Source organism: Zootoca vivipara, chromosome 3, assembly GCF_965207765.1.
Source record: "Zootoca vivipara chromosome 3, rZooViv2.hap1.1, whole genome shotgun sequence".
In the NCBI taxonomy this organism is placed as follows: domain Eukaryota; kingdom Metazoa; phylum Chordata; class Lepidosauria; order Squamata; family Lacertidae; genus Zootoca; species Zootoca vivipara.
In genome coordinates, this window is record NC_142586.1 from 67,082,599 (window position 1) to 67,144,875 (window position 62,277).

A 62,277-nucleotide genomic window follows, 5' to 3' on the forward strand; every position below is an offset into this window, starting at 1 on the left:
TTGTAAATCTCAGACAAGGCAGACTCCCATCACAAAATCACTGTAGGTGAGAATATCAAGTATTATTGCCATCCTGACCAAATTGTCTTGGGTGATTATGCTGGAGTGAGTGTAAAATCAAGCAGGCACCCAACGTTGACAGTGTGTTAATGGGCAACAACTCTCACATAAATCTAGTATGTTGTTCTGGTCACAACGAGGTAGTTTCTAGATACCCTAAGGACTGTGACCTATAACAGTTGGTCATGGAACCAAACAGGTGAAGTAACTCTGGACTTAAGTGGCACCCAAGACCTGGTGCAAGGTATGTTGTTAAATCATTTGGAAACTGACCAGTGCTCTCGATTTCTACATCTGAAAATGGACAACTGCCAAGAAAGTCCAATGCAATCCCATTTGATTCCAAGAGGAAACTTTCCACAAAGATTGGTAAAAAGTAAGTAGAAAGTCACAAGGTCAAATCTCTCCAGGCAGCTTGTGAGCTGTTCAAAACCACACTAAGCCTACCTGGTATAGCATAGATCAGGAAAGGCACAACCAAGGCCAAGAGGATGCCAGCATGGTTAACCAAGTCAATAAGCTTTTAAAAGTAAGAAGGCTTCCTTCAGAAAATAAAAGTGTTGCGCAACTGAGAACACAGAGCTTTGATAAAGAAATGGAAGCAGACAATGGGGGATGCAGAAGAGAGATATGAGCAGCCTTTAAAGACTTAAGTCCAACAATAAACACATTTTAAAATATACCAGAAGCTAGGCAGGCAATGGGACTGTGACGTATCAGGAGGGGGGGGGGTTCCCCTTCTGGCAGACCCCCTTTAGTAGAGTTTCTCAGAAAAGAATCTGGATAGGCCGACAGGCCAATCCTACCTTGGGGGGAAAGAAACTGGGCTGTCTAGATACCTTTTTATACTAATGAAGTTGTCAATGTATTTAGAACAGGGTGGGGTAAGAAAAAGACTGGGCAACAAAGCACACTTCAACATTATTTCAAACAGTCAAAACTACATTACTGTAGCTAGTTAGGCTGTACTTGCTTGAGGAGGCTTTGATTTCAAGAGCACGTGCAGAGTGCCTTGCAGGGAAGTGACTCTGAGAAAGGGCAAAGCTTTACATTGTATCTGGTTGGATAGCTCCATGAAGACAAATGAACTGAGGGGATGCTTCACATATTTATAGCTAGGAAAAGCCAGCCCCCTTCCTTAGAATATATGGTGAGCAGCTGAAGAAAGAATATCCATTTCTGATCACGCAAGTGATCCGAAGTAGTCAGTCAGATTCATACTGAAGAGGCTGGTTCCACCTTAATGATTCTGAACTTCTATTACAAAAGAACTAGCTAGTTTAGAGGATGCTTAGAGGAGTTAGCCTACTACAAAAATAATACAAAAGATTTAAACTTGAGATGAAATCCAAGATACTGCTTCCTCAAAGGTTCTGAATCCAAGGCACTCTAGAGGTTACTGTTGGTAGTTACCAAATTGACCGAAATAACCATTGCCAGGTATCAGTGACTGTTTACAAACCTATTGTGCAACCACACTTTGAATGCTGTGTTCTCATCACTCCATTTCAAAAAGCTTACTGTAGGGTTGTAAAATATGCATTAATTGGCAAATGAAATAGGAGGATTGAAGCAACATAGGAAGGAAAGTTTCATTTGAAGCTTTTTAGCTTAGTAAAAAGGCCATGGGGTGGGTGGAATTAACATGTATAAAGATAATTAATGGTATGCACTAAGTGGATAGGGTGTTTTCTTTTTCATAATATCAGAGCCCAGTGTCATCCACTGAAGGTGGATTTAGGAAGGGTTTAAGTTAAATGCTTCTGCAACACACAAATCATGAACGAGGTCTGGAAAAGCCCTATGTACTGCAATTGTATGCCAATGTATGGAAGATTGCACTAGGGTTTCAGAGTTTTTCCTTTGGCACTGTGTCACACTGAAGCATAAAGGAGTTTGACATGTAGTTGTGAGGCACCTTGGAAACAAAATCCTACCTCTCCCAATCATTTTCACAAAGCATAGCAAAAATTGTACTATGACAGTGTTTGACATATCCATTCTAGTTAACTGCACTTAAAGAGGATGGTTGATGTTTAAACTAGCAATTCAGAAATCCAATTCTCCCACAGAAAATGTGTGCTTACCGGTAGATGTCCTATGGAGAATTTTCAGTCACTTCATTTAAGCACATTCCTGAGGCAACTATGTGTTTTGTCAATACTTCATGAGTTTTAGTGGCAAGAGCTGTACATCCACTGTGAGAAATGGGCCACATATTCTGATAAGAGCACCATAAGCTTAAATGACTGTCAAGTACATGCTTTTACCTATTACAATGAAGACTGCATATTACAATGAAGAGTTCTATATAAACTGAAGTAAAGAAAAGCCCAACAAGTCTGCACAAGACAAACACAGAAGGACTAACTAAATTACATTATTAAAAATCTTTATTTAGGTTTGGTCAGTACAGTTAAGATAATATTGGAGTCACAGAGCAATATGCATTAACAGGATACAACAGTTCTTAAACCGAGTAACTATGCACACAAAATTCTTAAACATTCGGTCACCTAAAGAGAACGCACAGATGCATGGTGGCAAAACTGGAACACAGACTACTACAGGACTCCTTCACCAAGTTCATTTTAGTTATAAAACTACTGTACTGGGCAAACTTGGCAGTCATTACCTCACAACTATTATGACAATTTGAGTGTTATAACAGTATGAGTAAAGAATGCCCTTACGCAGCACAAGTTCTAGATATACACAGATTTGTACAGACATCATTGTGTTATACCTGGAAATAAAATTCGTTTCAACTTCACATTAACTCAAAAATATCTTGAGCCTACACAAACATCCTTTTAGCAACATTCAATGTAATTGTTAAAATTTCAGAAGTGGCAGAGGTATCGAAGCAAAAAACCCACAAAGGCAGAATTGTGACATATATGCACTAATCTGAACAGTTCTGGACAGTTTCTTCTCCCAATTTAAACGACACTATATAAAAATGTTGCAGAAAAAAGGTTACAAAACTGAACCCTGTACATTGACATTTGAGTCCAAACCATTCTGAACATGACGAGACCCCGCAGTTCTGTTACCTTTCACACTGACTGTTTTCTCCTCTTGAGAATCGTGATTGGAGTCTGTGTCATTTGAATGGTGAGTTAGAGAATTCTCACTACCAGTGGGAGAGTCTACACTTTCGTACCCAGTACTGAGTTGATTTATATAGCTACCAGATCCTCTGCCAGTTCTATCTTCAGAGTGGTTGGAAAGCTTATTACCATTGCTTGGTGAGGGTGGAAAGTCATCCTCTGTTCCACTGCCCTCTCTATAAAAACCAGGCCCAGCTGTCCTCTGATGAGACGAGCTGCCATTGCTTGGTCCATTTGCCATACGACTGCAGTCTTTGCTCATGGCTTCTCCCTGGTCTGCAGTTTCTGAAGTTGGAGTCCGGCTGCTACCTGGGGCTGAGGTTTGTGACTGCTGCTGCTGCTGATACTGAACCAACTGCTGGCGAGTCTCCTTAAGTTGTTGCTGTAGGACTAGAATGGTACTCTGCATACCTTCTACTTCCTCATCAAGCTGGATGATGAAATCATTCAGTTCTACATGAAGAAAAACACATTTGGAGCATACACTTAAAATACACTTAAAATAGCTCATTTATGTATCCTAAAACTGTCACAAGTCACCTCAACTTAGTTAATAACATATTCATATGTTGATGGCTTTGTGTATATATTTTTCCTAATACATAGACAATACAGAGCTCCAAAAAAATAACTTCCACATCCCATGCTAGGACAGCACAACCCAATGGGTAGCACACACTCATGGGCATATACAAAGAAAAAGAACTAGAGAAAAATACAGAGCAGAAGACATTTCATAGAATGTTTGTTTTAATCTCAATCTGCCTAGCAAAATGATTATAAACGAAGCAGCAAGTTCCTGCTAATTCAAATGCATAGAATTTTGCACCAGGGCCCAAATGCATAATCTCCAAAGAAAAGATTCTCCAAGGAAAAAAAACTGTTACCACTATTGATTTGTTAAGATATCTGCAAAAGCTCCAAGGTTAAGGGATGCAGTCCCGACCTGCATGGTTAACATCTTCCTTATCACTTCTGGGCATTTTACCTTAAAATATTTACATAACCACATTTACACATATTAATTTGCATGATCTATGCCATCTTTGGAAGTGGGGAAAACTGGGGTTCCATGGCAAAGAATGTTGTTTTTGCACTAGTAATATATTTCTGTACCATGATCCCTCATAAAAACCTATGTAGCATATAATCACTAACTATACATTTAAAAACTTCAGTGTTCATACATATTTGGCAATATGAATCAATGAAATAGCAACATTCTCTTCAGAAGTTTGCAGTTCATCACCAGCCTGAATTATAATGAATGATACTAACATGTAGTACCAAGTATGCCAACACAGGCAAACATTAGCAATAACAACTTCATTCCACATACATACAATCAGTTGTTTTTTTAAGGCATTTTCTGCTATTAGAAAATTTCAATACCCAATCAAGGGCAATTTTATTTCTCTATTCCCTACAGTCCTACAATGCTTAGGTCACAAATAATGATAACTTGCCCCCAAAACAATATCCAATGAAGGGTTAAATCCATGTAATCCCTACAGCTACACAGTTTCCGCTAGAAGCAATACAAAGTGCTAGCATTATACCAAAGCACCCCCATGTCTCTAACTCAAGACATCTATCTACAACTGAAGGTAAAATTAATATCAATAAATGAGATACTGTTGTACTAATTTTAACTTTGTATGAACTTCTTCTGGAAGTGTGTTGTCAAATACACTAAAAAGTCAGAACTGAGCTAAAGCAAAATTTACAAAGCAAACTCCGTGATCCTGATAACTACTTTAGGTACCCATATGCCTGTCTGCCACCCAAAGGGGCTTGGGTTGCTTTACTATGAAAAGCAGACCACCACGTTTTATCACACAATGCTGTTGTACTTTCCTCAATTTCAAATTAGTTTTCTGCTATGTAGCAAAGAAGGCTTCTGTTTTAGAATAAAGTCCACAGAACCCTTGGAGGGCAAAGTATCAAACACACACATATGCAAGTAGTCACACATGACTATTTCCTAGTGGAATTCCTTCATATTCTAGTCAATTTGTTATTTCACATGTCACACTACATTTACCTTCATGAAAAACTAGCTTTGTGTTTAATTTTTTGTGCTTCCGTGGAATTTGATTAAATGAGCTTGAAATTATCCCTTTATTCATAATGTTTAAACATGCTCCACGGTGGAAACATAGTACCCACATCACAACATTAACTGGTGAAGCCTACAGATAAAAGGCATTTTTTCTATTTTCTTTATAAAAAAAACCCTTACCATCCTGACTGCTTTTAAGCTCCTCACTATATTTCTTCTGTAAAGCCAACTCTGCCTCAAGTTGTGCAATACGTCCTTGGGACAGCTGCCTTCCAAGCTCTTGATTCTCCTGGATAAGCATTCGACACTTCGCCATTAACTTTTTGCCTGTTTGGCTGTAAAGGAAAGAGCCATCTATCACAAAATGAAGACAATATTCTCTCATCTCCCTTTTTAAAAGTAGTTACTGAAGTGGTATTCCTGTATGTGTCACGCTACAGTATCTTACTGCCAGTTGTCATTGTACAAAGTCTCCCTATAGATACCAGAGGCTGATCCATCATCGTCTGCTGATCTTCAGGCCTGTTCCGAGAAACTGAAAGGCAAGTTCTACAGTTGAACATTTTAAATGATCAAATGACTTTTGCTGTTCTTATACTCCAACTACAGCATGAAGCAATTTTCAAAAGAAAATGAATTTAGTTGTGCCTCTAAGGAAGGGGAGGTGGGAGAAGGAAAGTAGTGTTGGACATAATGGGTTGCATCCAATTAAGTCTTAATCAGAGTAGACCCATTGAAATTAATGGGTTTAAGTTAATCATGGCCATTAATTTCAATGGGTCTACTTTGAGCAGGACTAGCACTGGCTAGAACCCAGTATAGTCAATGATCTGGCTTGCAAGCAATGAAAAATCTCATTTTGCCAATATACTGGAGGCTCTATTATGACTATATGCAAAATTGCATGACTCTAACATTATGTTGCATAATACTTTACAAAAGGCTTGTCATACCAAGAATGCAAATGAGCAGAAAAGAATCCAAAACCTTAGGAAAAAAACGACACAACTGCAGAGTACCAACCGGGGGGGGGGGCAGGGGGAAGTTTTATCCAGAATGTCATGCTAATCAATGGGACTTAATGATACCCAACCTTTCCCATTTAAATGGGCTTGGATCCAATCCAAAGGACTGAGATGTGATTCAGAAGGGGCTCATCAAGGAACTTATTTTTATACTCTATCAGTGTTTGGTGCTAGGTATGCTGCTCCTGTGCTGAGCAATGCATACCATTTCTGGTAAGTCATCATAGTGTGTAGGCTACTCTGCCAGAGCAGCACCATAGCCACAAGTCCACAGAGCTGTGGCCACTATGTGTAAGTGATTGCAGAAGTTTCTTGGCTTACTAATAAGCAGCACACTGTAGGATGTCTAGCAAAATAAGTTACAATATACTTTCCACAAACAGAAGCAGCTAGATCATGCCACTGTCTTATATATTTTAGCATTTAACTGATTAATGCTCATGATCTAATTTATAGAACTGTGATAGCTAGTTGCTTACTTTCTGTGTGAGTTCACACAAAAATGCACAGGTAATATGCTATATATACACTTTGGTTTACATGTCCAGGATTCTTGCAATCTTGTTTCAGTTCAGGAAAACCACTCAACATATACTGAAAGGCATTTCCATGTTTTGTCTAACTAAAACATGCAGCTCTATTTTACATGAAACACTGCAGTTTCAAACGTGATGTGATAGCATATAGCAAAAGGATACATTGCTCAGTGATATGAAGATGTTTTGCATGCAGAAGAGTTCCTTCTGATAGAAGGGCTGGGGAAAAACTTCTACCTGAGATATTAGAGGCCTTAGTAATGCAAGGAAGATTCCAACACTAACGGAAACAAATTCAGCTTCAAAATTTGTATGAAACAAAATATTGGGGGAAGGAGCTTAAAAATTGCAGTTAAGTTTCATGAGCAAGGTAAGCTATGAAAATGTGACATATGATGCAAGAACAATATTAGAACAAAATTTAGAACTTGACTGTATCTGCACAATTTATTATCCTTTGAAAATATGTTGTTCTCTATGTTCACTTACATTACCTATTTTTCTCTGGCTGGGACACACATTCTTGAAGCTTACCTATACTGTATGGATTTACTATAATCCCAGAAAGTTAACGTTAACATTTCATTAATATGTATTCCTTAATATGTATTCCTTGCAAATCCTGTGTGCATCTACCCAAAAACTGTAAGCAGATATGTACCTGTTTCACCACCCAATTCTCAGCTTTTTTGCCTGTTCATACTGCAATCGTGGCTAAATAAAAGTTCAATGTTTGCAAGTGTTCTCTGCTATAATTCAGAAGGCATAGAAGGGTACTTCACACAAGGCATTTTCCTACGTAAACCTATTCCACATAGGAAAACTGTACACCATAATGTGACATGTGAATGTGTTCTGAATACATGGAACCCACTGCTAATCATGCACGCTAAGTGTGCATGTGCTGAAATACTTATCAGTATGCATCACATGTTATGGCATATACCTATTTTTTCTACATGGAAACAATGATCAATACAGAAAACAATTTGCATGAAGTGACCCTTGGTTATCACACAATGCTGATGGCCAGGATCCAAAGAGCTGCTTTAAGTATACAAGAGGGGATTGAACATGTCCTGGTTTTTTAAAAAAAATTCTTTAAAATAAAAGCACTCATTATTCTGAAACTCTTCTCAGTTTCAAAATCATCCCTTGTAGCATATGAGGCTTTGGTTCAAGAAAAAATATCAAAACCCTCAGACTCTTTGAAGGATGGTTCTTTGGATCTTGGCCTGTGCCTTCCAGAATTTCAGCCATTTCAGAATATCCATGATGCATTCTTCATGTCCACCTCCAGCACAACATAATCTCTTTAAGAACCTACACAGGAATTTAAGTTGTTGCTTATGTTTTCATGTTTACCAAACTACTGTCACATATAAAAATCAAGAAACTATTTCTGTCAAAAAAAGATATTATAAATGGGTGAGAATGGCAACAATAGTAACAAGCTAACAGAATTTCAGGATGCTGCTGCAGTGAAAACTACTACCTATTTAACAAATTCAAATATTCTGATAAAGTTATAATTTTAAAGCATTATCCTGTTAATTAGCAAGCCTCAATGATGCCACCCCCATAATTAGCATCACTATTGGATACTATGTGTGGTATCTGTGACAGTTAAAATATAGCATTCAATTATTTTCCCTACTGTATCTGGAATCCTATGAACAAGGACAATGCAATACAGTACTTAAAACACTGTTGAAACAGTCAGCTCTTGAGCACAGATTTGCAAAGACAATGATCCACAAAAATGATGTGCAGATACAAGAACTGTTCCTTTGACCCTTCAGAACCACATTTATATGTAGAAGAGTGAACTAGTACTTTCAAGTATCAAGTCAAAAAGAAATTTTGGCAAAACATGTAGAAGACAAATGATGAAAATATTTCTTGAAAGGGATAAATTAAGATCCCACCCCTTAGACCTTTAAAAGGTGTAGCAAAGTCAATTGTAAGGCATATCAAATAAAACTTAAATATTTAAAGGGATGTGATTTCACAGTAAGTGGAAATACGTATATATCAAAGACCTGTTCAAGTCTAAGATACTCATTTTTCTAAAAATCATGCAAAAATTAGTTTTTCCAGATGTCTATTTGAACTGAAAACGAAGTAAGTTCATACTTGAGAACCCAAAAACATTTGGAGTCACCATACTCTATCCAAACACGAATTGATTAAACTGAAGTTCACAAATATTCCGTATGACATCCCACAATTAAAACATACCTATGAGAAATGATTTTTGATTATACATTTAACAAGTTTTACAAAGTCAGTTGCAACATATTAAGACAGTTTTTGCTCTTTTCTCTGTTGGTCTTACCTCTGTTTCGATGCTAGACCTTTAAAAGATTTTCCATAACACCACCACAAGATGTTTGAAAGATGCAATTTGTTTTTGCTTCAAGGTTTTCTTTCGATGTAGACTCAATAATAGACAAAGGTTCATATACTACCACATTTTATATGCTGCAATAATTATCTAAAGCAGAGCTAAAAAGTACTTCATGGAAGTATCTTTTATTTACCTCAACCAATACTGCATTGGGAATGCTGGAAGTGGAACATTAAAATATTTGTTCTTATATTTTACCTACTATGAAACAGTCCTTAAGTTTTTTCCTCCGTTATTATATATTGACTATTATGGTTCAATTATATTCAGCAGTCTTTCCACTGTGACTTCAAGAATGCACACTAAACTGTCCCAGACTCCCATTCCTGGAAATCACTTGGGACATGTATCAACTCTTCTGAACTGATGCCAACCAGTGGGGTGCATGCAATTTTCTTCAACACCATCTCTCTTCCAGAGAACAGGACAAAATCAAGTAGCAGCCTGTTCTACATTTTTATATACTACATGAAAGCTTCCCATACAGTAGTACGAACAGCAGTGTCCCCTGAACTATGCAGTACAACTATTTCAAGGCACATTTTATAGAAGGCTGCAGTACAAAAACTAGGTATACAGTGGAATGCAAAATGCCCCAAACAAACTCTGAAAGTTACTACTACTGCAGCACCTTGTATAGCCTGCACAGTGTCTCAGGATAAAAATTATGAATGGCACTTCTGCATAGATAAGGGCAGTAAAAGAATCACAACTAGTTTGGGGTTAGATATACTAGTTGAGATCCAGGACGTACACAACTGCTTCAACAAGGTTAGGAAGATGTAATTAAATTGCAACTATACGTACAGTACTAGATTTAGGAGTTCACATATTGCCAGCCATCCACAGAACAATTTGTTATTCAAAGCCACGGAAAGGTTCACTGAAGTCCTATGGAACCCAGATACTGGGGGAAATCAACACTGACTGTGTGCATGTTCTCACAGCTATTCAAAGCCGATTACCAAATGTGATTTAAACAAAATTCACCTCATTGAGTTTTGACCCAGCAGTTCAGTGAACAAGGAGGAAGTCCACAGTCTTATTGGCAAAACTGACTTAATCAGTCTCTAAGTCACTAGGTTTAGGGTTAAGAGCGAAGCATATTCCATTTTTATGTTTTACTTGAATTTGACATGATCAATTCATGATTTAAAATCTCTAGGTTCTCCTCCAAACTGTCTGTAGACATAGTGTGCCACAGACTTTAGACTTCTGCTTCTCCCTCTATTTTCTTCAAACAGAACCACTTCGCAAATGTCTACATGTTCTAGAAAGGGCACTTTTTCTGAGGTGGCCACTTCTTCAGAATAGTCCGACGCTGTCAGGCCTCTGAAGCAAAGGGGGGGGAAAGCTGAAACACAAGGTTCATCTGGTAAGTTTTACATTAAGCATTACAAGCTGGACAGTATAAGAATGTGGCTTTTGGCTCAAAACGTCTGAGTCTTGGTGTGGAAACGAGTACGTGGTTGTCCCACCAAAGCATTCTCTGTCAGGGAAGTCTTGACTGGGGAGTATGTTTTGTTTACCTATCAGGTGTAAATTTCCAGGCACTCAGTTCATTTTGGGCTTGTTCCAGTTTGTCTTTTGTCTGTTCCAGTTCAGCTTTCATTTTTAGGAAAAACAAGTTGATGGCTGGGTCCACCATTGTTGATCTCAGTTGAGCAACACTTGGCTGCTGGACTTGCTTGAGGTACTGGATCTGAGTCTGCATAAAAGGGGGGGAAATGATTACGTTGGCATTTATAAGCTTTCATGAGCCAACTTAACCCATTTAAGTCTGATACCCCCATACAATCTTTAAGGATCTCATAATTTAACATTTTCTTGAATACAACTGAACACCAAAATTAAAAGGAATGCACGGAATTTGAATGCTTAGAATGGGTCCAAAGAACAGGGCAATTTTGTGTTTGTTCCACCAGCATACTGGGTACCTACGATTTTTTTTATCATCACTGTATCAACCTCCTGGAACTTCTCCCAAAATTTAACCCATAGCACCTTCAGATCATCCACCGCAATCAAGCAGCGTACAAATTTTATAAAATAAATGAATCTACATATCCCTTTTATTTGTAATTTTACACTTTAAGCTCCTCAAAAGTCAGAGCTATAAGTTGTTCTCAACTCAATTTTAAGTTGTACTAGTAGTAACTAGTAGGCTTACATCAAGTTCTCTTTAATGTTGGCAGTAGTTGCATGCACTTCTGTAAAAAGACAGGTAACTTCAAAGAGACATCCGAATGCCCAATAAATATGTGGCTTTAATACTTTTATTAAAACCATTTTTTTACCTATCTTAGAGGAAATATGAACTTGCAGGACAGATCCCCTCAAAATTCATTGTTATTTAAATGAATACTACATTAGAGAGATTTCCACTTAACACATTTTCTTCTGCCAATATTTATTACTCAATGAACACTGGTACTGCGATATCAGTTGGGAAGTTCTAAATCAGAATAACTTTTGTCTTCTTCTAGAATCCCCATCCCAAGGTGCTTTGAAGGAACTACATCAGTGCTAACCACATAGCTTGGCAAAAAGTATGAAATACAGCTTGCAGAAAAGGTAGCCAAAGCAACTGCTAGCCAATCTCGGATCTGAAAATATTTCTGCAGTAAACTGCACAAAAAGTAATGAACATAAATGTATCAACTCCCAAGCTTTGGACTGATTAGTCTGAGATTCTGCAGCATAAATAGGCATACAGTATAACTAGAAATACCTCCCTAACCACAGTGATACTTCCCTAAGCCAACCAATATCCCAGTCTTGTCTGCCAGTACCATTCACAAACTGGGAAGTCAAGCTCTTCTTCTACATTTACAGTATACAGACACCTAAATGATCTATTAAGTGAATTAAATAAAACTACAAATGACTTGAAGGAAGTCATTCACAAGGAAAAGTGCTGATGTTCTTCTTTTTGTAGATACAGAAGACAATAGTGAATACTGGGCCTGCTTCCTGAAATATCTTTGGGACTCCTTTTGAAAGTAGAGAGGACATATACAAATCAGAACAGCTGGGTCATCTTCTCCATACACCATCACAATCTGGCTACACAGAAGTTGTTTCAGCTACCTATGCATCACAGTAGAATTAAATGTGCACAGCATTTTATTGTTGTTATTTTAAAAGTAGCTATGTTTTGCTTAGGTCTGCTACTGATCTAGGGTAGTTCTCAGTCACTTAAAAAGATGAAGGCATCATGCTTCATTAAAGTTTTCATTCTGCCAGGAATGTGGCCTTTTGACCAAAAAGACTCTGAAAAAAACACTCATGCAACAGGATAGTTGAAGCAAACACCACAGGATGTTAATAGTATTCCACATACAGGATGCTAAGCTAAAAATAAATCAACAAAGACACCTTCATCTGCAACAAGTTGAAAAGCTTCACTTACAGTACACTCTTGCATCTCTTGTTCCTTAGTTGCCAGCCGCATCACTAGGATATTTTCTCTTCGAGCAGATTCTTGCTGTTGCTGCTTCAGCTTTTCTTCTGACTCTCTCAATCCAGTTACATCATTAGCTATTGTTAAATGGCAAAGCAAACAGCAAAGTTTTAGTGGGAGACTATAAAGACCTTAAACCAAATTTTTGTCTAAGCAAAACAACTTGACCATCAAATTTGTTAGTTGAATCGACTAAACCCACATACAAGAATTTAACGGGGAAAGGAATAGCTCCTCTACAGCAAGCAAAGCTGCACAAACATAGCAAAGATCAATTAGGAGATTCCTACCCTTTTTCTACCTTCCTTTTTCCTGTCAGCTGTCAACAACAGGTAGGACCAGTAGTCTATAATAAGGGAACTCCCCCTCCCTCTCCTCTTCCCCCCCACTCCCTCCTCAAATTTGCTTCTGAGGGCTGCTGGAACCCCCAGAACAGATTTAAGGGGTGTATGAGGAGAGAAAAGGGAGGGTAAGTTCCAAAGCACAGCCAGAAGTCCCTTCACTAATGGAACTACTTCACGGGATGCCTCGTTTCATTTCTATTTCTAGGGACTACTCATGAGAAGCAAGCTTTTTTTTAGGAGCCCAAGTTAGCCTACTCCTACAACAAAATATTGTGCCATCTTAAAAAACAACACACACACACACAGTGGCAAAAGCTTTTGTAGAGTTAAATTCATGAGACATCCACATAGCATGTTTTAACTATTAACCAAGGATATTAAGTTCATAGAAGATTACATAACCTCCATAACAACTAGAAAGCTGAAAAGCAGTTGCCATGTTTAAAGGACTTAGAGGCACTTAAAGGGGATTAGACCATTACTGTGATTGCAGTGCCCCACAAACAAAATTCATGCTGTGCATCTATTAACATCTACAGATGACAGAGACAGCACATTGAGGGTAACACAAGTATAGTCTGATATTTAGCTTTGTCCTAAAACTGATAAAAACTTTCTGCTGCCAGTACAAACACACCAATAATAACGGCTTGCAGTGTTTCCCAAGACCCCAATTGGGAGAAAAGAACTGAACTTTTCTACAAACTGCATTTTGTTTGAGTTCAGTCAACAGGTTCATGTTAATTAAACTCATACCTGAGAAAGCGCTCTCTTGGGTATGTTTAGAAAAAAGCTTGCTTGTCACTCTAGAGGTATCGCATGGTTACCTGTACAACTATCCTTTGGTGCCTAATTGTTGTTCCCAGTATTAATCCCAAGGTGGACATGTAAAGGCAAGCTTCTCTTTCCAGAGGGACAATTTTGAGATTCAAATAGCTTAAAATAACCTGAACTCAAATCCCAAGGATACAGAGGAGTTCAACAACACTTACTTTAATACCACTTTACACTGATGTTTTCTGACTGAATGGGTTCATGTTAACAAATCAAACAAATCTGATTGCAAAATAAATATTAAAAAACCCTCTTAAGTAATTTTATCTATATCTGTATAATGGGCTTAAGCAGACAGAGAAACTGTGGCTCTCCAAGATTTTGTTGGACCCCAGTTCTCCTCAGCCTCAGGCAGTAGGACCAACAACCCTATGATGGGAAGCATACAAGCATATCTGGAGTGCCACAGGTTCCCCATACCTGACTTTACAGCAAGAACCCATTGTATTGGCTTAATGAATCCCACAAATGAAGATGCTTATACACAGGATAACATGATACACTTTATCAAAATAATATTCATTCTATAGTAATGTTTTTCAAGAACAGCATACCCCAACCTAGTGCCCTCCATGTATTTTAAACTACTCCACCACAACCAGCAGTCAATAACCAGGAATGATAGCAGTTGTAGCCAAAAATATATGGACAGCACCAGCTGGGGAAGGCTGGTCTAAAACCATAGTTACTGCAGTTAACCAAACTACTGCAGAAATAAGTGCTAGCTTAACGAAGATACCCAATGGGAAACCCAACACCAGTCCAACTCATACCGGTAGATCTGCTTAATTCGTTTAGCTTTAGGAGAGGCACTTCTAACACACCAAACAACTTCTGAAGAGACCACGAAAAACCTTTAACATTAATTTGAGCCAGCCACTTTCTGACCTTCTCCTATGGGTTACCTGGAATACTTTTGTACAAAAGGAATGGCAGGATAGAAGGATAGATTAGGAAGCTTACACCAGCTGCTGCCAGTTATGTGTATATTTTATTTACATCTGGGTTTTGTTTCTTTGTTTGTTTGTTTTAACATAAACCATGTTTAAGCTTAGTAAACACTGTATACCAATGACTTAAAATATGGCCTATGACACACCAATTTGAACAATGTACTGTACATCAGATATAGGTTATTTAAACCTGAGTGACTGAACTGGTAATGCCATTAATATGTCTGAACTCTAAGTAGATAAATAAATGTGAACCTTTGAAGGGAACAACAGTTCTAAATGGTTTGTGGATCAGCCTGACCAAGCTTACTTAAAGGACTGTTCAGATACTTTTTCTGAGCTGTACAGAAAACCCAACTGCTGCCTTTTAAGACAACTCTTTTATTATCACTTCTATTTTGCAATTGAGTTTCCACTTACAGTTAAGGTCTGTATATTTGCCCTCCAGAGCTTGCACATATGCTTCATACTGCTTCCACCTAATGAGGAAGGAAAATTATTTTTGAATCTTAAATGATTAAATTATGGCATGCTGCATCAAAGTGGGAGTACAGACAAGATCACACTTAAAACACACAATAGGGTATTCATTAAATATCTTAAGTTCTTTCCAACTAAACACAATGAGTTATAGACAATCTCACATCTAACACCACCCTAAGCACCTTTCCATCCTTCATTTCTGTAGTTTTAAAACAAGTTTCTAGTCTTATATACGAAAGACATGAAGAGTTTATTCCTATTACAAACCCAAAAATGCCAAGGTGCAGACTCTTGTTCATACTCTTACATTCTTTCCTCTGGAATTCTCTATACACCGTCTGAAAGTATATTTTTCCTTTTTGCATTCTAAGTGCAGAATTTCCAACTACTTGCCTTTGGATAAACAATGTACTTTTTCTCCACAGTCAGTAGGAAAAGGTTTAGTGTTAACCTTTCTACCTCATTAAACTTAAAATTGCTTTTTAGTTCCCTGTTACCATGAAGATGGAAGTTATTCAAAATGAAACAGTTAAGAGATGCATGATTTTTAAGTAGAAGGTAGCCTATCACTTTACCTTAAGATCAACTCCTCTCTAGGTAGAACCTTGAAGTCTGTATCACTGAGGCGAACCTACAGAACAAAAATAATCAAGTTCAACTATTTCCTCATGTGATATTGAAAAATAAATACAAATGCTACAGCTTTCAAGCTTACCTTCTTCGGAAGTGGTTCTTCATTAGTCATTGTGAATTCTGCAGAAGAGAAACAAACATTATCATTATTTGGTCCTCTTACTACCATAGCCAGCATTTTTATGACACCTGAAAATAATGGTGCACTCCAACTGAAGTGAGTCCACTGAACTTATGTACTTTCCAGAATTACGAAGAATTGGGCTCTAGACTACCCCTGGGCAGACCACTACCCAAGAGATTCTCCCACTGGAGGAGGTGGGGAGCCAACTTCTCCAATCCCTCCTGAAAACCTGGGTCAGAGGGTCCTCCAGAACACCTTGGGAGATGGTGATGGCAGCTACAGGAATCCCTCTGCCGAAACTGTCTCCTCCTATTTTTTTCCAGCAAGAGCCTCTGCTGGATCTTAGGTTTTTTCTGTCCATGAAAGCAAAAATATGGATCCAACCTACTGTGTGTCGAGTGTAACTATAGCTAGCAGAAAGTTCATTTCACAGTACAGAAAGGATTTACATGCAAGTTACTGGTTTTAACATTTTTACAGCAGTACTAGGTATCTGCTTATACGTATCTGCTGCAAAGTCTGAGAAAATGATCTGAATTAAATCCTACTGAAATACATGACTTTTTAATTTTTTTAAATGTGTACTCTACCTTATGACCCTGATGGGTTTATGAGTTTTGTCCAATTAACAAAACTATTATTTTGTATTCAAATACTTTTTCTGACATTTAAAAGCTTTCCATATCTAATGCATGTTATTATGTCTTTGCAAATAATATTGATACCAATTATCTAGTCATTAGTTATTGTCTCATATCTTCACTGACACCCTGTTTCCAGCTATATCGTGTCCTTGTTCCAAAGTTTTTCTGGCAAGACCTTTCCAGGAAAAGGCATGCAAAGGTTTGGGAATTCAGATATATGTAGGTACAAAAGCTTTATCTAAATATTGGTTCATCACTTTTGAATTTATTCCTGCAATTAACTGGCACTACCCCTACCTCGGGGACAGTCAGGGAGCCACTATGTTGTGCTGAATTTAAAGTCTGAACTTATCTTAATTGATGTTTAGCTTATTTTTTTAGTTGTTTTGTTAATAGTGTTTCATAGATGGTCCAGTAATTGTTTTATTGATGATTTGTAACTGTTTTATTGATTTGTTAAGTACTGTATTCTATAATATTTATTCTGTATTTGTAATGTTCTATTATGTTATTTTTATGTATTGTTTGTAAGCTGCTTTGGGATTCATTTGAAAGAAAGCAGCATAGAACTATAAATCAATCAATATTTTGCAACTTTATTTGGAAATTATTCAATCATGAATGAGTCTTGCAACAACCAGATTAAAATGTTGATAATCCATATAGGATAAAATATTTTCCTTAAATCGTTAGCAAAGAGCAGGTACTTCTAAAAGCAATCAGTATGTTTTAAACTAGACTCATCGCACTATTTATTTTAAAGTCTTAAGGGGCCACATCTCTGGGCAATCTTCTGAGGGCTACATGCCAGTGGTGGTCAGGGCCTGAAGCAAAAGTGAGGAGGAATAAATGTACATTTTGCCTTTGAACAGTGGGCTAGCATCTGCACACTCTCGCATACTTCCTCTGTTCTTTATTCAGGTAAGCCACAGGCATTATGAGACTTCAAGAATACATTCATGACAGGCAAAAACACTTGAGGAGAGTGCAAAGCAGAATGTGGCCTAGGGCGAGCTCTGATGACCAAATAGAGGCCTAGAGAGCCACATTCATCTCTACACAGCCACACCCAATGTTCTCTATCCCTTCTATATAGGTAACTCACAAAACCAGTCTTTATTCATGGCTTCTTATCATTGTGTAAAACTGATCAATTTAAGAACAAATTGTTCTTTCAGGATTTGTGAACTCAGACTTTGTATTATCACATCTGTGTTCAAGATGGCTATAGAAAGAAGTCATACCTATAATTCATATTAGCCAATGGCTTTAGTGAAGTTGTACACCACCCTGTGATCCTCCATTGCAAGTAAGCATCAATCACTCTTAAGTCATTGTAGATGCAGTGTTCAGTGCACATACTCCACCTTTGGAACATGATCAGATACATACTAGATACCCTTCCAAAAGTAACAAACCCCAAATTCATACCCAAACAACCTTATGAATGCAAGGACATGTGAGTATTATTATTTCTGCTGCTTTGCATACATTTTATTAACTGTATTTGGTTAAATAACCAAATTAAACTGTTTCAACATCAAAATGTAAATATAAAGGTATTTAATTGAAACACTTAAGTATTTCACCTTAACTTTTATGATTCTGTCAAGCCACACATGTAAAATCTTGTCAGTTTTCATAGTATTTAAGAAAATAGAAACTCTCTCATCCCTGACCCACTTCTGATCTAAGCTAAGCACCCATCTCCAAGCAACAGAGCAATCCAAGCTGAAACAAATATGGTGGCAGTTATGAGGAAAGTGCCCATCCTATTATGTATAAATGAATGCATTTACTTCCAGAGTCAACTCATTCACATACCAGTGAACTGTACCTGAGCAACTATAGCCTGTCATTAGTATGGTGCCTCTAAATGTGAATAGATCACTTTGCATGGTGGTTTTTACATGAGTGAACATCAAATACCGTAACACTTGCATAAGGAAACTGTTTACCTATGGGCAACACATATTTATTGGCCTTCAGATTAAAACCTCACTCTTGGCGAGTTGTGACAGGTAACAAATTTTTGGTTATGACAATCAATCCAGACATTGCAAGGTGCACCTGAAAATTACCTTGTGACAGGGGCACCCAGTAGACTCCTTAGAATCTGACACATTGCGTAAAAGTTTCTTGTTCTCAAAGGATATAAATTGGCTTGAACAGAAATATTTCCAGTAGTGAGTCTACAAATTCTACGTTGGAAATGCATCTGTAACATTTGAGAAGTTATAGCATATACTGTACTTGTTTTTTCCCCAAAGAGCAACCTAACTCTCAATAAATTGATACCACTGAGCAAGTTTGCACCTTAGCCTTACAATTTGGCAAGGTATATTGCCAAACCCATATTTTCAAAGAGACTTTTGAATAGAAAGCAAGTGTAACCTACATTTGGTTGGAAAAGTTAACAGGTTTTTTTTAAAAAAAATCAAATTATTGACTTTAAATTATTTATAAAATCGCTGTTTTAAGCAGTGGCAGTTCAAACCTGCTTTCTCTCTTGCACCAGTACGTAGTGATGCCTGCAATCTGAAGAGCCCATTACTTTCTAGCGAGCCAAATCGAGCCTAAATAACCCATCCATGTGACGTGCAATCCAATCCCATCCTTTTATTTACTTCGAAGTCCCATTTATTACAGTGGCGCGGTCTCCAATGGACCTTTCATATTCTGCGTGGGGAATGTCTCTCTGTGTGCATCTACCTGTCTATCTACATCTACGGCTGGCTTCCAATCCCCCCTCTATCCAAGTGGCGTAGAAATAATACGTGTCGCCAAGTCCTTTCAGGTCTTACGGATAAAAGGCCTACTCGTAATTAAGAAATCATCTAACGAGTATTTTTGAATCCCAGGGTATCCACGCTCCTGTCTACGAAGGACGATGCCTTTAGTAAGGCCAGTCCATAGTAAACAAGACAGGCGAGCAAAGGATGCCCGTCGCAAACAAGCTATCTGAAAAACGCGCGCGCGGGGGGGGGGGGGGAATGCGTGGAGTTTTTTTGATGGGGGTGACGACAGCCATGAGGAAATACCCGTAACGCAGGATAAGGCGCCGACAACGCAGGATAAGGCGCCGACTCTGACCCGCCGCCCCCCCCGCTTCGAGTTACGTTAGTCCGGGAAGCCGCTCCCCGCCCCGCCCGTAGGATGGAGGCCCCTTCCCGCTCAGGGCCGGCGAGCCTCGGGTCTCTCCAAGAGCCGTAGTAGCGGGGACTGCGGCGGGCGGATGCGGCCCGCGCGCGAGGAAGCGGACAGAGGCCGCCACTCACCTCCCGCCCGTGGCGGCCCCGAGGCGTCGTCGTAGTCTCCCGGTTGCAGCGGATGCCTCCACGCCGAGGCTCGCGTCGCATTAATCAAGCGGGCCCAGTACCACCCCTGCTTGGAGAAGGCCGCCGCCAACACCGCCGCCGCCGCACCAGCACCACCACGTTCGCTTCCCGCCCCGCTCTTTATTTGCTGCTTCGCTGCGCTACAAAATGGCGCCGGACAGGGAAATGAGAGGAGCCGCCGCCTCGCCCCTTCCTTGCCTCCCGCCTCGTCCTAGCGAGAAGGCAGAGCCGCCCGCAGCGCGGAGCCAACCGCTGCCACTCACCCACGGCTCCTCCCCCTCCCTCGGCCGCGCGCTCCCTCGCGCCGCCTTATTCACACTTACCGGCCCAGCGAGAGAGAGAGAGAGAGAGAGAGCGAGCAAGCAACTGCCCCTGCAGCAGGAGCGCTTTGCCTGGCGCCGGGACTACTTCCCTCGCACGGCACTACTGTCTCCCCCCCCCCTCCTTGCTTGGTTCGGTCTGCTTTTCTGTTCTCTCTGCGGAAAAAAGACGCTGTTTGTGCGGAGAAGGGGGGCGGGTGAGACGTAAGTATTCGGCCAAAGTTAGCGGGGGACGACGACTGAATGCCCCGCTCCAGTCCCGCGTCTCTACGCAGTTGCAAAGCATGATGGGAAGAAGCAGGGTGGTAGTCGCGTCGGCGGAAGGATTCGGAATCGCACTGTCTAACCACCTGCAGGAGTGAGGCCGAGTGAGGCGGAAGGAGACTTGATGTTGCTGAAGAAAGATAGTTGCGGCGGAGGCGGTGAAATTCCTACGCAGGAATTTATTTTGAGTCCACAGGCTTATTTTCCGATGGACTGAAAATGGAACAGTCGAGTCCGTTCCTATGCAGAATTTGGAAATCGGTGGCGTTGAAGGGTCGCTTAACCGTGCACGCGATCGGGCTGTAATATTGGGTTAGAGAGAGTTACGAGGTGCGCGCAACTCCCACTGAAATCAGTGGAATTACAGAATTATGTTTGCATCCAGGAGCTTGACAAGTTGTATCTTTTTAACTGTTGGGTACAGCACTCGCAACTGTGAAACTTTCTGTACCCATGAGATTAACTGGAAGGGAACCAGTAAAGTTGATTGGCATTAATTTTAAGACTGACAGGGGATTTGCGATTATGTGCCTTAATTTATGGAATTCAGGCCACATGATGTAGAATATCTTTTAAAGAGATTCTTCTCAAGTTAGCCACCATAGCTAAACAGTCTTTGTGGTCAGAGGCAAAACTGAACCTGTTGGAACAGGTGAAAGTTCTCACTTTTTCTCTCTTTTAAAAAAACAACAACAACATTTTAAACAAAGATAAACCAACTGCATACAGTCAGAGAATCATCTATTAATACCCTACAGCACTTTGTCAAAGTGCATAACAAACACAAATTAATACATATTAACCACCATCACTTGAATGGTTGTCCATAGCTAAAAAGTTATTGTATCAGCATCGGTGGTCTGCAGGGTTTATACAAAAGCAGGAGGGGAGAAGAAATAATAATAATTAAAATATGTGCTTCTTGCAAGCCAAACTGCTGTAGGCCATAGGCATCATTCTGCTATATGCCTTATTCTTTGTATAATCTATAAAGTCACCCCAGACTGCTTAAAAATTATTATATTTCCCCCAGCCTCTTGCTATCTTCAATTTCCATGTCAATTTTCCCAATAATGCTACCTGCCAGATTACCCTATTCCACTGGTCCTGGCAATGGGCATCCTTGCTGCGGTTAACAAATTGGTTCCAAGTTCTTTGTTTCTAATTCATGGTGTGTCCTGTACAGGTTAAGCAGAGCCAGTCCTGGGGTCATGGGTATTGTCTGCCTTGTGATCAGGGATATCTCTGTAAAAACATTTGGTCGGAATCAAATTGGGATTTAGAAATTGAAGAAGAGGCATAATGCCAAGATTGCAGGTTTGATCCCCATAAGGGACAGCTGCATATTCTTACATTGCAGGGGGTTAGACTAGATAATCCTGATTCTATGTCTTGGTCTAGCCCTGAGTTAGGGTTGGAAGGAAAAGTAAGTATAGTATTGCATATAATTCAGTTCCCTCCCAACTTTTCAGTTCTCTCTATCTATCTCTCTCTTTTTTAAAGAACCTTACTCAGCCTCAAAATTTTGAGAAATACATTGTATTATTCTGGTGACATTTAAAGTGGGGCAAATGTAACTTGTGAACAATGGCAATGGGCATTAAAAAATAATTGTGAGAAGGAATTTATTAAAGGAATTGTAGTTTCAACCCTTGTAAAACAACAACAACCCTTTCCGTGTTTTCTTAGCAGTGTTGGCTCCAGCATGTTGGCAGGAGTAAAGTAAATAAATAAATAAAGTGCAATCATCACTAGAGGGCAGATCTGCTGCTACAGGATGAACAGAAAAAGAACTCTGGAATTAACTAACTCCACAAACACATTTTTAAAGGGGAAAAGTGTGCCTGTTCCCCATAGGGCTGGTAGAATTACCAGGGTTCACTTAACAGTAGCAATCCATGTTGTAATTTTTGGAAATGTCTTGTTTTCCATGTGTAAATATTAGTACATTGACATGGAAGCCCCCATGTAACACTAATAGTATTTAAAAGGATCTGGAATACACCTTTGCATCATTCCTACAGTTTTTTTTTAAATTCATCATGGGGTTTCCGTACTTGTCTCTAAGGATGGAAGAGCATCTTCACGTGTGCCTGTGGTGCTATTATTTAGTTAAACGACAAAGTGTAAACATATCCTTATTTGCTCAGAAGTGACCCTAGATCAATACGCTCAATGAGATTTACTCCCAGGTAAGGTACCTAGTGAGAGCTGCACCATAAAGAAGGCTGATCGCCGAAGAATTGATGCTCTTGAATTATGGTGCTGGAGGAGACTCTTGAGAGTCCCATGGACTGCAAGAAGATCAAACCTATCCATTCTTAAGGAAATCAGCCCTGAGTGCTCCCTGGAAGGACAGATCGTGAAGCTGAGGCTCCAATACTTTGGCCACCTCATGAGAAGAGAAGACTCCCTGGAAAAAAAACCTGATGCTGGGAAAGATGGAGGGCACAAGGAGAAGGGGACGACAGAGGACGTGATGGCTGGACAGTGTTTTTGAAGCTACAAACATGAGTTTGACCAAACTGCAGGAGGCAGTGCAAGACAGGAGTGCCTGGCGTGCTATGGTCCATGGGGTCACGAAGAGTCGGACACGACTAAACGACTAAACAACAACAACAACAAGGTACCTAGCATTGCCACCTTAAACTGTTATGGATGATGCTAAGGTCCTCTGGAGATTCTAGCTCTACAAAAATATGAGGGAATTGTGTCTCTAAGGTCCTGGCACTATCCTGGCATTACTACTCCCAGGTTTTATTACAGGGATGAAGGAGGAGAATAGTTAAATTTACACTTTAAGCTGTAGGCATACTCACAGAAACTATTTCTTCGCTATTCTCAAAAAAGAAAAAGGGAAGGCTGTATGTGGCAGCTGAAGAAAAGTGAAGACTGAAAACAGTATCAAGGTGGGTCATGGTATGAACAACCCTTGACAGAACCAGGGTCAATTAGATGAGCTTTTTTAGAATTTTACTGACAAGCAGAGTTGCCTAAAGAGGTCAAAAGTGTTCAACAATTGCCAAGGGGGAGACTCATAGGAGGTCCAGAGTCCAGACAGTGGGCGACTATTCATGAAGGCAGCTTCAAAACAAGGAATATTAATTCTGGAGGATATGTATCAAATAATATTAGATAACGTGGTCATAAGCAGATGCCACAGCTGGAATTCATAGTTGTTAAAGGGCCATTCCATTGTCACGGGTGGGACACTTGGACCATGTTTTTTGGTATTCACACATGTGTAAGAATGTAAATATACATAAAAATTAACAACCAAAATTTGAACTATGTTCTTAATAAGATACTGAACATTTTACTAATTTTTTATTATTTTTATGGATATTTTTGACAATTTTATTAAATGTTAAAGTATTGTCACGGGTGGGACAAAAAAAGGACATGGGGCTTGAGATAAGTTTGATTTATGGAAAAACTCTGTGAGTTGGGAGGTGAATCAATTATAAACTCAGCATATTTGTTTAAATCAATGTTTATTGGTTACAACTATGCAATCAGAAATTCAGGTTAAGAAATTTAATGATACAAAATTAAGGAAAAAATGCTGTCACAGGTGGGACAATGAAATGTCACGGGTGGGACGCGTCTGGCATACACTTGATTTAACATACAATTAAGGTTGTTAAAAATGGAATAATTACAAAAAACCTTTTGCTATTACTATACTTACTATCTACCATAGCCTACAAAGTATAATGTTGTATTTACAGTGGTACCTCGGTTTACGAACTTTCGGTTTACGAACTATCCTAACCCGGAAGTTAGTAAACCGAGGTCTACCGGAGGTCTACTGAGCGTCCGATGCCTTCGGGGAGGCCGGGCCTTCGCTCCGATGCCTCCTGGAGGCCCGCAGCGAAGGCCCGGCCTCCCCGAAGACATCGGAGCAAAGGCCAAACCTCCCCAAAGGCATCGGAGTGTCGGATACCTTCGGGGAGGCTGGGCTTCGCTCCGATGCATTTGCGGAGGCCGGGGAGCGTTTCCGTGACTGGGCTGCAGTCATGAAAGTGCTCCCCGGCCTCCGCAAAGGCATCGGAGCTGGGACTTCGCTCTGATGCCTTTGCGGAGGCCGGGGACCGCTTTCGCGGCTCCCCGGCCTCCGCAAAGGCATCGGAGCGAAGTCCCGGCTCCGATGCCTTCCGGAGGCCGGGGAGCGTTCCGGGGACTGCTTTCGCGGCTGCACAGCCCAGTCGCGGAAACGCTCCCCGGCCTCCGGAAAGCATCGGAGCCAGGACTTCGCTCCGATGCCTTTGCGGAGGCCGGGGAGCCGCGAAAGCGGTCCCCGGCCTCCGCAAAGGCATCAGAGCGAAGTCCCGGCTCCGATGCCTTCCGGAGGCTGGGGCTTTGCTCCGATGCCTTTGCGGAGGCCGGGACCGCTTTCGCGGCTGCAGCCCAGTCGCGGAAACGCTCCCCGGCCTCCGCGAAGGCATCGGAGCAAAGCGGTTAATCCGTTCTAGGGGGTGTTTTTCCTCGTCTAGAACGGATTAATCAACTTCCCATTACTTTCAATGGGAAAGTTCACTTCGGTTTACGAACACTTCGGTTTATGAACAGACTTCTGGAACCAATTGTGTTCGTAAACCGAGGTTCCACTGTACTAAAATTAAAATCTATTAAAAAAATATTTTCTTGATTTTGATTTGCTGATTTCAACTGTTGGATTATCAATCTCATAGCTGCCAAGTTTTCCCTTTTCTCGCGAGGAAGCCTATTCAGCATAAGGGAAAATCCCTTTAAAAAAGGGATAACTTGGCAGCTATGCAATCTTAAATAAGGCATAGGCCTCTTGGACTGTCATATTCATATGCCGCTTTTGGATTTTGATTCTTTTTCCACTTGTCGGATCTTTAATAGATTTGACATCCTTAAATCCTGATGCCTGCCTGCTAATATCATCTGAATTATAAAACTCATGGACCTTTGAGATATTATCTTGTGAAATAATAGAACTTTTGGTGTTCTGTTTAGGGCTTTTATCATATACAGTCGTACCTCGGGTTGTGAACTTCGCAAACCGGGAAGTATTTTGCCGCGCGCGCATGCGCAAAAGGCGGTTTGGGCCCTTTTCGGGTTACGAACTGCGACCCGGAACGGATCGCGTTCGTAACCCGAGGTACCACTGTAGTGGTTTTGGCGCTTGAGGTGAACTCTCATACACAAGCTTTCGTAACATGGCTATTCTTTATTCTTTTCCGTGGACTTAATGGCAACACTCTTTTAACTTTGGTAACAGCCTTTCCAAGAGATTGTGGGCATTTAAATGACCCAATCTCTGGAATAGTAGTGTCGCCAATTGGCCTAGATTTTTTTCTTTTATCTTTTGTCTGTACTTTCTTTTGCGCTCAGTTTCTTTCCGTCTGTATTCCATAAGTGATTTTGCAGACAAATTCTTTACCAACTTTTCTCGCCTCTTCTTATCTCTGACCCTCTCCTTTTCTTTGAAGCTTTCACATTTGTTTTTATCTTGTTTTAGTTTTTCACGCAGCTTTCTCATACGTTCTGCAGATGTAGTCTTTCCCATTTTGTGTATTGATTCAAAGGTTATATTATCTGTATTACTGTATGTATTCGTACTAGGGTAAAGTAACGGTAACTGCCTTTATGTTCCAGAAGGAACAGCTACTATTGATTCATTCAAGCAGCTGCATTTGGCTCCTTAGTCTTATTGGTTTCCACCAAAAGGCAGCTTTGTGATTGCTTGAGATTGTTCCCTCCAAAATGTATCCCTTTCTAGCTAGTTCCCCTCTCCTCAGTCCCTCAGTCTTGTTTGCCAGAATAAAGAATTGTTACATGAGGAATCTGTCTCCTGTCTGCAGAGAGCTGAAATCACTTGCTGAAATCACTAACTCAAGCTACAACAGTAAAACAAGTTGAAAACTGTCACGGGTGGGACAGAAAAAGAATTATTAAAATTTCATGGTGTTTACATTAATTAACTGCATTTTTATTACTGATAGGTGTGTTATACTCTAATACATACTCCCACAATAAAACAAACATAACCTATAAATTAGTTTTATCACAAAATAAACTTTTGTACCTTTTGCTGTCACGGGTGGGACACTGAAACAGCATCCCATTCAATAATAAAAATAAAATAGAAATAACTTACCTATTTAAAAATTTTCAAGTCCAATGTGTAGAAAAAGTTCTTCACTTTAATAATATACCAACAATGACAACCACAATTTTTGTTTATCTTTAAAAAATAATGCCAACCTAAATGAACAAAATTAAGCTACACAATCAGAAAAATGATACTGAAACTTCAAGCTCAGATTTCTCATGAAAAAAATAATTTCAAATTCTTTTTTCCTTTGGAATATTGAACTTTAATATGTTTAGTTAATGAAACTATAAGTAAAATAAGTATATTTTAAAAATAATTTTTTTCTAATCAGGCTCATTTTTCACGGAATGGCCCTAAAGCATTGGAGACTGGAATAGTCTTGACATAGTGGGTGGGAACTCACAAGAAACAATGCCCCAGTGTAAATACGTAGTTACAGGAGTAACTACTGTGAAGGGGATTATAATTCAATCCAATCATCTTGGAGAATGTGTCACAGGTTCTCAGATGGTGTTCTGTGAGCCACTGGTAGTCTATGAGCTCCCTTCAGGTGGTCTGGACTGTGAAATTCAGCTTTATCGGTGGGACCACATCTACTAGACTGGAAAGCTGCAGTAGTAGTTGTCCCACCAAATATAAGTACACACTGTTTAATCGTGAAATCAAATGGGGAAATACTCCAATCTAGAGCCATATTTTATTCACTAATTGTTTTAAGTTGATGCAGAATTTGTTGTCAGAACTGTTCTAATAAGTTGACGTATTTCAGTTTTCTAAACTGTTGCAGAATTGTTTGTGATACATAAGAATCATTAACACTTCTGACTTCTGCACTGATTTTTAGTGCATTAGAATTCCCAAGCAATGCTAGGTTCAATGTGCTAGTAATGTATATATTGGTGGTAGTGGGGTGTTTTTAAAAAGTAGGAGGAGAAAAATAAAACCTCATCATGATTACTATCCTGAATACACTTTTGAGTATCTCCTCAGACGTCAGCGGTTTTTACTGAAATAACACAGGATCGTTTTGACAAAAAGGCATTACGAAATGAACTCTGATATCCACACATAGCCCCCTGCAACTATTTGTTAATGGTTATTTAGTGTGCCAAGAGTGGTAGATTCTTGGCTTCAATTTTTTGCTGGCATTCACCTTCAGAAGAACCTCTTAACTTTCATAGTTGCTGATTTACCAACTTTTCTAAACTCTCTATTATTTGATTACTCTAGCAGTTCACCTTGATGTGACATTTGACCATCATTTGCAGTGATGACATAGGGTGGTATCCAGCAAACTTGTTCAATTCATGTGGACTTCCACTTGTGCCCTTGTACCTCCCTCTCCTCCTACCATCCAGCCTCCAATCTGTTTTAGGGGTTCCCCCAATCCTGAAGAGCAGATTTGAGGGAGTGCACAAGGAGATTAGAGGGAGGGGAAGAGAACAACTTCATTGCAAACAAACTGTATTATATCTTTTTGTTTTATACAGTACTTTAGAATATTCAGAGTACTTCACATAGAATATCAGTAATTTTACACTATTGCTGTAGGATCAATTATTATTATTCCCATATTGCACATAGGGGACAGCTAGAGAAACAGAAGTTTGCCTTTCGCCTACTTACTCAACAAACTGAATTTCACAAAGGAAAGACAAGGTGGTATGGCCACTATAAGCCTGCGCTGCTTTACTGTTGTTTATCAGCATCTGTAACATGTGAATACAGTGGTACCTCGGGTTACAAACGCTTCAGGTTACAAATGCTTCAGGTTACATACTCCGCTAACCCAGAAATAGTACCTCAGGTTAAGAACTTTGCTTCAGGATGAGAAATCGTGCTCCGGCGGTGTGGCGGCAGCAGGAGGCCCCATTAGCTAAAGTGGTGCTTCAGGTTAAGAACAGTTTCAGGTTAAGAACAGACCCCCAGAACGAATTAACCAGAGGTACCACTGTACTCAAGAATAGGAAGTCTCCTTTGAAAAACAGAAGAGAAAGTGACAGAGTACCATTTGTCACCTACATCTGCTAGCTAGAACATATCATCAATGAACTATAGCCCATTGGGACAAGGATGCTCTCCTGTCAGAGGCCTTGGATAGTAGGCATTTCCTTGCTTATAGATCCCCCCATCTACTTACAGCAACAGGCCAAATGATAGTACCACCAGATTTGCTAGTGCATTAGCACACACATTTACACAAACATCTCTTGCACACATGTTCACTGAAGGACTAATTAGCAGAATAAAAAAAATAGTATTCATTGATTCTTTCCTGGAGATTATTATGTCCACATATGCACTTCTATTGGCTTTGATAACCTTACGTCATTTGGGAATTTAACATAGACCAATATTGGTATGCTTGCTGCTTGTTATAATTGTAATATTTCTCTTAAAACGACTAAAAGTTTAGGGATGGCTTCATGCCAATATAAAATGATTTACAGGTAATAATACAGTTTTGAAGCTTGAAACACCACTATGGAATAATGCTGTACACAAGCAAGGCCTGGACAATATACAGTGCCTGGACAATATGGTCAATTACCATTGCAGAGATTGGGGTGAATAAGTGGAGAGTTATCAAATAGGATTTATGAGGCAGAGTCTTACAAGGCCCAGCTTTGCAGAAATGGAAAAACCAGAAAAGGTTCCATGTCATGAAATGGAAAATTTTGGGAGATAAGAGGAAAGTTGGGATGCAGTATTTACCTACCTGGTAACAGAAGAAAAAGGGAGAAGGCACGGTTATTCACTGTAACTTAGTGGTTTACTACCACAAATGGACTAGCAGTTCACAATGGAGCTCAATGTGATTTGTCATACATGTGATTGATCAGATATTTTATAAGACAGAATTTAATATAGTTTTATTACATACTATGTAGTAATTCATGATATTTATCTGGTTGGATACTCTTTAGTATTGCATCATATGTTCTAGGGTTGAATCCTGGCACTGAAAACAGGTTCCAGAGCCAAGCTATGTTTATGTGCTGAGTTTAGGGCACACTAGTTTGCATGCTCATATGGGAACTTCTATTGGCAAATCAGATCAACAAGGAATAAATTAATGGGAAGATCATTATCTTGCACAATGACTTTCAGCAAAGCGGAAAAAAAAATCTTCACTGTCCAATGTTTTTGGTGATCTTTACCCTGGTCTAGGACCCCTGAAAAATATATTTTCAGGACCAACACAATTTTTTTGCTATTGCGTTTTTTAACTGTAAGCTTTTTAAGTGTTGTAAACTGTAGTTTTAATTGTTGCAACCTGTCATAGGACCTTAGGGTGAAGACTGGCTAATAAATTTAACGATAATAATAATAATGTTAAGAATGAGTCTGCATTTTAAAGCAAATTGACTGATGGTTTAGGTATTAACAAACAATATGAAAGGAAAAGTTAAGAGTGGGAATGGCTCTTCTAGGTCCTGGTTGAGACTTTACTTTCTAGAGTTCTAAATTTCATGTCTGATTTAATGTTAAGGTGTCTAAGGCTTAAGGAAGGATGCTCCCTGGAAAAAGAAGCAGCTGGCTGTTTGACTTGTGCCTATAACTTTTTATACATTAGTTGTTATGTTTTAAACAAGTAACAATAAATAATTACAACAAATATTCTTCAGATTAACAGCTTTTTATCCATGCAAGGCCACCTGAACCTTAGTTGCCGCAAATCTTCTCTTTTGACCCTAGCCCAGGCACCCCCAAACTGCGGCCCTCCAGATGTTTTGACCTGCAACTCCCATGATCCCTAGCTAACAGGACCAGTGGTCAGGGATGATGGGAACTGTAGTCCAAAACATCTGGAGGGCCGAAGTTTGGGGATGCCTGCCCTAGCCCAATCTGAAATTACCATGCCTGTTGGGTTAGGGTTGCCAGCTGAGGATCAATTTATGACAACTGGTTTACAACTCTTAAAACATGGGTCCTATCTATGCATGATTCGGGGTCAGCACTGGGGGAGAACAGTGCTCTTGTTCCCTTACAGAGGCAGAAATGCATCTGGTTGTGCCTTTTCCAGTACTGTACAGAAATAAAATTACAAGGAAAGCTTCACCTGTTGACACCCTGCCAGGCTCCTAACAACTTGCTTGTGGCATGTTTTGTTTTAGCCCCTCCACCCCATCTGCAAAAGAAAATACAAACGTGCACATTACACAAATCAACAAAATTAGTTGGTCTCTAAGGTGCTACTGGACAATTTTGCAATTCCTCAGTGAAGCTTCCCGCACACTTGCATCCTCCATCTTTTGGGCACTTCCACCTTCGAAGCCTCTCTGGAAGCGAAAACGCAGCCTCCCTTCTTCTCAGACCCATCCCTCCTCCCGCCTGTCACGTGACGACACGCTCAGCCGAGCCCTCCGTGACGAAGGCGCTTGAGGGGGTGGGAGTAGTCCCGCGCAGCCAATGAGAACGCGCGAGGGATTTTCGGGCGGCGCGAGGCGGCTTAAGGGCCAGGCGTAAGGTGCAACAGGACCAGCGGCCGAAACGGGACCTGGCTGAAGGCAGCATGGATGCAAGCGGGGAAGGCGTTGTGCTCGTGGCTGCTGTCAGGACGCCGGTCGGTGAGTCGGGAGGGCGCGCAAGGCCGGCTTTGGCGGCTTTGGGGGGGGTATTTCACCCATTGGAGACGCTCCGCTTCCTTTCTGATCTTCATCATTGATGTAAACTTCCAAAATGTATTTTGTATAATTAAGTTTTTGCCTCTACAGTCCATTTTATTTTATTTTATTGTTATGGCTAATGGCTGATGCAAATGAAGATTCTTCTGATCTGATCTGATCTTTCTGATCGCGGTTGGAAAGCGAAGCAATCGCTCGGGCGTCGCTACTTCGCCCATTGCAGGGCCTGTCCAGTATCATTTTAGTGCCCCTCCAGTTGAGCTGTAGCCCATTTCTCGTGGAAGGGGAACTGCAGAACTGAAGGAAGGATGGGGGCAATTTAGATTGGCCAGCCCTTCGTGGTTTTAAGAGAGGACGAAGAGCGCGAGAATCTGAAGATGAGCTGCCGTTTTGATTCATTAGACGTCATCCCAAATCAACGTGCTGGTTGGCCCTCATCAAAAGTTAAATAATATTTTTGTGATTTCAACTATATTAAAGGTGGGCGTCTTGTAAATTTTGACTAAACTCTTGTCTGTTTTCATGAGGGCTGCAAGCTTTTAGAGCACTTTCCCCGAGATCGCCCAAACCTAACCGTGCAAACATGTCAACTCGGAAGCCAGCCAGCCGCGTTGAGTTCAATAGAACTGGCAACCTAATGTTCATTTCGGAGTTTCTAAATTTCGTGGAATGCCGTACTTGTGGTGTAGAGCCAGTGGTAAATATTAACGTGGTCACTTCAGGCTCCGCCTCGCCCAGTGATTGGGTAGGAACTGTAGAGCCACCGGGTGGAGCAGCCCTGTGATTGCTTCGTGAGAGGCGCTGACGAATCGCTCTCTACCTCCGATTGGCCTGCGGCGTGTAGAACCATGAAAGCTTGGCCCGCTTCTGTTCTCTCATTAGATTAACAGAACCTAACGCTGCTCTTTAGCCAGTCCTCTGCAAAGAGATGGGCTGCAAGGTAGAAGCAGTGCCGGATTTACCTATAAGCTAAAGCTATAGCTTAGGGTCCCACTCTCTTGGGGGCCCCTAAAAAATTAAAGAAAAAAACAACCTGGATGTACATTTCCAAAATATAAGATAAAAAACCAAATTAAATAAAACCTACATACAGCAACAGTGTTTTGTGTTGTGTAGGCTCCCATGATGTAAGTAATGGGCCCCGCTTGCTAGCCTGCTCCCTAAAATATCACTGGTTTGCTCATTGCTATATATAAAGTGCTTACATTCTGCATGTGCAAATGGCTTTAGATACCTATATTAGGTCCATAAATTACCATACTGTACATATATTCAACACAAAAAAGCGACAATTTGTTGTTGACACAGGACAGCTGGACATATAAAGGGCCCCATTACCTTAAGTAGCTCATCAAACCTAAATCCAGCCCTCGGTAAAAGGATGTGGCTCTTGGGTCATGTGACAATGTCCTTGGAGAGGGGGATCCAGGGTTGGCAACTCACTGATCTCAAAAATGCAGCTCGATTATCTCTGAACATGTGCAGAGTTCTTTTTTTTTTTGGCTTCACGCCAGAGTTTCCTGTTTGACAATGAATACATTTTTAAAACCCATTTTGCACAAAGCAAGTGTGAAGAGCGGCACAGGCAGTGTGTGTGTTATGGGGTATGTTGCGTTGAGAAGAGAGTGCTTTCCCACCCTAAATTTAGATGATTTTGAGCATGAATGACTGAAACTGAAAGACAGCAAAATATAAAACAAATCAAAGGAAGCCTTTAATTGCATAATGCTCAATCATGAGCGTAATCAAGGGATTGGGGTGGGAGATCAGCTACTGCCCCCCCTCCGTGATCAACTAAAACAATAAAAATACTTAAATCACTGACGTTCTGCCCCCCAACAATAAGTCTGCTCCCACCAACATAAATCCTTATTGGGAGTAAGTCTCATTTAAATTAGTGAGACCAATTTTAAAGTCAGCATGGACAAGATTATGTTTCACTTATGCACAAAAATTTACTAGGAAACATAATTTGAGTCTTATGTACAATTCCAGTTATGCAACACCCCACTTACTTCATTGCATATTACTTCATTGACATATGCCTTACTGGACTTGGATTCACACACTTTTTCCTAAAGTACCGGTACTTACTTTGTGGTTGAAAAAGGCCTGCCTGTAGTATAACAACTTAACTTGCATTTTATCTAGGATCCTTCAATGGTGCCTTGTCTACTTTGCATGCCCATGAGCTGGCTTCCGTAGCCATTAAGGAAACCTTGAAGAGGGCAAAAATTGAACCTAAAGAAGTATCTGAGGTCATATTTGGACAAGTCTTGGCTGCAGGTATGTCTTAAGTGAACCTGTTTTCTCAGGTGCTGGTCTGGAATCTGTTTTGCCCTCTTCGCTAGGGCTTTTGTAATACTTAGACAAGATATGCATTTATACTAAGAGTCATATTTTTTTATCTTCATCTACTGTACAGCTCACCTTCTCTTCCCCTGTGTAAGTAGGGTTGCCAGCTTTCAACAAGTTGTCTTGTAACTTTTCATTGCCCCTGGCAGCCAGAGATGAAGCAACTGTGACTGCTCCTTCTCTGGTCCTGTCACCTGCCCCTCTCTACCACAACATATAGGACTCTCCATGTGCCACATCAGTCAAAACATGTGGTGGGCCACACGGCCAGAGAAGAAGCTTCATAGATAAGCCACAGCTCTCTCACCAGCAGCACCAAGGGTATTCAAGCTACTACCATTTGCTGGATTGCAACCCTACTTAACAGTTTTATTGATCCCAATGCCGTTATATCAAATTTCCCGAGCGCAAATACTTGGATTTTATTTGTGAGCAAATGGTAGCAAACATCCTCATTTACTCTAACTCATTTAATTTAAATCTCAGAAGGGAATTCCAAAATAACCCTACCTCAGGTTGCATCGTAACTCATGAGAAGTTGGTTTATAAGGGAACAGTTGTCCTCTAAGGAATAATTGCTTAGTAGGAAGAGTTTCCCTTACCGTACCTTGAAAGGTCAACATCTAGAGCAGGCATCCCCACTCCAAACTTCGGCCCTCCAGATGTTTTGGACTACAGTTCCCATCATCCCTGACCACTGGTCCTCTTAGCTAGGAATCATGGGAGATGTAGGCCAAAACATCTGGAGGGCCGCAGTTTGGGGATGCCTGATCTAGAGTTTAAATGCCTGTCACAGCACATCCCTATATGGTAACCAAGGGGTGGGGAGCCTTCTTCAGACTAAGGGCAGCAGTCCCTTCTGGGCAACCTTCCAGGGACTGAATGCCAATGGAGAGGGGGAAAGGGCAGAGGGAACAGTCGATGGAGCCACTGAGGTGAATTTGCACAGTAGGCTACTTTCTCCACACTCATACGTCCCTCTCTACCCTCCACCCCAAGAGCCAGATAAAGAGCTCTGAAAGGTTGTATTTTGCCCTTCGGCCTGAAGTTCCCCACCCTCCCTCATTCTGCCAGTGCATCTTATAAAAATGCCCCTTGCCCACTCCTGAGTTTCCAGTCCACAATAATCCCATTCACTACCTATGCTCTCCCTGATACCTTGTCAGTCCCTAACCCCAGTTCATACTTTCCTCTTCCTAATCCCTCACTTGCTGAGCCCCGTCCAAGCTAACCTGAGATGGTATTCCATGGTTAAGCGTCCTCCAGTAGACAGTTGCCTGCAGAGAAATTCCTTTGGGGAAGGGCTGAGGTGACATAGGGTGCCCTCATAACGAAAATTACCTAGGGGTTGAAGTTGCGGGATTCGGGTTGCAGCACTTCACTGACTAGAACTTATCATGGGAAATCAGGGACCTTCTTTCTAATTGGCAGAACTGTTGTGCAAGGGTGAAAAGTGGTCAGGAAGCAAGGAGGTTTTATTTTGACTCCTGGAAGGTGCCCAGAAAAGGAACATGAAGACAGAGTGCAGAAGTTGTGACAGTGGAACGTGGGAGTTCAAACCTAAATGAAGCCCAGCTCATAGGAATGTTGTAATTTATCCTGAAGGCACAGAAGCCCCAAATGAGGTGTCCGGGAAGAGCAGAAAACACCCTTGACACCAGAAGATCCAGAGTAGAGGTGACTTGAGCAACACAAAGGCAGGTGTTGAAATGCAGAGTTAAGTGTAGCTTTTGGAAAGCAGTGTCTGGTTCTGCAAGCAAGAGCCAGCTATCCACTTAAAAACAAAACAGGATGCTTGAGAATATTGTAGCCAAATGGTGTTTCTGTGTCTTTTTTGCCTTTTCATATGGAAAGGAATGGGGAGGGGCAAAAGCTGGACAGGGGGAAGGAATGAGAGCAATTGAGCCTGGTTGTCTCTGCATGCTGATGAATTCTTTCTATTTCTGCAGGTGCTGGTCAGAATCCTGCCCGACAAGCCAGTATCGCCGCTGGGATTCCATATGAGATACCTGCTTGGAGCTGCCAGATGATATGTGGTTCAGGCCTGAAAGCCGTGTGCTTAGGCGCTCAGTCCATCATGGTGGGAGATTCCAGTATTGTAGTGGCTGGAGGCATGGAAAGCATGAGCAAGGTGAGGCTTTTGCTGTTTGTAAAAGGGCGCTCAGGCCCTCAGACTTAGTTGGTTTTTGCAGGTTAGTGGTTTGGAACAATTCTCAGGGCAGAAAGATTTGGATCAGTTCCGAATAGCCATTAGTTGCATGGTGGAATCATTATGACTGAAACAAGGCTGGGTCTAACAACATCCCCAAGCTGTAGCCATGGGGCGGCAGTGTGTGTGTGTGTGTGTGTGTGTGTGTGTAATTCAATGGTTCAGTTAAGTAAAGTTAGACTCTGGACTTAATTGACTTAATGGGGGCTCCCTCTTTAGATATCAATCGTTTCACTTCAAATCACAGCCTTGCTGTGTTAGGAGCCTTCCTGTTCATTCCTCCCCCCCCCCCCAAGTCCTGACATCACCAGTGGTGCAACCCTATCCAGAACAGGTAGGATCCTTTTCTAGTCAACTGAGCATACCTTGTATGTCTCTGGATTGACCATTTGCCCACGTATGGCCTACTCAGATCATCATCAGCTCTCCAAGGGCTCTGGAAGAAGTATACCCTGTCACCTCCTACGTGATTTTTTCAAGTGGGGTTGTATCTTCCATAAGCAAGCCATGTACTGCAGCCCTTTCCATAGACCCCATTTGTTTACCGAAAGCAGAAGAGCTGTGACATGACGAGGGACTGGCCAGGAGAGACTTTATTTCCACCCACCTCCAAACAACGTCATTCTTAGAATTCTAAAGGTGTCAAAATGATTTGCTTGCAGGCGCCTCATGTCATTCATATGCGCAATGGGGTGAAGATGGGGGAAGCCTCCTTGCAGGACACTCTGATCTTGGATGGTTTGACAGATGCCTTCTACCACTACCACATGGGTATAACTGGTAAGCCACATGATTCTTCCAAATGGCATTGTCAAGTGGGTGGGGGAAGATTATGGTTCAATATTGGATATTATTTTTATTTATTAAATATCAGATGAACCATTTCAGCTATCGCATTTCCTTCACCAATAGCTTTAAACCTTTATTTATGCAACAGCCACACCTTTCCAACAAAATAGATTTGATCGTGTCATGAGTGAGTAAGCACTGAAGGTTGGAGGCAGCATGTTCCCATAATTCATTACTGAACTTTTGATGCAATTAAAGCTATGCTGTGCATATGGCAATGTGTGACTCTTGCTGCATCTTGATAATGAGTATATACTCCCCAACTCCTGGTTTCAGCTGAAAATGTTGCCAAGCAATGGCAGGTTAGTCGAGAGGAGCAAGATCAACTGGCTGTACAGTCACAGAACAAGGCTGAAAATGCCCAGAAGGCTGGCTATTTTGATAAAGAGATTGTTCCTGTCCCTGTGCCTTCTAGGAAAGGTGAGTATGCATTCATAGCAGCAACTGTTCTGGGTACAGGGCGTATGACTAGTTATCATGGTCTGTATCTGTTTCTGTGCTTCAGTTCTTCCTTTGTTATCAGGGATAATAATCTAACTCAGGTGGGCGGGGTCTTGCCCACAAGATTAGTAATTTACATTGTCACTGTGATTAGGTAAAGGTAAAGAGACCCCTGACCATTAGGTCCAGTCGTGACCGACTCTGGGGTTGCGCGCTCATCTCGCATTATTGGCCGAGGGAGCCGGCGTATAGCTTCCAGGTCATGTGGCCAGCATGACAAAGCCGCTTCTGGCAAACCAGAGCAGCACATGGAAACGCCATTTACCTTCCCGCTGTAGCGGTTCCTATTTATCTACTTGCATTTTGACGTGCTTTCGAACTGCTAGGTTGGCAGTTCACTGTGGTTGGCAGTTCACAGTTCACTGTTGGCAGTTCACTGTCACTGTGATTAGTAAAGCTGAAATGATGGGTGGTAACCATTTCACTGCTGTCAGAGGTCTCCTGTTTGAAACGGTTCTGAGCCAACGTTTCCTGACCTTCTGAAACTTTGTCTTAAAGTCTAATTCATTTAATAGTAAGTAAAAAGAGAGGTGGAAGTGAGAGCTGGACCATAAAGAAGGCTGATTGCCGAAGAATTGATGCTCTTGAATTATGGTGCTGGAGGAGACTCTTGAGAGCCCCATGGACTGCAAGAAGATCAAACCTATCCATTCTTAAGGAAATCAACTCTGAGTGCTCACTGGAAGGACAGATTGTGAAGCTGAGGCTCCAATACTTTGGCCACCTCATGAGAAGAGAAGACATCCTGGAAAAGACCCTGATGTTGGGAAAGATGGAGGGCACAAGGAGAAGGGGACGACAGAGGACAAGATGGCTGGACAGTGTTTTTGAAGCTACAAACAAGAGTTTGACCAAACTGCGGGAGGCAGTGGAAGACAGGAGTGCCTGGCGTGCTATGGTCCATGGGGTCACGAAGAGTCGGACACGACTAAACAACTAAACAACAACAAAAAGAGAGGTGGAACCTCAGAAGCGGAAGGTTTCATGTTGTACCTTTCAGTAATGTTGTTGCGTACCTTTGTACATATTGGAAGTAGACCAGAGCCCTAGGCATTCTTCAGTGGGAACACAGAGTTGCTATGAGTTGTGTGAGTGTGTCTCCCCATTGGAGAGAAGTGGAGGGCTGGCTCTGCAAGCACAGAGCGACTGCTTCCATAGAAGTGAATGGGAGAGGACAGGATGGGGTATGGGTTGGGGACAGGAAGAGGAATTTCCATTTGGATAGGGTACAGAGATCTTAGGTTCCATTTTGACTTCTACGTAGACAGTTCTTTCTGAAATACTTGCTGTCTTGCAGGGCCGGTGGAAGTGAAAGCAGATGAGCATCCTCGCCCTGGTAGCAGGTTGGAAACGATGGCAAAGCTCAGGCCTTTTTTTATAACCGATGGAACAGGAACCGTGACTGCAGCAAATGCCTCAGGTTTGTTTAAGATTTTATAAACCATTTTTAATATTGTGTTTTAATTTTGTGACCCGTCCCAGGACCTGAGGGTGAAGGGCGGGTAATTAAGGATCATAATAGATGGCATTTAAATATAATGCTTTAAATGCATCTGCTTCAAGCAAGTTTTATTTAACTTCAGATAGATACAATTGGGAATTCCTGGGGCAGGGGAAAGGCATGTATTTTCTCCAACCACAGTTGGGGCATTGCAGTGTGGTGAGGGTGGGGGTTGTTAGGCCTTTCCTCAGTAGAGAGGCTAGACTGGTAAAGAAAAAGCAATTCATATGCGTTGTATGTGCGATGTAATATTGTGCCACCAGATGGCGACGTGCAGCCCCATTTTTCTCTGTTTTCCCTGTTTAAATTTACAACGCTCTAAACTGAAACGCTTCTTTGATGTGCCTAGATCCAGCCTTAAAGACCAGTACGAAGTACTGTTTGCAAAATATAGTTTGCCATGCAGAATCCCAGAAGCCTCTTTTAAAATGTTGTGTTGTCCTCCAAAGTTGAAAGGTGTGTTTCTGTCCCTCATGAACAACCCTCAAAGGGGGAAACTCGGTATGGACTGAGCACGCTCAGTGGGCATGGAATGCTGATGACAGATGGTGGGAGAAATGGAAGCCATGTAGGAATGAGGTGGGAGTGTCCGGAATTCTGTGACATTTTCTTGCAGGCCCTTCTTGTATATATTTAACCTGATCTCAAAGTGGTGTTGTTTATGTAGCCAATGCAGCAGCACCAAGCTGGGAACCCCCACCTTTGTGGAAGTACGAAGAAATGTATAAATCTTTAGGGGAAATCTACAAGGGGAGAACCCTCAAAACTTCCCATTGAGGAATTACCATGCTCAGCGGTCACAGGATGCTGATGGACTGGGGCTGTGTGTGTGTGTGGTGAGAATGGAAAACTGGGATGGAGGGATAAGCTGGAATGTTTTGAATCCTAAACAGGAGAACTGAAGGACAGAGGGCAAAAGATTTCTACTGTAGTAGTTTTATCTACTTTCAGGTTCTACTCTACCCGGAGAACGCTTTCAATGGCATGTTTTGAGTCTCAAGCCGTTTCCCCCCCTCTCTCTCTCTCTCCCTCCCCCCCAAGGTCTAAATGATGGTGCTGCAGCTGTAATTCTCATGAAGAAAGCTGAAGCCCTTAAACGAGGTCTTGCTCCTTTGGCACGGATTGTATCTTGGGCCCAAGCTGGTGTAGATCCTTCTGTCATGGGGATTGCGCCTGTTGCAGCCATAAAGAAAGCTGTAAGTTATATATTGGAACAGGGTGAACCTTTTCAGAATAGCTGGTTAGTCCTGAGTAACAAATCTTGTATTAAACAGACACTCTGCTTCCTCCCGAATTTTTCAGTCTATAAGATGCCCCCATGTATAATATGCCTGCTGTTTTGGAGGACTCAGATTTAAGAAAATGGGGGGGAGATGTATCTGTGTATAAGATGCCTGCTAATTTTTGACATTTTTAGGGGAAAAACCTAGTCCTATATACAGAAAAATACGATAATTGTTGAAACTTTTTTTGCAATGCCATTTTTTCTAGAAAAAGAGGTGCTGGAACTCACCATGAACTCACCCTTGTTTTCCTATAATGGCAATAGCGCCCAACTGAGGTGCCGGAACCAAGTTCCGGCAAGTTCCAGCTGAAAAAAAGCCCTGATTTTGGGCAATCTTCAGTTGATGCTAAATTACTGTTTTTCCAAGCAATGCACTCCTTTAGTTTCTATGAATCTAAGACATTGGCACAGTTTCTGAGAGACTCATGCTATTTAATCAGCCTATGTGTACAATTTTACATCTTCCACGTTAATGAGAAGGCTTCAAACAGTATTTTTAAAGTAAATAACCAATTGGCCATAGCATTACCCTATTTTCCTAATGTCTGGAATCTAGTTAGTTATATTCCGCTTCTAAAACCTGACCAGCTTTGCTGCTAATGGCTTGAAGCCTTGATTTTAATTACGGTACTTGTTTGCCCTTTTGCAGCTGGAAAAAGCAGGTTGGACAGTGGATCAAGTGGACTTGTATGAAATCAATGAAGCCTTTGCTGCTATAGGTTGTGCTGTAACAAAAGAGCTAAAACTCAACCCGGAAAAGGTATGTCCTGAAAGCTCAATACTGGAATCATCTAACCCAGGCACCCCCAAACTTGGGCCCTCCAGATGTTTTGGACTACAATTCCCTCCTACTGGAAGCAAGTGTACACAGGTTTGGTGGGTGTTCTGTTGAGGGACTGAGGAATTTACAAAAGCCGCCTCCTTCCTCCAGTGCAGGAGTGGGGAAACTCAGGCCTAGGGGCCAGACACACCTATCCAGGCCTTTATCGGTCCTTGGACACCTTGAGGCCTGCCAGGAACGCGTCCTTGAACTACAATGATGCATCTCAATTGCATCAGAACTTGGGCACACCTCCATGCCCCTCCTAGTTGCTCCACGAAAAACCTATTGGCTACCAGCCATTGCTGTAGTGAAGGTACCTGTGTTGTTTTGCAGAATCTGGGGGTCACTCCCCTTGCAAATACACACTTTACCTCTCTCAACTCCCAGCGTTGTAGCCTCTGGTCCTTTTTCTGGCTTTATCTCTAAAACATTAGAGATAAAAGTCAGAAAGAGGACCAGTTAGGGTGAGGAAAGTTACTAAAGCTGAAATACTGTCTGAATTCTCTTTAAAAGCTGTGCTGATGAGCAGCATTCCAGAAAAAACTGGCTGCAATGTTTAAAAAACATTAGAGATAATCTCTCCAGTGAAGACTGGTTAGAATTTCATTGAGGCATCTTCACAGTCTGACACTGTTGTAATTTCCCTTTTTGCCCCTTTGTCTGCCTTGTTCTATGTTATACTTTATATTTAACAGGGACACTTAATTTTTGTGGCAGGTGAACGTTGAAGGTGGGGCTGTTGCCCTTGGCCATCCTCTTGGAGCATCTGGTTGTCGGATCCTTGTTACGCTTGTGCATGCCCTGGAACGAACAGGTGGAAAACGGGGGGTTGCTGCTTTGTGTATAGGAGGAGGGATGGGCATAGCCATGTGTGTAGAAAGATAATGGAAGTGTTTCGGTAATTCTGTATTAATTTGTTGCATGGCTTCTAATTAAAACTGGAACTGTCTTAACTGCCGCCTCTTCCTTCAATTACTGTGACCACATCACTCTCTCAGTTCCATCACTGCATATGCTGTACCAACTTAAAATTACTGGTATTGTGTTGTATATAAACAAGTCATACATACTGAGATCCATAGTCACGGGATAAATATGGCTTAAAATAGCCAATGTTCTCTATCACATCAATCCCTCTGCTGGCTGCTGCAGAGAGCACCTTAGTGGGCAAAATCAGTCTCTTACTTGACTTCAGGAACAGGTAGGTAGCCGTGTTGGTCTGAGTCGAAGCAAAATAAAAAAATTCCTTCAGTAGCACCTTAAAGACCAACTAAGTTTTTATTTTGGTATGAGCTTTCGTGTGCATGCACACTTCTTCAGATACAGTGAAGAAGTGTGCATGCACACGAAAGCTCATACCAAAATAAAAACTTAGTTGGTCTTTAAGGTGCTACTGAAGGAATTTTTTTTTATTTTGCTTGACTTCAGGAAGTTAAGCTGTTGTTTGCCCCACCCAGCACAGAGCTGCGACTTTAGCACTAGGCATGACTGCACAGCATTCCTTAGTGTAGACTGCAGGAACGTCCAACAGGTAGATCGTGATCTACCGGTAGATCACCGGCTCCCCCCAAAGAAGCTCAACAACTTTGGCTCCCCTAAAAAATCTCAACATTTTAGCCCTTCACCTTCCAAAAACAGGGCTTTCCCGCCTCAGAAAAGCCCAACAACTCTGACCTGAACCCCTAAAAGGTGGTAGATCACTGCCAGTTTTTAACTGAGTACATCGCAGTCTCTTCGGAGTTGGCCCCCCCTGGTGTAGAGAACCAAAAGCATTGTATAGTGACTTCAGTTTAAGCCCTAAAAAGCTCTTAGCCACCTTGCATTGTTTATTGTGGTCTTAAATATTAGAACAAGTATGAGGACACAGCCATTTTTTAATTTTAAGTAATTAAGCAGAAGTGCAACAGCTTCATTAATTAACACACTTGTACATACAAGACTAGACTTTTACAGGAACAGTTGAATAAAAATGCATTTAGTCTTCAATTGCTCCAGAATGAACTGCATCTTCATAGCATCCGCCTTTATCACCTTTACTTTCAGGGTGCAGCTTAATAACATCATCGATTCGAAGAATGGTAATTGCAGCTTCTGTTGCAAACTTCAGACTCTTTGTTTTAACCACAGTAGGCTCGAATACACCAGCCTGCTTGTTGTCACGTGGCTTTCCATTGATTAAATCAAGACCAATCCTTTAAAAACAAAGTTAATTGTTTTAGATAGGTACATAAACTTTAGACTATTGGTTTAATATTCACAGAGGGCTAACGTTTAATCCCAATTTTGTAACATTTTTTTATACAGCGAGAGCAAGTCAACATTTAGCTCCTGTGCTCTTTCTCAAACTTTTATCCATTTTTGTCAACAATGTACCTGAACAAAGTACACCACCAGAAAAATCTACCTTGGCAAAGCTGCTGTTACAGACACAGGGCTTAAGTCATTTTTTAAAGATGATTTGTATTTAATGCTGGCATATTAAGACTAGAATTGAATGTTCGATAGCTTTATGTCATGACACCTACCATTTCAAGTTTTTGCGTTCTGGATTCACTTGAGCTTCATTGTGAAATGCCCTGAGTTTTGCAACAAGATCTATAGCATCTTGAGCAGCATTGACTGCTAAAGTGTTCGGAATAACCAGAAGCGACCTTGCAAATTCTGCAATAGCAAGCTGTTCACGTGATCCCTAATTATAAAAGAATTATATATTAGCATTTCAGAACTGTAATGCAAAAGAACAATGCATTATTATCAATCAATAGTCTATTGTGCTAAAAGTTAGTTTAAGTGATTCCATAGAAGTATTCAAAATAAACCTACCCCTTTTTAAAATCAATCTAACGTTTAAAAATTCCCAATGCATCCTTCAACAATTATTAAGTGAATTATGGCTGCTCTCAACTGGAAAAAAACAACTCCAAAGCTACAATAAAACAAAGTTCACAGGGAGAAGTGTTTCCAAACATTTATTAACTAGAAACTTACCATGCTGGTTGCATAATTTTCTAGGTAAATAGAAAGCGCTGCTTCAACTGCGCCACCTCCTGGAACCACAGACTTTGACTCCAATACTCTCTTGACAACACAAAGAGCATCATGCAAGGATCGCTCCATTTCATCACACATGAAGTCATTTGCCCCTCGTAATATAATGGCGGCGGTAGTCCGTGCCTTAGTACTGTTTCACAAAGACAAAGTGAAAGGTCCTTATTCCGGAGTTAGTTATCAAAACGTTTACTAGCTAATCTAACCAACCCTATTTAGCTATGTACGTAGTTAGCAACAACTGAATTGTGTCCAGGTTTATCAAGAAAATTCATGGTCTCAAACTAATTACAGAGGACTGAAGATAATCTACCCCACACATATGCAGTAACTGCTCACACAATTTAAAAGGCATCATGGCAGCTATCAAACAGGAAATTTCAAAAGATGTAGCAAAATACACTGGTGCCAATACTTTATGCAGGAGAATAATTCTTACTTCTTGATTAAGATTAATTCATCATCACAAATTCTTTCTTGAACCACTTCTTCTGCTTGTCCTAGCATTGATGCCTCAAAAGTTTCTTCACCTTCCAGATTTGCCAGGGTTGAACACAGAGTGGCTTATAAAAAAACAACACACAAACAAGGCCTTTAGTATGCTTCACAAAAGCCACTTTTATTTTGCCAAACAACCCCACTCAAATTTGGGTTTTTAAGGTCCAACAAGTGGCAGTAAGCAACGTGTTTCTATATATTTAACTTCAGTACTAACAAGACAAGCAAGCTGTGGTGTTAAGATTGAACGCTGAGAAGTCTGTAGTTACCTCCAGAAGCCTTAGCAATGCGTTTAAGATCTCTTTTTAGCACTCTGCGTACTCCCATGGCACCAGCATCCGCAAAGTATTTCAGACACATATCATCAATTCCACCAGTAGTCAAAACAACATTTGCGCCTGTGGCCAAAATCTTATGAATTTTCTCTTTAGTGATGTCAGACTCTCTGCATGAGAGAGTAGGTATGCATTAGTTAAACAGAAACAAACTCAAATATGAAATTAGTGGTCAAAAAGATAAAATACTCAATAAAACTAGCTGTGATTTAATATGCGATCTATCTTCCCAATTATATTAAAACCCATTTCATATAAAATGCTTTTCAGACATGCCTACAAAGCCTCTGCTAAAGATCTTTAAAGATCAAAAGTAGCATTTTGAAATGGTTTAGACGCCTGTGCAATTGACGTGATCATAATGCCCAGTCCCATATAAAAGCTTTGCAGATATATCTCAGATTAACTGCAGTTTCCAAACCATCTTCAAAGACAGCTCTACATACTAGACAATTGTCTCATTTGAAGGTTACCAGAACATGCATCACCACTATCACAGACAGGTTAATTAATAAAGTATACAACTTTTCCCATCCAAACCTAGCTGTCTAGCAATAGACAGAAGCAGAAGCCTGTGATATAGCTCAGTTAGTAAAGCTAAGAGTTCTATGCTCTCAAGGTTATGAGTTTAAGCCCCACATGGGACAAAAATATTCCTACATTGCAGGGAGTTGGACCTTTCCAACTCTACCATTCCATGATGCAAAGGTTGCTGGACCCTGCAAAAAGATGGAGCTACATCAGATGTAGCCCTACTGCAGCCTTTGTAAGGTGCCCACTAGGATGTTACGGGCACAGAGATAATAAAAGTTGTAGTCAAAACGTCTGGAAGGCACCAGGTTGGAGAAGGCGATTCTACTGTTTTCAGTTATGGCACACAGTTACAAAGATTATGAAGCTCCTTATGCAGGTAGATGAGGAAGCAAACTTGTGGGAAGGTAAACTGATTTAATGGATTTCAAATTAGCCGTGAGTTTAGATTCACACGTCAACACTTAATTAAAATAAATCTGCTGCTACTCTTTATAATCAACTTGAATTGAGCATATTCTTTGCAAGAATAGTGATACAGTTTGGAACACACTGCTTCAAAATTCTTACGATTCCGTATTTGGCCCTGGTTCTTTAAATAAACAGGTTTCACTATCTAAGACAAGCTTGAAACATCAACATGCATACTATCATTTTAGTTCAAAGTGTCCCCCCACAGCATACCTCTGCCTAATCTGGTCCAGTTTTTCAGGATCTGTGACTACGACCTGAACACCAAGCTTCATTTTAGTCTTCTGTAAGCTGAAGTCAAGACATGCAATCTTTGCATTTACTATTCTCTTGGGCATACCTTTAAAAAGGAGAAAAAACATACCACACATCCTGGGTTGTTTATTAAAATACAGTATTTCAAAATTGTTTTTAAAAATCAAGTTAGGAATAAATTCTTTAAAATATTTGTGCTATTAGCAATTCTTGTAGCAAAGTTATTCACCAAAGACTCATTTTCCTGAAACCCACTCTGTTCATAAACCCTCTAGGCTAAATCAATGTCCATCCATTCAAATCATGCATTATTGGCTGATACACTTTTACACCACAAATCTTTAGACATCTACTAAAAAGCGAGTCCCACTAAATTCAGAGGGCTTAATACCAGGTATGAGGGTGCAGAATTGCAGCCTGAGACAGAAGAGGACCAAGAGTCTCCTACAGCTTAATCTATTACTAATAATTCAAGCCCCCCACCCAATATTTAGTATCATACTTTCATGTTAAACAGAAGTGTTAACTATATTTTATGCCATCTATTAATACTTTAGGATTCCTCAGAAAAAGAAAGTGCATGTGTCTTTACTGCTAACACAAAACTGAGATCACTGTATTGCTTTGTTGATAAGAATGTGACCTTACTTTGGGAGCCCACAATACAGTTCAACGCATAGCCATTTACAAGAATGCTCTCTTTCTGACTGCGACCATGTGCCTTCAAAACGTTAATGGAGTTGATGGGATAATGTGCTTGCCCTTTTGAATCTGTGTATTTTACTGCAAGTGCAGCATCCACTACCATGTTGGCAAAGAAGTCACTGTCACTATAAGAGCACTGTTAAGGAGAATAGGAGCAGTAGAGTCTCTATTAAATTTACTGCACATTTCACATTAAAAAGACATTAGTCATACCTTGGGTTACAGACGCTTCAGGTTGCGTGTTATTGGGTTGCGTACCGCGCCGAACCCGGAAGTACTGGAATGGGTTACTTCTGGGTTTCAGCGCTTTGCGCATGCACAGAAGCGCTGAATCACAACCCACGCATGCGCAGATGTGACGCTGCGGTTGTGAACTTGCCTTCCGCACGGATCACGTTCGCAACCCGAGCAGCCAAGAGGATTTCATAGGAGCTAAGACTAATGTTATTATACAGATGTGAGTTCTCTGGAAAGACATTCTTAAAAGAATGCCAATGAGGCATAATGGCAGGATTAGACCATGCCTTTATGCCTCCCCCACTACATATCTAAGAAAAAATGCCATTTTTCTCTTAAAGGTAGCACTCAATACTTTGTTTCCACAAACTGAAAGGATACATTCCAATGATTTTGGAGGACATTGATGTTTTAGCTGCATTAATAAGGCAGTCCCTGCCCAGCTCATCTGAGTTAATAACAAGGTTCTCATTGATGTATCGAACTGCCTCCCTGTTGAATAAAAACACAATTTTTACAAGGTAGTTATGATTTAATTTTAATACTCTCAATGCTGTGACTACTTATAGAAATTATAACATTAACAGTAATTTCATCTCTTTGAAAATGGAATAAAGGCTGAAAATGAATTGTTTCCTTCAATGGCCAGCCATCATTCCAAGGGTGGCTTATGAAACAGTTTTAAAATACTACGCAACATATAAACCAAGCTGAACCCAGCAAATAAAATGCAACCTGGATCAATGAGCTTAATCACAGCAACCTAAGACTGCCATCCTATGATGGGTTAGAGGGTGTGCGAGGGCCATAGACAGAATTGATCTCCTACACCTGCAGAAGGAGGCTGATCGTCTCAAATCTCCTTCTGCAGGTGCAACAACCTCTACCATACTTGCTGCTCTGACAGCGGTTAAAGACAAAAATGTGGTCCTGCAAGCTTGTGAAATAGAGGACATTTGAATCAGTCCTGTGTACACCCAGACGGCAGACACACACAGATGGGACTTAGTCCAATTACACCTGGAAAGCATCAGGTTAGCAAATGCTGACACATAAAGCCAATGGCAGCTGTTCTGCCAATGTATCTCTCCTTACCTTCAGCATAAATTGCATATATGAGTGGCCTGCCAATGTTAAAAACCCTGGATAAATTAAGTCTTTGCCTTGTGTCAAAAGGATAGCAAAGTGAGAGCCAGCTGAGGCTCCCTGCCAAGGACATTCCACATACAGCATAACACCAATGCTCTTTCCCTACTTGCCACCCACCTTTCTTGTGATGGCTGGGGCCGTTAAATGTGATGTCACTGAGGCAAAATAACACGTTGCCCTAAACTTCAAATCTTAAGATTCAACAAAACTTTAACAGAGAAGGTTGAAATTGCTCAGCAGTAGATTTCACCACAAGTTTTCTTACTTGCAAGCGAGACGATATCCGCTAATGACGGAAGTGGGATGAATTTTCTGTTTAACCAACTCATCTGCATTTTTCAAAAGTTCTGCAGCAATGATCACCTGTTTGTTAGAAACAATAGAGACACGATTTAACAATATGCAAGCTATTCTGTGAAAAAAATTACAGCATATTCAAGGCATAAACTTAATGAAAAAAGAATGATGGTCTTAATGTGATAAGTTCATTCTCTTTAGCAGATAGAAAGTATCATTTGAAGGTCACACTTCTTGCTGGCTCTGGACCATTAAATTAAATTTCACATCCTTTCTACTCTTTCCAAGATTCTATGGCTTAAGAGGACTTGGCGCTGGCCTGGCACGGTTGCCCTAGCTTATCCTGTCCGCCACTGCAAACAGCAGCAGCTTTTGCTGTATGGGGCCCACTTTCTTTCATAGCCTGGGAGCTGAGTTCTCACCCCAAGTCCATGGCTGCAATGTCTTCCTCCTCCTCTGCAAAAGATAAGCACTTGAGAATACCTAGTGTCTATGTGAGGGAGACATATCCTATCAGATGTGTGCTCCTTAAGAACCACATGTATCTGTCCAAAAACCTGACCCCCAACTAGCCCTGGGTAGGTGGAAGTGACAAGGTAGAGAAGTAAAAAAAAAAGCCTGTAGATTACAATGCAAGGATAAACATAGCTCAGTATATGCCAGTTGCCTTGTGGCAAGCAGGACCAGAAACTGGGTGAAGAAACAGAAGGCTCTTAATGCATAACAGCATCACTATTCATTTGCTTCCTATCCAATTTTGACACAGTTCTAATACCCTATCAGTAATAACCAACCAACTCAACATGGCTTGTCCCAAAGGGATTTAAAGAGACTGGCGTATGCCATGAGATGCGCCTGGCTACAGAAATGGAATCCAAATATGGTCCAAGAATTGTATTTGTTGGTTCTCTTGCTGGGTGGGGCAGACATTAACAACTGCAGTGCTTTTCCAGGCAAATCTTTCAAAAAGGAAGTTGCTACTTTTGCTTGCTGGGGGATGGGGGAATGATGGCCCCATTTTGTTTCCTTTGTAGGTGGTTACTTCTGGCTACTGCCAAAGCAGGCAGATAAAAACTAAGGTTTGTTCTCATGTCATTGTGAGAAGTTACTGGGTTCTTTGTGTAAATCACTGTGTGCACGTGGATGAAAAAAAAAATGAATAAACATCTTTCAGAGTGCAGAAGAGAGTACAGTGGTACCTCGGTTTGCGACCGCAATCCGTTCCGTGGAGGCAGTCGCTCGCCGAAGGCACGCTTCTGCACGTAGCGCTGATAGAGCGCTTCTGTGCAGATCGTGTCTGCGCATTCAACGCCCCGGAACCCGGATGTAAACACTTCCAGGTCCGTGGCGGTTGCTCGCCGAAGCAGTTGCAAACACGAGGTAGACGTAAACCGAGGTTTGACTGTATACTCATCCCTATGCTGTACTGATACTGGAATAGCTAATGCAGTCCCAAAAACTTTCTTCTTCTGCCTCAAGCTACTCCATCTTTTAAATGCACCACGCCCTAACACGAACTTGCAAGAAAGAATAATGCTTCTGACAGTAAAGTGTAACAGGTGTGTTTTCTTTGAATCCAAACTATAATCATGCCCAAAATAATTAATTAGGAGTATGTACTGCCATTTCATATAGGATGAATACATTGTCAATATTCTCCTTCAGACCTTTGGCAGTCATTTATTTATCCCATAAGCATAGCCACTTATTTTGCAATGCAAATAAGTGGTAGTCAAATGGGAAGACTTTCCCTCCAGTTATAACAGTAAACACAAGTAGTCTTGTAAGTGGGTTCAGGAGCATAACCTGTTTAAAGATAATTCATGGGAGCAAGGGCGATATCTAATGTTGCAGCTCCTCTGGCACTAGGGATGTCTGTGTGTGCAACTGGTCTTCCTCTTCGTCTCGTATGCCTCTAGCCTGCCGTGTGCCCTCAAAATCAACTCTAGAGGATTGGAGGACCTTCCAGAGTAGATTCTAGAGGTGCAAGAGGGGAGGAAGAAAGGAAACCTAAGTGCTACTGCACCAGTGGAACCTTGCTAGTGCAACATTAGATACAGCCCAAGATCTTTTATAGGAGCGCCTCCACCCCCATCATTCAGCCCAGACACTGATGTCCAGCTCCGAGGGCCTTCTGCAGTTCCCTCCCTAAAAAAGTGAGGTTACAGGGAACCAGGCAGAGGGCCTTCTTGGTAGTGGCACCCGCCCAGTGGAACACCCTCCCATCAGATATCAAGGAAATAAACAACTATCTGACTTTTAGAAGACATCTGAAGGCAGCCCTGTTCAGGGAAGTTTTTATTGTTTGATGTTTTATCGTGTTTATAATTTTCTGTTGGGAGCCACCCAGAGTGGTTGGGGAAACCCAGCCAGATGGGCAGGTTATAAATAATAAATTATTATAGTCCTAATTCAAACACATTAAGCCGGCGTATGTAATTTTTTTAACTGTGTATCAAGTCTGTGTTAATTCTGGTAGGCTTGACAGGTTGATTGAGCATACTTTGTTTTGACAACAACAAATGAACTAATACTGTAATCCTTTATGTGAAACAGGCTTTTATAAAATAGGCTAAGGAATAAATAGACATAGCAACCCTAACATTAAATGGTTGCAGTATTTTTTAAAAATCAATACAAGAAGTTACTTTATTATGTATCTAAAATAAATCATATATATGCTGTTTAGATTTCAAAGCAGACCTGAGTGGGACAGCACAGAACAGTATAGTGCTCCCAGCTTTTTCAGTGCACATGAATCTACAAACATACACATACCACAGAGGTGGTCCCATCTCCAACTTCTTTGTCTTGTAGCTCTGCCAGTTCACACAGAACTTTTGCCGCAGGATGCTCTACCTCCAGCAATTTCAGAATAGTTGCACCATCATTTGTAATGGTCACATCCTAATATTTCAGACACACAAATAATTAAATGATTGCTAACATTAATCATAATTATGAAATATAATTATGCAAATAATCATAAAGAATTGCTTAAGGGCCCCTAGTTTTGGACTAACATTTCTAGCTGTCAGAAAATGTGGCTGCCAAGTTCCTGTTCCTTTCTCTTCCCATCTACCTTGGCAGAGGAAAGTGCCCCTGTCCAACATCAGCCAAGGAAGCACCCCCCCCCAATTTTCCTGAGGGAAGGACAGGCTGGGAGCACGTCACCTTTGGCTGACCCTCAACATACAGTATCAGCACTAAGCAGTCAAGAAGCCTACCCTGTTTTTTGTTGCACGTTTTACCAAGCAGAAACCAAACAAGACCCCACTTCATTTTTCTGCTTCAGAGCAGTTGGCGAGCTTACTGGTTTGGTCCTGCACACTCTGGTCATATAACTACCAAATAACTTCCAGCTTTCCTTTCAGTGTTGGAGCTGCTAGGAGTACAGGGATAGCTGTGTAGCTTCAAAGTGAGGATGAAGCTTCAAAGTGAGGATGGAGACTGGTTGCTTTTTACTCTCACTACGATGAGCCGAAGTGTTGAAGCCTAGACTTGCTGTCACTGCTTCCACCAGTCTTAATTAAGTGCCCATATTCTGCAAGGCTGCTGAGAATGGGTAACTGAATTAGCATGTACAGGGTGAGTTGTTTAAAAGAGGCCCCGTGGAACATGTATACTCTGTATCCACGGGGCTTCTTTTAAATGACTCATCCTGTATATTTATCCAATTCTGTTTTAAGCCAAACCCTTGTGACCAACAAGTTATGGAAATTATTTGAGTACAGTAAATAGAATTATTTCATATATTACAATACAAATTAAAAGATAAGCAAGACAAGTAAGATTAAGTGATTAAAAATATTTGCCATAAGAAAACAAAAGGCTGCAATCCTATCTACATTTACAAGTAAATCCCTAATGCAATGGCTTCTGAATACATATGCATGGGAATGGGCTGTAAAATATTAAATATTTACTTATGCTTATTTAACACACATCATTGTTAAAAAGCTAATGGCCAAATGGCTCCTTAAACCAAGGTTAGTTGCCAAAACAGAATGTCCAGTTGCCATTTTGGGGCAAGATGGTTCGAAAATCTTATTTTTCAAATGATGGACTGACTGTGATTGTGATTGATTCTCTGTTAAACATCTGGCTAGCTCAGATGACCCCCTTGAGCTACCGGTAGGTTAAGAACTTTGAGAACTTGACGTTGTTCACTGCTCCTGCTCAAGCTGCACAGAAAAAGCACTTTGGTTACTGAATTTAATTCTGATTGTGCAAATAAACTATAACTGATAAAATTCTACAGAATGGGGTATTAGTGTGTGAAAACGGTCCGGGTGCAATGATCCCCAGGCATGCACCTCCAGATGGAGATGTCAGGCGCCATCCTGGTGCTCAGCCATCTTTACTTGGTCTTAAGTGGCCAATAGCCAGGTACAAAAAGTGCAAATTTTGAACACTGACACATTTAAAAGCATGTTTACGGTAACTCAGGATAATTTTATAGACTTACTGGAAGACGTATCTGGGTTGCACAGTGCACTTTTCTCTTAAAAATTACTCATAGAAAATAGTGTCTACTTACACCAATGTCATCCACCAACATTTTATCCAAGCCAACTGGGCCAAGAGAACTCTTCACAATATTGGCAATGGAAGCAGCAGCCATAACTGTTCAGAAAAAGAGATACATTTCCCTCTCAAATGGCGCCAAGAGTTTTTCTTAAAACAACAGGTTATGTGATACAGATGCTACCATATACACACTTATTTAAATCAAATCCTTTTAGAAAAGTAGTTAATTCTGGTTACGAAAACCAAACTTAATACTTTGTTTAGTATTAACTATAGTAATACTGTACCTCAATGTTATTTGTACATGGTTTGAGCGGGGGAACAAGTGTTTTGCCGAGAACCTCTAATATGAATGAGAACCTCCACAAGTAGGCTCCATCCAGTTTTTCACAAGGAATGGACCAGACAAGCAGAGTTTGTACCGTTTCTCCGAAAATAAGACATACCCATTAAATAAGCCATAGCAGGATTTCTAAGCATTTGCGCAATATAAGCCATACCCCGAAAATAAGACATAGTGATAGGCACAGTTCTGGAGGGCGCCAAAGAATAAGACATCCCCTGAAAATAAGCCACTGGTTTTTTTTTGAGGAAACATATAAGACGGTGTCTTATTTTTTGAGAAACACGGGTAATAGCCATTTTCTAGTGTAAGCATAGATCCATTATAACAGTTCCATGCACAGTATGTCTAAATGTTCTCAGGCTCATGTGCACAGCTTGAACCAGTCCTACAAGCAATTAAGTACATTCGATATCTTTGTAATACTATGTTCTGCCATTTAATATAGGAGGAAGACAGTGTTCATTCTTCTCCTTCAGACTATGGCAGGCTTTTCTTTATCCCATAAGCATAACCTCTTATTTGGTAATGCAAATAAGTGGCAGTAGAATGGGAAGAGTCCAACTTCTATCTGGACACAGATTCTAAATAAACTTGTACCTGAGCTTGGGGGATTAGCTATATATTTTAATTCAATAGATTAAATACAGTTTATAATGTTATAAATATGCACAATAAGGCTAAAACATGTTTTTAAAACCAATAGAATTTGCTGTATCAAAGATTATAAAGCCACCTCTCACCACAGATAAACCAAATGCCTGCATAAACATATCTATGCAAGGTCTTAATGGAGAAGGGAAGACAATGCTGATCAGGGTTTTTAAGTTCCCCTCTACTTGTTACATCATCTACCAATACTTGGGATTTTATGTAAAATGAGAAAAACACAGGTAACTTTTAGCTTAAAACTATATTCACTAGCCTAATCCTATAGTCACTAATGATTTTTAAAAAATAATAACCTATTCAGCAGTTTATGATTATAACACTTCTTAAAAGAAAATGTGGTTTCAACGATGTCGTGCAAGATAACACTAGTACAGATTTTAAATGACATTATTTTGAACTAATGGAATTAGATCAACTGATCACAAGTTAAGATTCTCTTGTGAGCATTACACTCTGACAGAACTCTTAACCCATGGAACCATGTGAAATTGAAAATTACATTCAAATTTAATGTTTTAATTACAAATTAGCATCAATAATTATTCTTTTTGTGGTTCTCCTTTGAAATTCCTGAAACGTATTTTTTCAATCGATTAAATTTCCTACTGGAATAGGAGTGTGCTGAGAATACCGATATCATGGCATGGTTTCTCATAAATCCTCAATGCATCCAAATCGGGCTTAGCAATGTGGCTAACCAAAGAGCCAAGCTTCGAAAGCGAGCCCTGCCATATAAGGAAGCGAACTGCGCCCCCCCCCCGTCATTGAGCCGCCAATTCTCGCGGGTGCTGACGGAAAAGGAGCGGCTCCATTGCATATGGAAGAAGCGAATTATTCCACGAACGCGAGACCCGAGGCGTGGCTAGAGCAAAGAGGACTTGATCAAGTAGCTCTGCTTGATCCTCCCGACAGATCTCTCCCCCTCTCTAGAGGCTCAAGAAAGGGATGCCTGTGGGCCATCTCAACGTTCGCCGCCTTGCCTAAAGGCCGCCCCGTTCTCTGCGCGCCCGTTAAACGCAGGAGAGCCGGTTCCGCCTTACACGCACGCGCGCCCCATCAGCCCGCGGCGCTAGCGGAGGCGAAGCCACCGTTAGACTCCTGAGAGGGTTTCGGAAGGCCCCGAAGAAATTATTGGTCATTCCTTCTTTCGTTTTCTTTTTACCGTTCTGCGTGCGGACATGCTCGCCGGTGCCCCGCTCTCCGAAAACCGCCAAAGGCCCGTCGAACGCCATCTTGACCAACAAAGAGAGCGAGGCGTCAACGTGCGTGCAGCACTGCAAACCTCACAGCGCAAGGCTTCCTGGGTAACCCCGCCCCTCAAGGCGGCGCTCGTTGGGAGGCTCCTAGCGTCGTCATCGACGAAAGGACATAAGAGATGAACCAATCAAAGCGCGGGGCACAAGTTTACTACGGACCTGTCTTTTGAGCTTTGGGTGGTGATTGGACCTTGCGCCGCAAACGAGCGTTTCCTTCCTGTTGCGTAGCGACAAGTGAGGCGGTTAAATGTGTTCTAGAAAATTCTAGAAAGTGGACGGGATTCGGGGAGGCTTGCTTTAGAATTCCCCAGGTTGAATAAGCACCTTTGGAAAAGTCTTATCAGCTCCTTTCCCAACCATTTTGAAGCCACCTTTGCTTGAGACTCCCCGCAGCTTGTCATGTTGTGGGAAGTTAGTGATATTCCGATGAATTGTGATTTATATTTATTATTATACAGTCCAGAAATTAATCTGATGAATTCATTCCCGCAAGCGCCACCCCCCTCCGCATCCTTTCACAAACGACAGAAAAATCAGAGCCGTAGTGCGCAAGCGCACTTTGGATTGACCAAATCAAGCTACAGGGAGTAGTGTTTGGTGTCAAAATGGAAGACGTAAGAAAAAGCGCCGGACCGCTACTGCTACGTAATAAAGGGCTGCGCCGGATATGGGCGCACTGTTCTCTCTCAGCCTAGATCGACTCTACGGAAAAGATAAAAGAAAATGTAGAGGGAAATCACATTGTAGAGGCGAATTCTGGGTTTTCGGTGGAAAAGCCAGTTTTAGCTGTGAAAGGGAGAAGGAGGGGAGGTTTTCTGTGGCTCCTATACGGAATCCCAGTCCCAAAAAGACGTTCCCACTTTTTAAAACTCAGATCTTATTTCGTGTATTCCCCGCTCCGTTTCTAAGCATTTAAGGCATGCAAAGTCCAATGCCAATATAGTCCATTCTTGTAGGTTGAGGGAAGTAAGATTGAAATATCGAAGGTTAGAGATGAGTTTATAAGACTGATTTAGATTCCCTTCCAAATGCTCCGTGCAAAACGCCGCTGAGTATGTAGCAGTGGTAAAACTGCATAAACTGCCCCCCTCCAAACTCCTCTTCCAACCCAAATTCTGCGCCAGTTGACTGCAGATGTCTTGCATTCCTCTTACATGCTGAAAGTGCTGCGTAGTTGCATGTCCAACAATAGATATAGGGAATATTTTATTTTTGCTGGCAGATGATCTCAATTCCAATCCGGGAGAGGGAAGTCTCGTGAATATATCAGTCTCTCATTTCGAAATATACGGTCCCATCTACACTCTCGGAAAGCTATGGGTCTGTGGACCCAACATCTATCCGTACAACTCAAAGCGCTGTTCGTTTATAGGACCTTTCTATGGAGGAAAGCGGGTGGATTTCCTTGAGTTGACCAATCAGAAGTAGGGTTACAAACTTGTGGCAGAGCCTTTCCCCCCGCCCCTGGGCGGAAACGGGTTTTCTCTCCTATGGTTTGCATAGAGATAAGGGGTAGAGCTGAAGCTCCGAGCTTCCCTTTGTAAAAATGGTGCTGCCCTATGCCCTGTAGCGTGTGCTTCTCCCGGCGTGATGGCACTGAGGAGGTGGCGGCCTTTGCAGCTGAGGATCGTGGCTAGGGCATTCACGGAAGCTGCTCAAGGTGCTGAGATTTGGATTTGAGTGTTAATATAGAATTCAGATGGAACCTGGGGAAGGAGCCCATTTAAGTGAACGGGAGCATTTTCTAGGAAGCTAACTACTGACTTCGGATGAAATTTCTTTTAATCGTATACTTACTAGGTTTGTGTTCGAGGATCCCATCCTAAGCATATCTTCTCAGGAGTAAATCTCACGGAGAGTCTGCTAACTTTTAGAACACCTCCTAGGCTGTTCCGGGGAAAACTCAAACACGTCTTACTCTAAGGATCGATGCCCAACTTCCCATTTGTAGAAACTTAGCATGTAGTTGTTGTGGTACTTGTTCCTTAACAAAGCTGCATGGCTTTTCCTCTCCCCCTTTTCTTTCAAAGGAGGAGCTACTGTGCAGTAAGCTTCTGCCTGGTTTTACAAATACCGTACCTTTGCTGAGGTCACAATGCAAAGGTTTTGTTGACCTTGTATGCTGGAAATATTTCTGTGCACTGAGTTGTGTTAAACTTAAATGTGCATTTCAATAGTTTTTCTTTATTCATCTGCAGGTATCAGATGTAGTTCTTCTATTCCCAGTTTCAGACCTTCTGCCAAAGATGAAGTGGATACAAGAGAAAATGAGATTGTTGCCCCTGACTTCGTTAACCGTAATCCACGTAACTTGGAACAGTTATCTCTAGCACGGAAAGAGCGAGGCTGGGGAACCACATGGCCAAAACAAGAGTATTGGAATAGGTAGGTTATAAAAATGTAAAGCATAGGAGGATTCTACAAACATCTGAAGAATATTTTGCTAAGAAACAATATTTTCTTGTTCAAAGCTTGTCTTTTTGTCTCCTGATACGTTTCTTCTAATCTTCAGAGAGCAATTGTGTTATCATGTTTTCAGGCTCATGCTCAGTGTTCTGAATCTCGGCCCTCTTCACAGTCATTCCTGTGAGCAGAGGATCCAAGTCTTGCTTCATGTATGCTTTGTTGCAGTGTTTGAGTTTTGATTTGAGACCTGGAGAGAGGAAGAGGTGGTATTGTGTTGAAGTTGGCAGGGGGGAGTTCAGGAATAAAGCATAAGGTTCTCTACTATAAATAGAATTCTTGAGAAACTTGTCATTGATACTATATCAGAATAATTGTTGAAGTAAAATTATGAAATGATGTTTTTCGTGCCTTGCAATTCAGGTTACGACTTGAGCGAACACAGCATCATGTGGAGGCCTATGTTGTGCACTGCAGTGGTCGCATTGTGGTCTCTGCCTCCACTAAAGAGTGGGCCATAAAAAAGCACCTTTATAGTACTTCAGATGTCACAGCCTGTGAGAATGTGGGGCGTGTGCTAGCACAACGCTGTCTTGAAGCAGGAATCAACTTTGTGGACATTGGAGCTACAATTCCATGGGAAAATCATGGTGAGGCGGTAAGTGGATTATTTTAGCTTCTGTTAACCTAGAAACTCCTCTTACGTTTTAAGCTCTTATAACAGCCTTGTTCACAGAGCAATTAATTTCTAGCAATGGAGTGCTAAGCGGTTCAACTGATGACAAGCAATCTCCTTTGGTGTACTGTTTCACAATGTGAAACATGTTTGTATAGTGTTGCTAAATGTCACTAACACTAAAATTAGCATTGTTCATGAGAGAAGGGAAAGATCTCTTGGAAGGGTTGGGACAATCAATGGGAAAGAATAATATATTTCAGAAAGATCTTAATTTCACATATATGCTAAGGGGGTCTGAACTGGGGGTGGTTGACAATGAAGCAGATGTTGGCGTCATAGGAGATAGCTCAATGAAAATGTCAACTCGGTATGTGGCAGGTGTGAAAAAGGCAAATTTCATGCCAGCAATCCTTAGGAAAGAAAACGAAACAGCAAAATCATAATGCTGTTCTTCAAATCTCTGGTGCAACTGCAGTTACAGTACTGTGTAAAGTTCTTGTTGCTCCACCTCAAAAAGGATATTATAGAGCTGCCAAAGGATAGGAAAATGACAGCTTCCCTATGATGAAAGGTTACAGCTTTGTGGGGGGGAGGTGTTGTGCGGCGGGGGACAAGGTTATAAAGAAAAGTAAGGGGATACATGATTATGCATGGGACGGAGAAAGCAGTTAGAGAGGTCTTTTCCATCTCTCATTGTATTAGAACTTGGGGCCATCCAATCAATTTTGGAAGATTCAGGGCAGTGAAGAGGAAGTACTTCACACAGCGAATACTGAAACTATGGCATTTGCCACCACGGGATGTAGTAATAGGCACCAGCTTGGATGGTTTTCAGAGCAGAATGGGGAGTTAGGCATATTCATAGCAGACAATGCTTTCAACAGGTATTAGCCATGATGCCCTCAGGGGCATCTGGTTGGTCACTTTGATCTATCCAGCAGGATCTAAGAATTGCAACATTCTGTATGTTGAATATAATAACACAAATTATATACTAAAGGTTGTCTTTTCTCTCTTTTTTTTTAAAAAAAAGGTCCAGAGATTCCAAAATGCTATGACAGAGGGCGGTGTTGTACTGGAAGAACTGCGAAGAATTTATGAATAAGTTGAAAATTCATAAGAAGATGCTGAGAAATACTTTAGAAAAACCTGCAATTCTGTATTTTTAGGGGAAACAAACACATTTTCTTCCCATGTTAGAATGCTATTGAAACATTTTATGTTAAATAAAAATCTAATGAAATGATGTTGGTGGCAATTGTTGGTGATTTTTTAAAATATATATATTCATACAAATTGGGCTGCATCTGAAAAATCTTAGAAATAATATCAGAGCTGCCGTTTACAGCTTCTTGGTCCTGATCTATGAAACTGAAGCTCTACCCCCATATAAAAACTTGTTGTTGTTTAGTCGTGTCCGACTCTTCGTGACCCCATGGACCAGAGCACGCCAGGCACTCCTGTCTTCCATTGCCTCCCGCAGTTTGGTCAGACTCATGTTCGTAGCTTCAGAAACACTGTCCAACCATCTCATCCTCTGTCGTTCCCTTCTCCTAGTGCCCTCAATCTTTCCCAATATCGAGGTCTTTTCCAGGGAGTCTTCTCATGAGGTGGCCAAAGTATTGGAGCCTCAGCTTCACGATCTGTCCTTCCAGTGAGCACTCGGGGCTGATTTCCTTCAGAATGGATAGGTTTGATCTTCTTGCAGTCCATGGGATTCTCAAGAGTCTCCTCCAGCACCATAATTCAAAAGCATCAATTCTTTGGTGATCAGCCTTTATGGTCCAGCTCTCACTTCCATACATCACTACTGGGAAAACCATAGCTTTTTCATGGATCACTGCCTTGTTGTGGCGAAGGGGCTTGAACAACTCAGAGAAGCTATGAGCTATGACATGCAGGGACACCCAAGATGGACAGGTCATAGTGGAGAGTTTTGACTAAACGTGGTCCACCTGGAGAAGGAACTGGCAAGCCACTCCAGTATCCCTGCCAAGAAAACTCAATGGACAAAGACAACAGGCATATAAAAACTACCCCCATATAAAAAGAATCAGAGAGAGATTAAACAGAACAGAAATTAATTAGCTTGTGGTAACAGTGAAAAAAGCTATTGTTTGCTACTACTGCATGTATAGGACACGGGTAGCGCTGTGGGTTAAACCACAGAGCCTAGGGCTTGCCAATCAGAAGGTCGCTGGTTCGAATCCCCACGATGGGGTGAGCTCCCATTGCTCAGTCCCAGCTCCTGCCTACCTAGCAGTTCGAGAGCATGTCAAAGTGCAAGTAGATAAATAGGTACCGCTCCGTCGGGAAGGTAAACGGCGTTTTCGTGCGCTGCTCTGGTTCGCCAGAAACGGCTTAGTCATTCTGGCCACATGACCTGGAAGCTGTACGCTGGCTCCCTCGGCCAATAACACAAGATACGCGTCACAACCCCAGAGTCGGTCACGACTGGACCTAATGGTCAGGGGTCCCTTTACCTTTTACTGCATGTACAGTTTAGTAGTCTGCAGCTATTCTTGCCACAAAACTATTCAGCAAGATGAACAGCCTGGCCAATCTGGATTGTTTCAGCACAGGAATAGTTCTGTTCAAGTAGTGCAAGTAGATAAAAAGTACCCCTGCAGTGGGAAGGTAAACGGTGTTTCCATGCGCTCTGGCACTCGTCACAGTGTCCCATTGTGGCAGAAGTTGTTAATCATGCTGGCCACATGACGCAAAAAGTTGTGTGCTGACAAACGCTGGCTTCCTCGGCCTGAAGCGAGATGCGCGCTGTACCTCCTAGTCTAGTTTGACTGGACTTAACTACTAAAGGTAAAGGACCCCTGGACAGTTATGTTGTGTTTGTTGTGATAAGCTTTATACCCACTTTGACAAGAAAATCTCACGGGTGCAACTTGTCTCTGGGACTACAGTTTAAATATAGAATGAGGGCCTGTGACAGCAGCGGTTCAGATTTGCCCTATTCATTTGCACTGGTTTCAGTCACCCCACTGGCGGAGGAAGAGGAGTGTGGGGGGAGGAGCGCAAAGGCCCTGCAGGCAGTGTGCCATGGCCCCAGGACACACACCAGCCCCACCCCTGTCTGCTCTCCCCCCCCCATGCCAGAGCATGAAGCTCCGCTACTGAGTCGCCCTACTGTGACAATAGCTTCTGTACCACAATCAAGTAGGCCCCATGGTCACCCTTACAGCTGAAAGTCAATTGGGAGAAGTTAGGCTAACAATAGGATTATAGTTGATCTCATTTGCATTTAAACATGCCATTTGCACTAAAGAGACTTGCTGTCCATTACTGCCAAGGATGACTTCCTGTACATTTAGCCACCGTGTGACACAAATAAGTCAAATGCCATTTCCCATATCAAGAGGTATGAGGGAAAGCTTCAGTTGCTTGTTTTTCCAGCTGACTACGCCGGTGTTAAAAGTCACTCCAGCCCTATTTGGGAAGAAAGCGGGTGTTCGAGGAGAAAAGGGGTTTTGTGGGAAATGATGGGTGAGGCAACCCATGGATTTTTGTTGGGAGGGGCAGTTTTTTTAAGGAGAGGAAGAAAGGAAACCTAAGTGCTACTGCACCAGTGGAACCTTGCTAGTGCAACATTAGATACAGCCCAATATCTTTTATAGGAGCGTCTCCACCCCTATCTTTCAGTCTGGACACTGAAGTCCTCCTCCGAGGGCCTTCTGGCAGTTCCCTCACTGCGAGAAGTGAAGTTACACACAACTAGGCAGAGGGCCTTCTTGGTAGTGGCACTCTCCCTGTGAAATGCCCTCCTATCAAATGTCAAGGAAATAAACAACTATCTGACTTTTAGAAGACATCTGCAGGCAGCCCTGTTCAGGGAAGTTTTTATTGTTTGATGCTTTATTGTATTTTTAGTATTTTGTTGGAAGCCGACCAGAGTGGCTGGGGAAACCCAGCCAGATGGGCAGGATATAAATTATTATTAATAATAATCATTATTCTTATTATAAAAAATAGCAGGTGGGCATCAGGTTGAGGAAGGCTGTTATTATTATT

General features: G+C 41.4%; 4 protein-coding genes and 2 non-coding genes across 7 annotated transcripts; 2 read left to right on the forward strand and 4 right to left on the reverse strand.

Annotated features, from left to right (window-relative positions):
* Nucleotides 1-2,435: 2,435 nt before the first annotated feature.
* WTAP (WT1 associated protein) lies at nt 2,436-20,660 on the reverse strand. 2 transcript variants are annotated; one of them, XM_035108620.3, is made up of 8 exons: nt 20,346-20,660; nt 15,999-16,036; nt 15,859-15,914; nt 15,221-15,279; nt 12,619-12,746; nt 10,736-10,914; nt 5,416-5,570; nt 2,436-3,626 (listed from the first exon to the last, which is right to left on the reverse strand). In XM_035108620.3, exons 2-8 carry the CDS (start codon nt 16,026-16,028, stop codon nt 3,040-3,042), a joined length of 1,194 nt encoding a protein of 397 aa, XP_034964511.1. In that variant the 5' UTR covers nt 16,029-16,036; nt 20,346-20,660; the 3' UTR covers nt 2,436-3,039. The 2 variants fall into 2 exon arrangements, with proteins under 2 accessions (XP_034964511.1, XP_034964510.1); XM_035108619.3 differs by lacking the exon at nt 20,346-20,660 and adding an exon at nt 19,963-20,244.
* A 10,152-nt stretch (nt 20,661-30,812) lies between these two features.
* ACAT2 (acetyl-CoA acetyltransferase 2) lies at nt 30,813-41,798 on the forward strand. The gene is made up of 9 exons (XM_035108617.3): nt 30,813-31,265; nt 33,474-33,608; nt 35,627-35,808; nt 36,549-36,666; nt 37,012-37,155; nt 38,534-38,656; nt 39,779-39,933; nt 40,672-40,782; nt 41,563-41,798. The coding sequence occupies exons 1-9, from the start codon at nt 31,211-31,213 to the stop codon at nt 41,728-41,730; spliced, it is 1,191 nt and encodes a 396-aa protein (XP_034964508.1). The 5' UTR covers nt 30,813-31,210; the 3' UTR covers nt 41,731-41,798.
* Nucleotides 41,799-42,648: 850 nt separating this feature from the next.
* Nucleotides 42,649-55,167, reverse strand: TCP1 (t-complex 1). Its single transcript, XM_035108616.3, has 12 exons — nt 55,079-55,167; nt 52,912-52,997; nt 51,150-51,278; nt 48,340-48,437; nt 47,307-47,417; nt 46,632-46,813; nt 45,942-46,068; nt 44,661-44,836; nt 44,333-44,456; nt 43,834-44,026; nt 43,371-43,534; nt 42,649-43,037 (listed from the first exon to the last, which is right to left on the reverse strand). The coding sequence occupies exons 1-12, from the start codon at nt 55,146-55,148 to the stop codon at nt 42,821-42,823; spliced, it is 1,677 nt and encodes a 558-aa protein (XP_034964507.1). The 5' UTR covers nt 55,149-55,167; the 3' UTR covers nt 42,649-42,820.
* Nucleotides 49,980-50,115, reverse strand: LOC148686288 (small nucleolar RNA SNORA29). The gene has a single exon (XR_015949432.1). It is a non-coding gene; the product is annotated as a small nucleolar RNA SNORA29 (small nucleolar RNA).
* Nucleotides 53,666-53,801, reverse strand: LOC118083292 (small nucleolar RNA SNORA29). The gene has a single exon (XR_004692368.1). It is a non-coding gene; the product is annotated as a small nucleolar RNA SNORA29 (small nucleolar RNA).
* A 1,499-nt stretch (nt 55,168-56,666) lies between the features above and the next one.
* MRPL18 (mitochondrial ribosomal protein L18) lies at nt 56,667-59,500 on the forward strand. The gene is made up of 4 exons (XM_035110652.3): nt 56,667-56,832; nt 57,371-57,557; nt 57,999-58,233; nt 59,288-59,500. The coding sequence occupies exons 1-4, from the start codon at nt 56,763-56,765 to the stop codon at nt 59,357-59,359; spliced, it is 564 nt and encodes a 187-aa protein (XP_034966543.1). The 5' UTR covers nt 56,667-56,762; the 3' UTR covers nt 59,360-59,500.
* Nucleotides 59,501-62,277: the final 2,777 nt, after the last annotated feature.

Coding starts and splice junctions, on each gene's coding strand:
- WTAP (XM_035108620.3), bottom strand. CDS start 16,028: ATGACTAATGAAGAACCACTTCCGAAGAAG. Junction 15,915..15,998: donor AAGAACCACTTCCGAAGAAG/GTAAGCTTGAAA, acceptor TTTGTTCTGTAG/GTTCGCCTCAGTGATACAGA. Junction 3,627..5,415: donor GCTTAAAAGCAGTCAGGATG/GTAAGGGTTTTT, acceptor TTCTTCATGTAG/AACTGAATGATTTCATCATC.
- ACAT2 (XM_035108617.3), top strand. CDS start 31,211: ATGGATGCAAGCGGGGAAGGCGTTGTGCTCGTGGCTGCTGTCAGGACG. Junction 37,156..38,533: donor CCCTGTGCCTTCTAGGAAAG/GTGAGTATGCAT, acceptor GCTGTCTTGCAG/GGCCGGTGGAAGTGAAAGCA. Junction 38,657..39,778: donor GACTGCAGCAAATGCCTCAG/GTTTGTTTAAGA, acceptor CTCCCCCCCAAG/GTCTAAATGATGGTGCTGCA.
- TCP1 (XM_035108616.3), bottom strand. CDS start 55,148: ATGGCGTTCGACGGGCCTTTGGCGGTTTTCGGAGAGCGGGGCACCGGC. Junction 46,814..47,306: donor TCCTCCAAAATCATTGGAAT/GTATCCTTTCAG, acceptor GTGCTCTTATAG/TGACAGTGACTTCTTTGCCA. Junction 44,837..45,941: donor CTGGACCAGATTAGGCAGAG/GTATGCTGTGGG, acceptor TCTCTCATGCAG/AGAGTCTGACATCACTAAAG.
- MRPL18 (XM_035110652.3), top strand. CDS start 56,763: ATGGCACTGAGGAGGTGGCGGCCTTTGCAGCTGAGGATCGTGGCTAGG. Junction 56,833..57,370: donor ATTCACGGAAGCTGCTCAAG/GTGCTGAGATTT, acceptor ATTCATCTGCAG/GTATCAGATGTAGTTCTTCT. Junction 58,234..59,287: donor GGGAAAATCATGGTGAGGCG/GTAAGTGGATTA, acceptor TTTAAAAAAAAG/GTCCAGAGATTCCAAAATGC.